Source organism: Amborella trichopoda, chromosome 3 (assembly GCF_054954075.1).
Source record: "Amborella trichopoda isolate Santa Cruz 75 chromosome 3, AtrichopodaSantaCruz75HAP2 v2.0, whole genome shotgun sequence".
Taxonomy (NCBI): Eukaryota; Viridiplantae; Streptophyta; class Magnoliopsida; order Amborellales; family Amborellaceae; genus Amborella; species Amborella trichopoda.
In genome coordinates, this window is record NC_142338.1 from 16667031 (window position 1) to 16739119 (window position 72089).

The 72089-nt window shown below is 36.3% G+C and overlaps 2 protein-coding genes across 9 annotated transcripts in view; one reads left to right on the forward strand and one right to left on the reverse strand.

Annotated features, from left to right (window-relative positions):
* Positions 1 to 4101: 4101 nt before the first annotated feature.
* On the reverse strand, positions 4102 to 50607 carry LOC18430448 (U3 small nucleolar ribonucleoprotein). 4 transcript variants are annotated; one of them, XM_088860250.1, is made up of 13 exons: positions 49621 to 50607; positions 44856 to 44917; positions 34561 to 34687; positions 34105 to 34215; positions 33856 to 33993; positions 19182 to 19250; positions 19015 to 19056; positions 18805 to 18873; positions 16642 to 16713; positions 16504 to 16557; positions 16213 to 16354; positions 4603 to 4665; positions 4102 to 4459 (listed from the first exon to the last, which is right to left on the reverse strand). In XM_088860250.1, the coding sequence occupies exons 1-13, from the start codon at positions 50344 to 50346 to the stop codon at positions 4455 to 4457; spliced, it is 1680 nt and encodes a 559-aa protein (XP_088716376.1). In that variant the 5' UTR covers positions 50347 to 50607; the 3' UTR covers positions 4102 to 4454. The 4 variants fall into 4 exon arrangements, with proteins under 4 accessions (XP_088716376.1, XP_088716375.1, XP_088716377.1 ...); XM_088860249.1 differs by having other exon boundaries at positions 4102 to 4485; XM_088860251.1 differs by having other exon boundaries at positions 4102 to 4504.
* Positions 50608 to 67310: 16703 nt separating this feature from the next.
* Positions 67311 to 72089, forward strand: part of LOC18430459 (Phox (PX) domain-containing protein) — a 20013-nt gene continuing 15234 nt past the window's right edge. For 2 of the 5 annotated variants that reach the window (XM_020665043.2, XM_088860254.1), the window contains exons 1-3: positions 67311 to 67437; positions 67535 to 68700; positions 69774 to 70963. In XM_020665043.2, the coding sequence (XP_020520702.1) occupies positions 68187 to 68700; positions 69774 to 70963 (1704 nt within the window). In that variant the 5' untranslated portion in view covers positions 67311 to 67437; positions 67535 to 68186. Of the gene's footprint in view, positions 68701 to 69773; positions 70964 to 72089 lie in introns of all 5 variants that reach the window. The other 3 variants (XR_016050813.1, XM_088860255.1, XM_088860253.1) reach the window with 2 other exon arrangements.

Here is a 72089-nt window from a genome sequence, read left to right on the forward strand (position 1 = left end):
AATTAGAGGAGGACCTAAGTTAATTTTGGAGGTCAAGTTTTAGTAGAGAGTTTAAAAGGTGGTTACCTAGTTTGGCTGAAATCAGCTATCGTGGTTCGAGATTGAAGCTAGACCACAGACCCCACACCATTGGATGTGGTGACTCGGTGTGGAGTGTAAAAAGCTCGGTTGAGGTAATCTCCGGCATGTTTTCTTTTATTTGTTTGTTCTTTTATTTTATATTTTCAAGCACTATATTAGGTTGTATGAATGGCATCAAGTAGTTGAGATTTATTTTATTGATGTGTTATTTATTTTTGGAATTTCTATTGTTTGTAATAAGATCATTTGTGAGTGATCTTGTTGTCAAAATTATAAGGGGTGATTATTATTAAAAAAAAAAAATTGTATTTCCCCAGCAAAAGATCACATAGGTCTTTCTTTCAATTTTCTCGTGAGGACTTGAGATGCAGCTTTAATATTTTGAAGTTTTGTCCTAAAGAAATAACTCACCTATTGATGAATAGAATAATTACATAATTATGAAGTGTAATGAAAATGATATAATATCAAATGAATTAATTCAAGGGTATGGTTTGCATAAGGTTGCAACTATAAACAAGCAAAGTAAGGTGCACCTCCAAATTTTATCACAAGATATAATTTTAGCGTAAACAATTTTTATGATGGAATGAGAATCTATTTTCATCTTTAACTATAAAATTTTGAACTCCAAATGTTCAAACCAAGTAGACCCATAAACACATGAAAATTTTAAAAATTGACAGTTTAGACAATATATTGCAAGATGCGTTATTTCAGGTCTTTTACTTTCCATACATTTTGATGTCGAGATAACCAATTAGAGAATTTTTCAATATTAGAATAGCATTTTTCAATGGATTTTGCCGTTCGCCTTAATGCTAAGTTTTTTTTTTTTTATTTGGGGTAATTGATGATGTAGTTTAAGGTCACATCCCCGTATAAGCTTTTTCCTAATTGAATGATGTGGTTTGTATAAGCTTTAATATAGTTGCAGGTCCGTACATCATAAATGTAGAATTCCAATACTTGAATCTATAGTTGCAAAACAAATCCAAGCAAAAATGTAAGCTTTTGATCCATATAAAAGTACACCATGGGCTTCTCTCTTAATCTTTTATCCTTTCTCTTTTATAAACTTGAACCATGGCTTTCCTTCTTCTTTTATTTTTTATTTTTTCCCTTCAAAATTGTAAGCTTCAAGTGACCATTATTTCATCCAATAAATTAATCAAAGTTGGTGACAATTTTGCCCTTAATGGATCACAATCTTTGACTTAAACAAAGATTGGAATCGGGCTCCAGCTCCGCATGAGTGTTATCAAGATCGGACAAATTAAGTTGTCCGACCATTCTGACCTCCATTTGGTACCTTGGCCGGCTGGTTTTGTTGAGTCGGATAAGTCAGTTTAAACCGGTTCGATCAACGAAATGAAGTTAGATAAATTTTATATTTTAAATTATTATATTTATTTATTTTTTATTTTATTTTTAAAATCTGATCCAACTAATTTAACTAGTAATTAGACCGACTTTGACTAGATCAAATCCCTTGCTATTTCATTGGTCAGTCCGACCTTGATTATCCAACTCGAGCCTGTCTAAATTGGACCAAGCTATATTTAACAAAAGAAAATAAGGAAAATGATAGAACACCTAGGCGGCTCTTCTGTTTTTCAACCTAGAAACTGTAGCCTCCCAATTTGGTCCGAGTGAGATGATTCTGAGTTCGACCGGGCAAAATTTAGAGGGATCACACTCTTGTTGTACTATTCACACGTGTGATAGGGTTGCTGATGTTTTCTTAGGTTATTTTTTTTGGAGCGTGTCTAACTTAGGCCCAGCTATATTTAACAAGAAAAAAATAAGAAAAATGATAGAACACCTATGCAGCTCTTTGGTTTTTTGGCCTAGTATCTCCAACCTCCCAATTTGGTCGGAGTGAGATGATTCTGAATCCGAATGGCAATGCTCAGAGGGATCAAACTCTTGTGGTCCCTTTACCCGTTTTTTTTGAGTAGTTTAGGAGTTGGTGTTTGGAGGTCTTAGGAGTGCACTCAATGAGAAGAAAACCACAATAATGTGGCAACTACAGTGTGAGGGTGGTACCACAGCGACCCTTATCTTTTCACCTTAGAAAGATTGATAAAGTGATCTTGGGCCTGGGTTGCAATAATTACCAAAGCACCCCCGACATGCTGCAGATTATTTGCCGAAACTTTGGGAGATGGTCAGGAAAAACCTTCCGACATGTCCAAAATTAAATGAAGGTATTTAAAAGGCTCTTCAAGTCTCTAACTCAAAAGATTCTACCCTCCAAACCTGGACTTAAAGTGAGAAGGAAGCAGCCTCTTGATTTTGACAACTCCTTGAGGATTAGACTATCAAAGAGTGGGTCAGATAGAGACTGTCAAAAAAAGTGGGTGGTCAGAAGAAGAGAAGAGTACGGCCTCTTTTTGCATATTAACTTGGGTTACTAATGTTCACTACATTTTGAACTCTAGTTACTACTGGGATAAATGATCATAGGAATTGTTGAATACTTTTTTCACCGATGTTTAAAAATCCGGATCAGCTAGGTGAACCAGCTATCCAACAAACTGGTTAGGTCGGCGAATTGCCAATTGGGATCGACGATCCTGCCGAGCAAAAAAAAATTAAAAATTCAAAACAAAATAAAAGAAAGTATAGAATGAGACCATTTACCTTTGCTACAAAATGGTCACATTAATCTTGACCATTCGATGTGAAATTGAGTGGCCGTAATTATTCCATTGATCAAACTCAAATTTTGAAATAAATTTTTTCAAACTTTATGACACATCCAAACTATTAAATTTCACATCGGATGGTTGTAAGTAATTGTGACCATCTTGTATCAAAAGTAAATGGTCACATTGTATACAATCCCTTATAATAATAATAAAAATATTATGGGGCCGGATCGGCTAGCTCCCTAACAGAACTAACTTGTTATGTCAAAGACCCGACTAGTTCCTAAAAAGAACCATGTGATTTATTCAAAGAACCAAGATGGCTCCACCAAGCCTTAGGTCGGATCAGACGATTCTTATCCAACCTTGAGTTTTTTAAAAACATGATTTTTTACTAATTAAATTTCCAATGATGAATATGATAGTTCTATGTGATTGAGCTGACAATAATGTTCTACATTAATGAATTTATAATATGAAGATATTGATTCATTTAATCTTTAATTTGACAACTAAAAGTAAACAAATAATAATAGAGATTGTATACAAAGTAGTGTTATCTGATTCACTTCATTTCGATCAAACATGTCAAAGCCTGGTGTGTGTGTATATATATATAGTCGATTCTGTCAGCCCACGGGTTGATTGCTACAGTGTCAACAATAGCGCAAATTCAATCTAGGCTGATCTGACGATTACAATCTAATTTTGTATTTGAATTTTTTTTTTTCTACAAATCCAAATCATTTTAAATTTTAGGCGTTCATTCTTCTCATCAAAACGTACCTAATAAAAATATAAAAATAAGAATTCGTAAAATGTAAATTGACCTAAATACCTTTGAAATGTTTTGAAAGTATTTTGATCAATTTATATTTTACGAATTTTTTTTTTATATTTTTATTAGATTCTTATATTTTTGAAGAATAGACACTCTAAATTTCAAGTGATTTGGATTTGTATAAAAAAAAATAAAAATTTAAACATGAAATGTGATTGTGACCATCAAATCTGCCCAGATGCAATCTGGACCATTAGCTGACACTGTAGCTATCAACTCGTGGGCTGATATGATATTTCCTATATATATATATATATATATATATATATATATATATATATATATATATATATATATATATATATATATATATATATATCCTTGCTCAAGTAACCAACTCCAAAATCCGTCAGGGCTCGCCCCCTTTTCCACCACCATTTCATAGAGTCTAATTAACCAAAATTATCATACATTACCAATGTATTCATCGTTTCTTTTATGTTATATCCAGTAATTCAAAAAATAACTTGTACTCCGTGTGATCAAGGTTATGAAAAGCAAGACTAAGTTGTAAGACCCATGCAATGAGGCCCAATTACTTTCTTTTCTATATGAATGTTCAAACTGCTCGTCAAACATCCAGGGATGAATGACAAAATGCACAAGCTGCAAAATTGTGTAACATTAATTTAACAATTATATCAAGAGCCAAAATTGAACCAGTTTTGCAGGCTATCAAAGGAGTTATTCCTTCTCAAGGCTCTGCATGTTCTGTGATTTCTTTTCTCAACAAATTACAGTAAGTACAAATGTCAAAAATTAGAAGAAAAAGGAACCCAACTTTGGGTCACTTGCAACTTGTACCTAGTATCCTGCAGTCAGGCCAGCTCGGGGTTGTACGCCATGTTGCAATATCCCTCAAGGGCAACCTTTGTTTCTCAATCTACAAAATTGTGTTCATTCCACACTCTGTCAAGAGAATTTCAAGCTGTTCAAATAAGTAACATATAAAATGAAAACAAGAGCAACTAAGCAACTCAAATGGCAGTACTTGCTTATCATTAACAGCTATATAATCAACGATACCTTTTTTACGATCACGAGATTGATTCTCCTGTGTGCTCCTCCTCAGGCGTTTGGCCATTGCAGCTATGGTACGCCAAGAGAATGGATAAGCGACAAATCCAAGTATAATTTCTTTTCTTTTTTAGCGATGTATCCATGTAATAGTCAACAAGTTTTGCCTCAATTATGATAAAAAATTTCAACTCGGGCCAGTAAAAAGGTCCAGATGAAGCAAACACAATTAATTATAGGAAAAGAAAGAGTGGTACTTTATTTTCATTATCAAAGAAAATTAAATGCATAGACTCCATTTTAAAGAAAAAGCTACTCTACACAAAAAGCATACCATGTTGAAATTGGTTAAATTCTCAGTTTCTTGGATTAATTGAAAGCCTGAATGAAAGCAAAGATATGAAGAGTCCTTGGTCATCAGTCAATCTGAGCTTCAGGCTAAGACTAGACAAGAAGTGCATCAGACCTGTAATTGAATTGGGAGGGAGATAAGTGAATCATGTGCTTTGTCATTAGGAATTGTAGTTTGGTTTCAGTTCTTGGTTTTCTCCGACTGTTTAACTAAATCTAATTGGTTATGTTGTGTCTGTGATCAGCATGTCTCTGTGTGAAGGGCAATTAAATAGTGATTTTCTCGGCTTTTACCAAAAATTAGCCTGCATACTTAATGGGTTAGTCAGAGAATTAGTATCCAGCAATTTCAGTGGGTAGGCAGGTTCCTGTTTGATGCAAATCAGCTGCATTAGCACAATTATAAGGAAATCCACTGTAGCCATCACCCCTCGTCCTCATGATATCACATAGAAAATATGGAAAGCCAATTTCATGAACATAAAATTCACCATGTCAGAGACTGACCTGCTTCCTGATCGAGTTTTGCGTAGTTTTTGGTTTATCCGGATACATTATGACTTTTGCACTCCATACTAGATACCTTTACTGTTTGTAAAGATATCCATAAGGTGTTTCCTTTAAAAGATTTTAGAGCAGTTCAACTCCATTTATTAGAATTAGGATAAGGCTCAAATTCTGAATCAATTAGCCAGATCATAACAACAAGACAATGCAATTAAGAGTCATCATTGTCTCAGCCATTGGCTTTGAAACAGACATAATGCAAACAAAAGACTGGTCTTCCAGTTTAGAAGCACAGGAGTGACAGCTACCTCCCTACAAGTAGAAAACAACCACGGAAGTAAAACCAGTGATTAGCCTGGGTTGCAGGATGCATGGCACCACCATGGGGAATACAACAAGTGCAGTTTCCTTTAATGGAGAATTAGGTCTGCGAGAAGGTACTGCAGGTTTACAAGGTCATTGTTTGTTTGTAGAAGACATAACGTGATGCGATGCAAGTTAGGGAAAAGACAAAAGACAGCTTTAGGGCAAGAGGTATCAGCTCACTTGGAAATGGAATTAAATAGTTGGATCACAGTCCACAGCACAGAGTAACAAAAGTCCAAGCACAAAAGAGAGATCCAACTACAGAAAACCCCAGTAACTTGAATGGTATGAAGCATAGATCTCAATACACCAAGAAAACATCTATGATCTCAAAGGTGACGTAAAGAACCCCATGACCGTTCATAATCACTGTATCTCAATGACTAGAAATCCTAAAACTGCCCAGAAATTCATAATTCTCAAATTATCCCTGGCGTCTGGGAAATTGACAAAATGTCTAATACCAAAAAGAAACCAACCCAAAACAGTCTCTAAACTTTTAGAAATTCCAGAAGTCTCTCGAAATTTATCAATTTCATGTCCCATCACTCCCCACCAGTTTAGAAGATCTTGAATCCAACAAGTTTACTGCCATATAATGCTTAAAAAATTCATCATCGAACTCTTTTTCAATTCAGCTTCAATGATTCAGGCGCTATCGTTCAAAGTTTGAGCATACAATGAACCAGATATCGTTGGAACTCCTAATGACGAGTACTGATCACACGAACATCCAAATATCTTTAATCTTTTCTCTTGGTTTTAGTGGAAATTGCTTGAGCTAATCTTCACTTTTGATATTGGAGCATTTTCACCATGAAATCCATGGAGGTAAGAAATATTGAAAACCAGTAATATTTGAAAGCTGTATAGCCCAATAAGGTATGCATTATCTCCAGCCTTCTTCAATACCAAGCACCAGCCATGGTCCTACTTTCTTGAATTTTAATTAGTGATAAATTCACACATGAAATCGCCCATGATGAAGAAGACCATAACCAAATCTCCAAGTTTGAATACATGAAACGCCTGTGAAAAATCAGCATCCCGCATATAAACAGTGCTGCTAACCTCAAGTTTAGCATGCACCAGTTTTTGTACTTGATTTTTTTTCTAACGAGAATCATTGACTATATTGAAGAAGTAAGATATTACTTAATTGTGTCCCCAATGCAAAGTTAATGGCAATTTACACAAAACGAATGACAAATTCCTGTAACAGAAAAAGCAAGGTAGTTAAACTGAGTACAAATATTGGGCAGTTGCTCTTTCCTTGGTTATGACATCTGTTGGGCATTCGCCTGCAGTCAAACGTGCCTGAATGTAACCTTCACAGAGCTTGCCATTGCACCAATGTGGTCAAAGACCTGTTCTAACCTCCAGGATAGTCAGCTTCCTTGAAAGCTCATGAGATAAAGTTATGGGAGTCTCCTTCTAGCAGGAGGGGGAGGCCCCAACCAGAGTCAAACAGTTTGATGCCTTCAAGGAGTTCCATAGTCTCAGCCAAAGAGGAATCAGCAATTCAAATAGGGACCGCATAGAGAGAAGAGTTTGGGAGGAATGATGAAGGAACATAGTTACCCAAAGTGGTTCGGAAACCGAATCGATTTAGGAACCGGAAGTGCGCAATCGTCGCTGGCTAGAAGATTCCTGTTTCCAGAAATGACATCAGCACAAGAGGAATCATGGAGGAAGAAATTCCTATTTTTAGGAATCGAGATTGGACCAAATAGAATTGAGATTCCTTGCACTTTGGTATTGAGTTTCCGACCTGGTTGGAATCAACCAATATGAAATCAAGATTCCTTTATTTATGCAATTGAGATCTCGACATCTTTATAATCAAGAGGGAACTGAGAGGGAAACATGCCATACATGCCATTGACCAACATGCCATACATGCACATTTACATTATTTGTATTACATTATTTCAAACTTGGAGTTGCAATCTCTCCATTGGATCAATACAACACATACTTAGAGAATTAAGCAAGAAGACCACCACTTCGGTTTCTCTTGGTCATTTCATGCCAAAAAAGATGATTACATCTTGTCGCTTAAGATTGAATGACTAGCTCCAGTAGTTTGATGCCATGAAAACTTCTAAACACCACTTCTAAAAAAGCAGAAAAAAAAAAGCCGGGGGGGGGTGAGAGGGGGAAGGCGGTAGAATTCCAGTAAAGGAGTAACCTAGAATCGAGAATCAATAAATATTAGAAACGAGATTCTATAAGAGTTGCAATTGAGATTCCTAAAATAAAGAATCCAGATTCTAGACTTCACAGAAATGGGTTCCTTAAAGATTCTCAATCGGAATACCCGAATCGGGTTCAGAATCGAAATCGTGACCTTTGGGCAGAGATTTGGGTAACTATGTCAAGGAAAAGCCCCCCTACCCCATCAGGACCCCGATTACCTAGAGAGGAACCATCGAAATTAAGTTTGATGTAGACCACAAGATGGTCAGCAGCCTCGACTGGAGGCTGACGAACCAGTTTAGAATGAAATCCTCTTAAGAACACCTAAATTCCTTACAATTGGAGGGCCAAAAGATCCTATTTAAGGTGATGCAGTCTACAATACCAGTCACCAGGACTAACAGCTCAAAAAATTATTTTGCTCTAGCGTAACAGCCCATATTGTGACAACTAGTGTAGCCCACCAAAGCAAAATAAAGGAAGAAATGGGGGGAGTGAAGTATAAACCGTAGGTGGAGTAGCTCATAACCACTTGAATCTCCAGTGCAGGGAAGCCTAAATTTGTCCAAAGAAAGGACATAGCAAATGAAATGGTGAAGAAAGTCCCACATGCCCAAGGCTGGTATCGTGCATCACGGTCCTAGCCGGTATTGCGGTCTACAATACCAGAAGGCCCTCTGATCCAGCTTCCAAAAACAAAGCCTATAACCCATCTTGGCGAAGAAACAAAAGTGAGGGATAAGCTGAGATTATGCCTTTCTTACACCCCCAAGGCTGAAATTTGCATGGCTCCTAAGCAGCCAACTAGAGAAGTCCACTTGGTAAGGCGGTTGAACAACAAGTTACCATAGTTGGCCTTCCTGGGCAGCGAAGTGCCACCACAGCTTGCCAAGGAGAGCCATGCTATAGTCACCCAGATTTCTAACACCTGGACCCCTAGTTTATTTTAGCTTACAGACTACATAAAAATCGACCAAATGAATTTCACCTACGGTTCAACACCTGTTCAAGGTATACTTTTGCAAAAAGTGGCTATGCGGAATTCAAGGCAATAAAATCAAAAAATTTCTCTTCTCTTTTACTAAGAAATCTGAATTCCACTTAAAAGTGTCATAATGCACTGCTGTAACTGAAAATTAAAACCCTAAATACAACCTTAGTCCTTTGCTTTTACTACCAAATTGAATAAGCATAATCCAAGAATGAAAACCAAGCTTCCACTAAGAAATTAAGTAGAAATAATGTTCCTGGAAATCAAGAAAAAATGCAAACATGATTGAAAAATAAAAGCCAACCGCCAGGAAGATGAATATATGCAAATATGACTGAAAAATGAAAGCTAACAGCCAGAAAGACCTACTCAAATGTGCCTAGTGTCAACCCCAGATTCAATTTCCTGACCGATGGTGCACTCTAACATATTGATCTTGCTGAATTTTCTAAGCCGGGAAGCTTCCTTTGGCAAAACCTCACAAAACTAAGGTTGTAAAGAACATAAACACAATTAAGGTTTATTGGAATCCCTTTTGAAACAATTTGGGCATGCCACAAAGCACTTCCCTTATCTAGGCTGGGCGTGCCTCTCTCTCTTCAAACCCTTATTAGGGTTAGGCGTGCCACCCCCTTATGCCTTATGGGTGGGTGTCACTTGGAGAGAGAGAGACCACATAACTTTTTAGGGTAAAGGGGTGCCACCCCTTTATGTCTTCAAGCCCTTACTCTCACAGGCCTACATCCGCACACAGGAGACCACATAACTTTCCTGGCCTACAATTAATCCCTAGGCATCTCTAACCTCAAGGGATGACCCTCTGTATACTCTTTTTGGTAGTGTCATATGCCTAGGGGTAAGGGTTTTGGACACGACCAAGGCCATAAACTTCCTAACTCTTGATCACTCATCCAACACCGGTCCCATTGAAGTGTATAATCTACTATAATTGATATTTACATGCTCTCACAGCCTTTAAAGGCCACAAAACCCCAACAACTTCTCAATGATCCTCCTGCATCAAACCATAAGAGACTTCTCATAAGCCTCTTGAGGCGGTTGACTATAGGAGAGGGCATTTGAAACCAAGGCATTTGAGAAACACGGATAGGGAGAGAAATCTGGTCCTCATGGTAGCGAGCAGCCGCTTGAAACATTCAACCACCACATCCCAAGGGGGCTGTCCATGGCTTCGCACTACACATTAGCAGTCCCAACCATTTTCTTCTTCTTACTACTTCCTAGGCAAAGATTCAGTCCCACTCCTGGGTCTCTTGGCCACCTCCAACAGGCTCTACCATAGTTACGGGGATCTCCTACTTTCTAGGCGATCCCTTCTAGGATCTTGATTTTGTCAATCCATAATGGATCTCTCAAGGATCTTGATATTTAAATTTTGGGATCTCGATCCCCATGGATAGGGTTCACGATTCCTGCTGTTAGGGATCTCGATCACAACCTTAAAGACCAAAACAATAACCAAACTGATGATTTTCGTTGTTTATAGCCAGTTAGTAGCACAACTATGCTTTTAGTAAGTTGCATTGCTTGCTTGTTATCAATAATGAGATCCCTACTTTAAAGAGTATACATAATCTTAGATTATCATATACTTTAATGTTGGTAGCAAGATCCCCAAAAAGTTGGGATCAAGATCCCAAAAGGTCGGGATCAAGATCCCCAAAAGGTTAGAATCTCGATTCCTATTATTTGGGGATCTCGATCCCTAACATGTGCATTGTACAGATGGCGTTTCCAACCATAGGGACCTTCAGCATTTCACAATTCCCCGCTCTCAACCCCAATAACTATGGGCTCTACAAAAAGGGTAGCCTTTGCCATATTGATCTTGAAGCCCATCACCACTTCGAAACATGCATTGAACAGCCATAGGCAATTGACTTGTTGCACGTTAGCATTGCAGAACAGAAAAAGTGTCATTTGTGCAATGTAAATGGGAGATAGACCGACCCCAACAGGAGGCTCTAAACTCATGGACGACATTATTGTCCAAAAACTTCAACATGGACTTGCTAAACACCTAAGCCATTGTGGTAAAGAGGAAGGGGGACAAGGGTTCTCCTTGGCAAAGACATCTCAAAGTCGGGGAGAAACCCTTATGTCGAATTGTTTCCTAGAACTGAGAACAAGGAGGAGGTTATACACCATCCAATCCAAGTCCTCTATCTATTGCCAATGCCCATTAGTTGCATCACCCTATAGGATGACCCAATCGACGTAGTTGTAGGCCTTCTCCTAGTCTAGTTTAAGACTCTGCTACCAACCATAAATATCTCAAATTGTATATTGCAGTAGATCGACTCATGGTGGCATTATATGCGAATTCAGCTTGAGGCAGAACCAAGTTCCATTGAGATGACATATTTCCAGGTAAGCTTCCAAGTAGATTTCCAACGCTTTGGTTAGGATGTACTTAATCACTTTTGTTTTCCCATGGGGTGATGGGCACTACAATTCCTCAAATTGGCACCTATCCGTGAAGTACTCCAAAAATGAATAATAAATTTTGCAATCCCTATCTAATGCAATGCCAAACCATGCGACCAGACAATCTCATTAAATAAAAAGGCAGCCACATTATATGCATCAAATGTCTTCTTACATGACAAGAAAGGAGGCATTTAGGAAAAGTGATCCACTACTACAAAACTCAGATACATACGTAGCAGGGTTCTCAATAAGTCAAGAATGAAGTCCTACTAAAGATGTCCATAGCGTACTTGGAATGGGAAGTGGGGCGTAATCAGCCCTTAAAAAGTTAACATATAGAACAAAGCTCCATGTAATGCTTCATGTCCCTTTTTAGTTCCGTCTAGAAAATAGTTTTCCTCCACCAAAGTGATGGTTTTGAAATTTCCAAAATGTCCACCCAAACCCCCGTTACTCTCCCTCAATGATTCCTCGAAATAAATTCACAAATCCCATAAAAGAAAAACCTATCTTGCAACATGAACTTGGATAAAGGATCATTGGTACCATGTATGAACGCTTCCCACAAGGGCTTGAAACAGCACCTCTTGATATTGCTCCTTAATCAATTCAAACCCGATAACCCCATGCACCATACTAGCAAAGTATCCATTAAGTAAGGAATGCCTGCTTGTGCATCAGCTACTCGGTTCTCAGCACAGTGCACACCTGACTTGTGCTTGAGGAGAAAAGTGTACACCTATAAGAAGGCCCACTTAGCATGTCGATGCCTGAGGTTCCACTGTGAATTCAAGTAGCAGAGGTCTTTGTGATCAACAATAGAACAAACTCCCTTCAAATAGCTTTTTGAGAATATAACTCCCTCTGATTTAAAAAGTGTGGCCCAAGTTTAAGGGCTTGAACTATAGCATAAATTCTACATCATATGCAGAAATTGAGCCCTTGCATTATTTGATCTCTCGCCAAAATAAGTAATAGGGTGCCCTTCTCGACTGAGGATAGCATCCATGCCTATGAGAGAGGCGTCACAATCAAGGCAAAAAACATTGTCTAATATGGTAATGTAAGTGCCGGAGCATGTGTCATCTTCTCCTTGATAACTTGGAAACCTAGATATGCTTCCTGCATCAATTGGAAGCTTCCCTTCCACATGCAGTCAATAATGGTGGAAATGATCATGTTGATATTCTTTATAAAAAGCTAAACCATTAAAACTATGCACATCTCCAATATTCTTAGGTGTTGGCCATTGCATTATGGCATCCAGGTTGGCTGGAATCTACCTCGTGGCTTCAGATGATATGACAGAGCCCAACAATATGTGTGTATTTATCATAAATTTACATTTTTTGAAGTTAACACAGCATATTTTCCTCAAAACGTGCATGACACGATGGAAATGAGACAATGTGATCATCAATAGAAGAGCTATAGACAAGTATGTCATCAAAATAAACGATAACAAACTTACTAATAAATGGGTGCAACACTTGACACATTGTTCTCATGATGGCACTAGAGGCATTTAATAAGCCAAAAAGCATCACCATCGACTCCCAAGGCAAATCCTGAACAAAGGGTATCCACATTTGAGGTCAACTTCAGTGAAAATTCTTGCTGCAGACACCATATCATGCATGTCATGAAGCCTAAGTACTGGCAACCTATACGTGACCATAATTTATTTATGGTCCTATGGTCCACACACATTCGCCTTATGTCATTCTTCTTCGGTATCAATAGAGCGGGGACTGCACAGGGCCTCACACACTCCCAAATGAAGCCTGTATTCAACAACTCTTTGACCAGCCAGCAAAGTTCTTTATGCTCTTGTCAGCTCATCCAGGAGTGAGCTAAATTTGGCAAGCTCAAACATGGAATAAGATCTAAATGGCACTCAATTTGTCACATGGGGGGAGTCCATCAAGAAATCACTAGGCATTATCCCACGAAACTCATCTAGAGCAGACTGAACTTCTTTTGGTACTTAAATTGGCAAGACTTCTGCTTCTTCTCTCCCAACTAGTACATACATGATCCCCTTACTCTCTTTACATAATTTGGTGAAGTAAGACCACTATTACATTTGTCCATACATTTCCTATGTGGTTGATCGTCTCTAGTTGGTACCAAAGTAATTTTAAAGTTACCTTTCCAGAATCCATAAATATACTAATTCCCATAATGTATGGTTTTGCAGGCAGATTGAAGCAAGATTGACACACATGCATTGGTACCCATTGCACCATACCTAATCCACAAATAAATTTCCAGCAGGAAAATAATTTAGGCAACATGAAGAGACAACCGTTGCCTTTTCTAAACCAAATGGGTCATGGGTGTGGACGCATCATGGTCTCCAGCTCCAATTCGTTAACCATGAACTGAGAAACTGCATTTCGGTTACTGCCCTGATCTATAATAACTTTACAAATCTTCCCATGAGAAGTGTAACATGTACAGGATATAGTATTCCTGAAACACCTCACTACTTTTCACTTACTGTGCTGTTAGGGCTATCAAAATATCACCCCCATCAGTTGTAATATTTGTTGTTGTAACACCTCATCACTGCTCGTTCCTTAGGAATAAAGTGTTGAGCATCATGTACTTCACCTCCAATATCTCTGCCAAAGAACATCATCTTCCATTTGATTAGCTAAATTGACTAGTTGATTTAACATCCGATTTGAAGAAGAGGGAGATTGATGACCCCTTCTCCACACTTACAGCATCAGAAAGCATCTCCACCCTGCTGTCATTTTGTAATCCCATGCCCCTTAAGACCTCTCCCTTGAATAGGATTCAGCTGGTTTGAGGGTTGCAGAGTGTTGAAGCTTAGCCCACCATACACCAAGGGCTGCCTAGATGAATTTGAAGCTCACCTCTCCCCGAAGGTACACCACGTGGAACCTATCTTCCACCGCTTCATCTTCAATACCAACTGGTATGCATCACCAACCAGCTATGGAAAACTGACTTGATCTTGGATTGCAGGATGTGACACACTTGTGTTGAACAACGGCTTAATGTTGTGGCAGACAACCAGCTACTCAAATTTTTCCGTGTACTCATGTACTTATCTATTCCCATATTGTAATTGGTGTCATCGATGGAATAGGGTTTGTACATAATTAATTGAAAGAAATTTTCTCTTCAAATGTGTCGTCATCTGTTCCAAGCTCTGCTCTTACCATTACCAAGCCCCTCCTCTAGTTTCACTTGTTTCCACCATAAAAGTGCATGACCCTTCACTTTTAGCACAAGCTGCACAACAAACTTCACCTTCCGATCTACCAGCAAGTCTGTCCACTCAATAACTGTTTTATATTCTCAATCCAATTCATGAATTCATTCGGACTAAACTTCCTATGGAAAGCAATAACTTCTGCACAAATCCCATCGTCCTTGTTATGTTCTAATGCATGAATTAATAGAACCATTATTCCCTCCTCTTCTGGCTCTGATAAGCATCATTATCATCTGCTTCTCCATGACGTATGTCGAACTCCATATGAGGCTGAACAGTGCTCATTCTCAGGCTCATCAAAATTTATCTCAGCCTTGATTAGGTCTTTTTCAGCTTCTCGACACATGATCATATGAGTTAGTCGATCAAAGTGTGCTTGAATCTGCTATACAGCTTCTTGCCATACACCTCACCCTCTACCACACTTCCCATGTGCAGCCATCACAATTAAATCACAGATTGGACACACAAAAGAAGGCTAAAACCAACAAAAGAGACAAGATCCCCAAAAACACTAGTGTGCTTGAACCTCATAACCATTTGTAATGCCCCTTATTTCACTTCTAGGAAAAATATAATAGACAGGTCTTTAAGGAAAGAGCATCCAGTGCACTTTTAGGAAATGGAATTGAGAAAGAGGAACAGAATTCACAGCAGAGAATAACAAAAATCCAAGAACAAAAAAGAGAGTTACGACGATTAATTAGGGCTTGGAGCATAGATTGCAATAAACCAAGAAAACTTCTACGTTCTCCAAGGTGACCAAAAGAACCTCATAACCATTTGTAATACCCCTTATTTCCATGACCAGAAACCCTCAAACTGAAAAACAAATTCCCAGAACACCTCTGAATTCCAGGGAATTGACAATGTCTAGTACTCAAAGAAACCAAAACCAAAAAGCTCCCTAAAAGAACTCAATAAATTCCAGAAAAGTACTTGGAATTCAGAAGTGACAGAAATTCCAGAATAGCCCCTATACTCCAATTTATCAATTTCATGTCCCATCATATATACGCAATAGATTTAATGGTCATTTGTCCATTAAGATGGAAAGTTCACGCACACAAAGTCACGATTGCTTGTGCTAAAACTAGACAGTCCTTAACCTCCATTATAAAAAATAGAATATGACACAATTCAATGAAGTATAGAAGTATTGTACGCCAAAGGGCTATTAGTCCATCACCTGGTATGGAAGGGAGATCGCCCTTTAAAGTACTGCATCATACTTTTAGGATTATCAAATACTTTCCTCCGTATAAAGAAAACTATAGAACACAGATAGTACAAAATGGATGTGACTCCACAAAAAATACAAATATAAAAGCTTCAATGGAAAATGGGTCAGTTTGGTCAAAAGGTGCATGGTTACTTGGCATGCTTGCAGGGGGGAATTTGGATGGGCATCACAAGCATTAATGTACATTATAAGACAACATACAGATAAGGTGAACGTCATAAGCTATACACAACATGGACAGAATAAAAGCAGATCAGGTACCTTTAAATATCCTCTTCTTTTTTGCTCTTCTCCGCTTTCTGTCAGCTTTGGTGAGCTCTCCCTCTTCTTTAATATCTCCTTTGCCTGCAAATACCTCCTCAGGAGCCAACATGGCTGCATCTGAAACTGCTATAGGAGCAACCTGCCCATTGGAAGTACAATAAAAAGTAATTAAAAGAAGATCTGGTACACTGATTACAAAATCTCTTTCCAGATCATGTCCTGTAGCAGATAAAGAAAAACAGTTTCCGCAATTCTTATTATACTTATTTTCTCAATATTTTTGCTTACCTCTTCCATTGCAAGAGCAGGGACATTTGTTTGAATGGACATCTCCTCAATGACCTGTACCAGGTGTCGAATTTAAATTTTCAGAATCATTGAGTGTCTAAATAAAGAAAATGGAAGTATGATTCCAGATAAACTCACGGGTTTAGGTGTAAAGTGAAAATGCGACAAGGCATCCAACCGTATAGATAGCTTCTTAAATAACAAACTGGCCTGCATGTATAATAAAATCAGGCAAGAGGGCCCAATTCAAGATTCATTAAGAATTCCATAAAATCCGCAAAGAAAATAGTATCAGAGTCATTTTTGCACCACTACAGAGGATCCATCACACATTGACGATGCTCAGAAAAGATTGGATATTACAAAATTAAGGCAAGAAGGGATAAAACTGAGCCTTTCTCAAAATCCAGGACATGGATACAAACATGACTATGTTACCTGACATGTCCATACATCATCTTGTATTTATAAGCTATAAATAACGATATACTACAAATATATCTTGTGTCTATTATATTCAAACTATATTTAGATATACGAGGCAGTATATGTGATATCACCATAATTTTCAAGTGTATGGTATTATCTTCTTTTTCTTTATCTGAAAAGCTAGGTGCATGGTATTATCATAAGTAATCTTACATTCTATTGATATTATTATATTTACATCATTATATTTACAACTACCTATGAGTATCTCGTAACAATACCAGTACATATCATATGAATTGATGTATATACATACATAGATACATGTGTACTCTCTCTCTCTCTCTCTCTCTCTCTCTCTCTCTCTCTCTCTCTCTCTCTCTCTCTCACACACACACACACACACACACACATACACACAAGCACACTAGAACTTGCAAGAATACTGGTTTTCCAGTCACTCATATCAGGAAATTGTCAGTCCCAGAACCGTGAACCATGGATAGAAGATATAGAAGGATTGCTGCGACAAGTGGCACTCTGATATGAAGAATTATTTTCAATAAAGAGAAAATGATGTACAACATAAAACTACAGATTACTTAATGGAAATGCATTTTTGCTCAGATTACTGAAAAATTGCTCCCACCGTGGAGGGAGAAAGGAACAGAGTGTCTCATGATGGAGGAAGGGTTATAGGAACCAATGGGAATTAGGGAGGAGAAACTTAGTGTAAGCACCACCCTAAGCGGAACAGCTCAACTAAAAATACCAAGGAACAAAAGAAATATGAGATCGAAAAGGTTTCACACTAGAGACAACCAAATGAAGGTTGGAAGAGCTGAGCCCTGGAATCCAGATGGCAGCCCTAGGAGATGTAAAGAAGCCAGCAGCTCTTCATGGGCATGGAGTTTTCATAGGTTGCAAATTACTCGAGAGATAGGTCATTGTAAAGGCCAAGTGCTTTTGAAGGCCTGTTTGCTAGGCTAGGCGACCAGATTTTCAAGCTTTAGCCAACAGATGACATTCGATTATTCTATTGAGGATGCTCCAATTTTACATTTCCAATAGAACTGGAGGTGCTGCGATCCTTTGATCCTTGAATCCAAATATCACTGGTTTGGCTAAAGGATCGGTATCCTATCTTTGACAAAAAGGAAGTATTCCCAGAAAGCAGGGAATGATATAGAATACATGGGACCCCTCACCATGGCTGGAAAATCTCAATATAATCCACTGGATGGAAATAACAAACTTTGTTTTTCGCTGATGAGCCCTCAAAGCATATGGTGAGTTGAAAGGATGAGGAAAGGAATAGCTGGATAAGCATGGAGATGGGAGGTCATTCTCATTAAAAGTGCCCCACTACCAATTCCCTTCTACCACTGCCCACATTAAAAAAAATTGTGTTAAAACCTCTTTACAGTTTCTGTTTCCTCCTATTATTGGGATAAGCTACTCAACCATTGCAGAGCAGTGATCCAAGCATGCCACCATAATTACAGAAATCTGATAGCCTTGAGTTGTCTAGTTCAGCATAACTCACAAAAGAAGTAAATCTAAAACAACACGCCCTAGCAATCAGAAACTCTAGCCCGAGTTACAGGCACACTAGCAATACACGTACTAAAAATCCACGACATGATTCCTCCTTGATTAACCATTTGCAAGGAACCTAAACTACCATGCCATACCACGCAGGGTTTCCAAGCCAAATGATCAAGCACCCAACACACTGCCCTTCCACCTTTTCAAACAACTATGCCATGTGACAGCTTATAATAGATGCTGATGAATATTTTAAAGAAATGGATATAGAGCTATGTGAATTCATTACGTTGATGAAAAACATGATTCAGAAAATCCACATACTTCTCTCTGTAATTCATCCCTAAAGGACGGAGCAGCAGAAGCAAGGCCAGCCTTCTGCATATAGTCTTCCTGCAAGGAGGGAAAAATATGAGCATTGTTTAGTATAATAACAAGGTCAGACAGACTAAACATACATATACATAAAACAGAACTAGCAGAAAAGGAAAGCTGAACAAAACGAAGTGATGGGATCTAAGATCAAACACAAACCTCATATATTTCAGCAAGCCCCTTCTGGCTCTTGTTCTCATCCTACACAGTAAATTGTAGTATCAGCGTCAAATGATGGTAATAATAGTACATGAAAAAAACAAATAAAATGCATTTAAAAGTGAAATTAGAATATCAAATATCCACCTCAAAACCATACTACATACCAATTGTTTATGTTCTATTGGAGCCTTTGAAGGCAAACTGGGTTTATGTTGCACATCATCAAATTGCCCCTGAAGCACAAGAACTGCACTATTTCACAATAAAAATAATAATTGCTTGCCCACCTTAACATATGGAAGGGAGAACATAGAAAGAAACTTATGAAGGGTAATGAAGAAAACTGCAGAGAGTTCCTCAATGTCGAAGGCTTGGAAATGGATCCCCAAAAAATTTATAGAGTCTCATGTTCACAAGTGAAATCAAATGCAACGAAAGTAAATGAAACAACACATTAGGTATAGGTATTCCCACATGAATTTGTGCAGACAAAAGCTGTTTTAGTCAAGATTATATAGGTTGCATGCAAAAGCAGTCAAACTAAGTCATAAAGCAGTAATAAACATATGTAAGGATACCATCATCATCCAAGATACCAGGTGCTTTAATCAATCAAGCAAACAAGAAGCTTGGAAACTAACCTATAGTGCTTCACTTTTTATGATAACTTCTTTTCATGAAAACTACGAAGGAAAAAAAAAAAGAGTACAATGAGGAAAACAATATCCTAGAACAAATCTTAGGGTCAAGTATGGAACTTCCACCATATAGCTCTCTATGAAACACCATTTCGGAGGCTAAGAAATTATCATCCTGGTAGGGCATACCCTAATAAACAGCAATATCCAATACCTTAATTAGTGCACAGCTGTCCTCCACAACATCCATGATCCTCCAAGTCTTGTCTTTCATCACAACCAATGTTCGCAAAATCGAACCGGAACGGTTAACCGGTTTTGGGGCTAGGAGCGGTTTGAACCAAAACCGGACTAACCGGGGCGGTTAACTGTTTTAACCAGTCAAGTAGTTCTTTTTTAAAAAAACAAAAGGGTAAAAAACGTCCAAAAATTTGAAAAAAAAATTGAAACAAAAATAGAAAAACTTAGATTAATTGTATACTATTATATTACATACATTTATCTTACAAAAAAAATCGAAACAACTTTTTATATAAATTAATATTTGAATACTATGAAGATATGCAAGACAATTTAGAATTTGACATTAATTCAATTAACGAAGTTACAAAGTCCAACTAACAATGCTAGTAGTAATGAGAGCGGCGAGGGGGATCATGATATTGTTGTGTTTCACTATCATGATTTACGGTGCGAAAAATCTGAGTAAGGCTTGGTGGAGTCTGTAATGCCGCAGTTGTGCCCCCTCGCCAGTCAGGAATATTTCTTGTGGTACGCCCTTGGCTAAAGTCTCCTAGACTCGCCCAGCCTTCATGCTCTCCCCCACCCTGTTCTGTGTTACCCCACCCTGTTCTGTGTTATGGCCCTCAGCATCTTCAATATTGTCATCATCATGAATAACCAGTTACGGTGACAGCGACGGCTTCATCTCTCCCTTGTTGAGTAACTCTTATGCCTAAATGCCTGGACTTTCTCCCGAGCCAATCTCATTAAATCTTCTTGTTCATTAGGCACCACATCATGTTGCACCCCTTCACATTCCTGGATGACTGGTTCTTGCCAATTGTTTTCCATTGTTCCATCTGTTTTATCATCTTGTGCCTCATCTTCATCCTGTGTATAATCGTCATCCATGTCCATTGTCATGTCTCCTTTATTGGATGCTGCAACATTCACATTATCATCCATATCGACAACTGCCCCACTAAGAAAATCTTGGTCTAGTAGTGGGGTCCTTAGTGACACCCACTCATCGACGAGGTCCCTCCGGAAGATGTAATCAAGGTTGATCGGCATGTAGTCTGTGGGGGTCCTCCTTATATGTTTCTCTCTCAATTTCAAACTATAATGAACATACACCAAGTTGTGCAGCGTCTGTGACTTTAACTTATTCCGCTTCGGGGCGTGTATCCACTGAAATGTACTCCAGTTTCTCTCAGCCCGAGGCAGCACAGGTTTGACTCAAAATTCCAACGGCAATCTTTTGCAACTTTGCTTTGTTCGAATTCCGTGTATCGTCCACCATTGCATTGATAGAGACAAACATAGAAATACCTAACAACAGAAAATAAATTGATTTTAAAAAAACCACAAATAGTAGTGTACTAAACTATTGCAAGTTTTTACTTAAAACTAACCTAGGTGCAATTTTGCAGCTACTTTTTTGGCATTGTTGTATGCAAATTCCCCATTTTTTTCCATGTACATGATAAGCTAGAAATAATAAGATGCATATACAAGAAATTAAAACTACATAAAAATGCAATTCATTATGGTAAATTGAAATTTTATTACATACACGTTTTGATTAAGGTTTACCTGTTGCATACACTCCATCTGAGTTTCAAGATCAGGTTCAAGCCTGTAGATGCAGTTTCTTACCCCCTCCATGATATCTGCATCATCTAAAGTGGCATTGGAGTACAAATTTTGTGGATTAAGAAAGAACCTGCACATGGTTTGTTATATTGTTGATTACGGTAACTTTTCTCGGAGTTGAGAAAGAGTCAGGAATTGCGACAGTGAATCATAAATTACCTGCTACATGGATATCTTGGTATAGTTGGTCTCTCCACCTATGAGCAACAATCTCCAATATCTCTTCATTCCATATGTTATTCTCAAATATAGCTTCTCTTGCACGTCTCATTGCATCAAACAGAAGCCCCATTGCGGGTTTATTATCAGAGTCACTTAACCTCAGCACCCGTACTAAAGGTTCAGTTACAGAAACAACATGGTTATATCGAGCCCATAACCTCCGATCGAGAAGGGTGGTTTCAACCTGCCTTCCAAGTTGACTCGTTGCTACCCTATTAGTCTGTCATTCATTAGAGCGTATCATTGACCTCAATCCTGTCTTGTTTACCAATATCGATTGTATCGTAAGGAATGCTGTAGCGAATCTAGTAGTGGACTCCCTGACAATATCTCGCATGCAATGCTCCCTCATCGAAGCATGAAGATACGTGTGATTGTATATAAACCTTGTAATGAACTTGCTCTTCAAAATACAATATTTAACCATCTTCAGCTTCCCTATTTCCTTGAGCATCAAATTAATACAATGGGCAGCACAAGGAGTCCAATAAAGATTGGGTCTTCTCTCCATTAGCAACAAGCCTGCTTTTCTGTAATTTACAGCATTATCAGTCACTACTTTGACCACATTTTCAGGCCCAACCTCATCTACAATTTTGTCTAGGTGTGCGCATATCAGTCTCTCAGTATGTCTCTTTCTTGATAAATCAATACTAAAGTGGTAAACAATGCCCCTCGGGCAACCTATTAAAAAATTGACAAGATACCTATGGGACTTGTCCTTCCAACCGTCAGTCATGATAGTCACTCCTGTACCTGGCCAGCAGACCTTTAACTGTGCAATGTGCTTATCATCATCATGAACTGCAACTTCTAAACATGGCCCTGCAAGCTCCTTCCCAGTTGGACCTCTAACACCTAGCTCTGCCTCAGCTCAGTGACAAGAGGCTCTACTTCAACACAGGAGCAGCAAGCTTTAACCTTTAGAAGACCACTTATAGGGTGTGGAAACCAAGCCTCTCAGAATTTCCCAACTAGGCCAAACCCTAATATGGGGAGAGGTGGTATTGGGAGAGGGCTAGTAGCACCTAAAACACCTCTTGGTGATACAAAAATCATGTGTTTCAAGTGCCAACAGCCTGGGCATAAGCCATTCAATTGCCCCTCACGCCCCATACATAATGAATTGGCCTTCAAAGATGTCTATAAGATGTCTGATGCCTATACTTTAGCCCTCAAAGCAGAGGAAATAGTTAATCTCGGCCTTGGGAGAAACAGCTCAGTGACAAGAGGCTCTACTTCAACACAGGGGCAGCAAGCTTTAACCTTTAGAAGACCACTTATAGGGTGTGGAAACCAAGCCTCTCAGAATTTCCCAACTAGGCCAAACCCTAATATGGGGAGAGGTGGTATTGGGAGAGGGCTGGTAGCACCTAAAACACCTCTTGGTGATACAAATATCATGTGTTTCAAGTGCCAACAGCCTGGGCATAAGCCATTCAATTGCCCCTCACGTCAACCCCCTGTCAAAGTTAATTTGGCCGAAGAAAATTATGAAGAAGAAGTCGATGAAGGATACACCTATGAAGGCCAAGGTGATATTGGGACAAGCCAGTCTTATGAAGGGACTGAGCTTTTCAAAGGTGAGATTGAGGAGTTGTACGGAGATGAAAGCGGTAAAGCCTTAGTTGCCCAGTGAACCATGCTAACAACCCCAAGACCTAGTGAGGAAGAGAAGTGGTTGCGACACAATATTTTTCGAACAACTTGCACATCAAGAGGCAAGTTATGCACAATATTAATTGATGGTGGGAGCAATGAAAACATTGTGTCTAAAGAGATGGTGGATAAACTTCAATTGACAGAGCATAAGCACCCACACCCATATCACATCCAGTGGTTCAAGAAAGGAAGTGAGGTACCAGTTCTTACTCGATGTTTAATCTCTTTTTCCATTGGTGCTAATTATAAAGATGAAGTGTGATGCGATGTAGCACCTATGGATGCATGTCACATATTACTTGGTAGACCATGACTTTATGATCATGATATGGTGCATAAAACTAGACCAAACACTTATTCTTTTGTCAAGGATGGTATTAATATCACACTCCACCCTATGAAACAACTTCCTACACCCAAATCCACTAAAGAGGAGGGTTCAAAGTTGCTTAATGCGCAAAAATTAAAAAGAGGCAGCAAGGATATGGATGTGATTTATGTATGTCTTGCAAAAGAAAATTCTGTACCGACTGCAATTCCTAGGTCTCTTGAACCTCTACTTGAGAAGTATAAAGATTTGATGCTTGAAGAATTACCTAATGGTCTGCCTCCAATGAGAAATATTCAGCATCACATTGACTTGGTGCCTAGTTCTAGCCTACCAAATTTGGCCCATTATTGAATGAGCCCCATGGAACATGAAGAGTTGCACAGACAAGTTGTTTTTCTTAAGGGATTGATTCGAGAAAGCATGTCACCATGTGCTGTCCCTGCATTATCGACTCCAAAAAACGATGGGTCATGGAGGATCTGCGTGGACAGTCGAGCAATCTAAAAAATTACAATCAAGTACCGATTTCCCAGACCCAGACTCGATGATATGTTAGATATGCTTAATGGAGCTAAGGTTTTCTCAAAGATTGATTTAAGGAGTGGGTACCATCAAATTCGGATTCGTCCTGGGGATGAATGGAAGACTACATTCAAAACTCGAGATGGACTATATGAGTGGCTTGTGATGCCATTCGGGCTTTTTAATGCACCAAACACATTCATGCACCTAATGACTGAGGTACTTCGTTCTTTTATTGGTAAATTTGTTGTGGATTATTTTGATGATATCTTGGTTTTTACTGCTAACCCACAAGATCATCTTAACCACTTGGAACAAGTTTTTGATGTTGCTAAGGAAGGAATCACTTATTGTGAATTTGAAAAAATGCTCATTTATGACGGACAACATCGTCTTTCTGGGGTATGTTGTTTCATATGAGGGAATTAATGTGGATCAAGAAAAGGTGAAGGCCATAGCTGATTGGCCGGTTCCAAAGTCACTCTCTGAGATGCATTCTTTTCATGGCCTAACGACTTTTTATCGACGATTTATCAAAAATTTCAGCACTCTAATAGCCTCAGTGACTGATTGTATGAGGGCTGAAAAGTTTTCATGGAGTCCTGCTGCTGAAAAGAGCTTCACCCTAATTAAACACAAGATGATGCAAGCTCCAGTACTTGCCTTACCAAATTTTTCTAATGTGTTTGAGGTTGAAACCGATGCATCAAATGTTGGCATAAGGGCAGTTCTAAGTCAAGAGGGGCGACCAGTGGCCTTCTTTAGTGAGAAATTGAATGAGGCACGTAAGAAGTATTTGGTCTATAACCTCGAGTTTTATGCAGTGGTGCAAGTCTTTTGCTACTGGAGGCACTATCTGATCCATAAGGAGTTTGTTCTATACTCAGATCATGAAGCACTCCAGTATTTGAGTTCCCAGAAGAAGTTGAATGCGCGACAAGCTAAATGGATGACCTGCCTTCAAGAATACACCTTCCTATTAAAGCACAAAGCTGGAACCCAGAATAAGGCAGTTGATGCTTTAAGTAGAAGGGTAGTGTTGCTTAGAACTTTGTCTATGGAAGTGTTGGGGTTTGAAGTGATAAAAGACCAATATGAAGTTGACCCAATTTTCAACAAAGTCCTTGAATGGTGTGTTGATGGGTGAGACCCTATAGGTGAATATCTCATGCATGATGGTTGTTTATTTAAAGGCGTGCAATTATGTATACCTGATTGCTCCCTAAGGGAGAAGATAATCATGGAGCTTCATGGTGGGGGCTTAGGTGGGCATTTTGAGAAGGACAAAACTATGGCTATGGTTGAAGAAAAGTATTTTTAGCCACGCATGCGAAGGGATGTTGAACGATTTGTGACCCGATGTCGAACTTGCCAAGTCTCTAAAGGTCATACACAAAATACAGGTCTTTATACTCCTCTTCTTGTTCCAGAAGCCCCATGGGTTGATATCTCTATGGACTTTGTACTTGGACTTCCACGTACCATACGAGGCATGGACTCTATTTTTGTTGTTGTTGATCGATTTTCCAAAATGGCACATTTTATTCCTTGTAGGAGAACTATGGATGCTACACTTATTGCAAATCTTTTTTTCAAATATATTGTAAAGCTACATGGTGTTCCTAAGTCTATTACATCTGATCGGGATACAAAATTCTTAAGTCATTTTTGGCGCTCGTTGTGGAAACGCATGGGAACTAAACTTCAATTTTCTAGTGCCTATCATTCTCAAACAGATAGGCAGACCGAAATATCGAATAGGAGCCTTGGTAACCTCTTGAGGAGTATTATTGGTGATAACATATCTCAGTGGGACCTCGCTTTGCCTAAGGCTGAGTTTGCTTACAACAATTCAATGAATCGGTCTACAAGAAAATCACCATTTGAGATTGTTAATGGGCGGACTCCTAATCATGTGTTGAACCTAGTGCTATTACCCATGCTAGGCAAGATCAGTGATGATGCCAATGCTTTTGCTGAGCATATTCGAGATTTGCAAGCTCAAATCGTGAAAAAAATTGAGGAAAGCAATGTCAAGTATCGAAAAGCCCCAAATGAGCATAGAAGAGAGAAAATTTTCAAGGAGGATGACTTAGTAACGGTGAATTTGCGAAAGGAGAGGTTTCTAATGGGAACCTATAATAAACTCAAGTATAAGAAGGTGGGCCCTTGCCGCATTTTGAAGCAATATGGGAACAATGCATATAAGGTGGAATTACAACAGGCATTGGATATCTCGCCGATATTTAATGTTGCTGACTTATTTGAGTTTTATGGAGACCATCTAGAAATCGAAGAAGAAGTAGTTGATATGATGAAGCAATTACCGAGAAAGAAAGCCAAGGAAATTGAGCAAGTTTTGAAGACTGAAAGCTTTCAAACTCAAAAAGGTTCCTATCGCCAATATCTAGTTAAATGGAAAGGCAAGCCATACTATGATAGCACGTGGATTTCTCAGCAAGAATTCAAAAGGGTGGATCCAGACTTATATCGCATCTATATTGAAGCCAACTCGCCGGAGTCGAGTTCCTTTCAACTGGGGGGGGAGGGGGGGGGAATGATGCAACCATGCCCCAGCCGATGGTTCATGGCTAGGCCAAGAAGGGTCGTAGGACCCAAGAGGGAAAGAAAGGGGCAATGATGTAATAAGGGGGGATTATTAGGGTTATTTTAATTTTTTATTCTTTTAATAAGAATAGGGAGTGCGCAGGGATAATTAGGAGGGCATAAGTTTATCTTGTATCGGTTGGGTTAGTTAGTTTGGAATGTAAATAGGATAAGGTTAAATCTAAGGGAGTTTTATCTTTTAAAACAATAACCACTTTGAGTAAAACGTGGGAGGCTTTGCTTTGATAAAAACAAGGCTATCTATTTAGCACCTGAAGTTAAGAGAGAAAAAATAGGAATGAGAGAAAATAGAGAGGAGAGAAAAAAAAGGGGAGTGTGTGTAGGGAGGTTTTTTTTCTTTTGCCCATCTTTTTTGGTCTATTTAAAAGGAGGTTTTCCTTCATTATAAATCAGTGAATGAATTGAATAGAATTTGGTAGATTGTTTTGGGGGGGATACCCTTGCAGACCTTTGAGAGAGGGTATTTTCTCTCAACCTTCATTTTCTTAGCATTAATATTCTGGTTTTATTTTCTCCCAGCATCAGAACTTTAGAGGGATGCTCTAGAATCTAAAGGTTTTAAAATTAGCCAGGCTAAGACCAAATATATAGAATGCAAGTTTAGTAATAATAGGAGAAGGCACAAGAAATAACTAAAAGAGATTATTTTCGATATCTTGGGTCAATAATCTAAGAGAATGGGGAGATTGAGGAAAATGTCAAGCATAGAATTAGAGCTGGATGGACACAGAGGAGATGTGCATAGAATTGATAGCCCTCTTAAGGTTTACATCTTCAAATCGGCATGAGAGTTAGGAGCAAGCTGCTACTCCCATAGAAGATACTTGTTGCCCTGACAACCTGATGTACTTTGCACATCATCAAACTACCATCCAGGTTACGGTTGAGAATTAATGGCTCGCATCACCAAGTTGTGAGCTTAGATGGAAGATATCGTTAAGTGCACTTAGACTCTGTCATCTAAATCTCACGCTATGAAATTGTTCCGAGTTAGTGCCCCATAAAATAATGAATACTTTAGTCCTCAATTTGAGGCTCTAAGCACATCATACTTGAACACCTGCCTAGTTTTTTTATATTTTATTTTTTTTGCATTCCACAAAAAAATAAGTATAGGAAAATTCACAACATTCTCCATCTTTCAAGAAATGGGTAGATCTCCATCCAGCAACCAATAAAACTCATGTTGACATAGGCATTACTTGTGACACACTGAATAAAGGTAGAAAGCATATAAGTAACTTCCTTGCATACAATATAACCATTGAGGTTTGCGGCCTTGAAAGGCCTAGAGAGCATGTAAATAGAATCTTTTACAGTGATGTTGTGCACCTCAATGGGAGTGTACTGTGGCTAACTGATCTAGGGATGAGCGGTCTATGCCCCGAATCATGTCCAAAACCCTTATCCTAGACATGTGGTACTTTTGTTAAGGGTTTATTGTAGATCATCCCTTGTTGAGGTTGGAAAGATGCCCAAGGATATTATTTGTTACACTAGGAAAGCAGTGCGGTCTCCTGTGTATAGAGGAAAATTCTCAATAAAACTTTCCAAGACATGTACAAATGACAGCTACATTTTTGGGAGGTAACCCTATATAGAAAGACGTGTACATGTGCATTGAAAGAGCGCCCTTTTGCATTGCGTATGCATTTGACTTGTTCTTAGGGGGGGGGGAGAGGGCGGGGGGCAGACATGCAATCAATATAATGGGACTGTGAATTCACTGTTTATTGGCTAACTTTGATGGGCCAATCATGCGCCCCTACACTTGACTGTGGGTCATGGGCACCGTTGGATTAGTTTGAGAAGAAAATAGTGGATCATGGATCCTAGCACAAGTGGATTGTCATGAAATTCATTTGTTTTTTACCCATTAGGTACTATCCACTTTAAGTTCTATTTCTGTGTGTTTTAGATTTTTATGAAACTCCAAAATATTGTTTGCAACTTAAAATGTGCTTCTATGATATTTTTGGGGATTTTCAGAATTTTAAAAACGAATTTTGAATATGGAAAACCTAAAGGGGCATTTCTGAAATTTTAAAAATATGAGGGAATTTCTGTAAATTATGAAATTGTGTGTGGAACTCACATGGGGCTAAGGGCCCAGCCCCACACGTTTGAGACCCACATTAGGACATCAATTGGAGCCCATTAGGGCCCAATTGTCCCACTAAGTGGGGTACCCACTTAGCATGCCACTTGTTTTAAAAATAAAAATAATACTTTAAGCTTTAAAATATTTTCTTAGTGGAAATATTTTAGATAAGGGGATTACTAGCAAACTTAGAGGAAAAAGGATTAGATCCCCTTTGTGTGACTTTAGTCTCAAATAAACCGCATGTCTATAAATAGCAGGAGGAACCCCTTCAAGTCACAAAAAAAAAGACCTTTAACCCCTTCTCTACCTTATTCCCAATGTTCAAAAAGACGGATTTGGCTGCCTAGGCGGTTTGGGTGCCTGGCCCCCTAGGTGGGCGCCAAAGACAGGGTGCCCTCACCAAAATCAAACCCCCCCCCCCCCACCCCAAACATAAAAAACAAGGGAGTTCTTAGAGCATGGTTTAAAGCCTCAGGGAGGCTTTAGGGCAATTTTAGAGCCCCAAACTCCTCGTGATCATGAAATAGACGAAAACATAATAGTACAACAATACAATGAGTACAATCACATAACATATTTATGGATGAGACAATCATACAAGTCTCAAAGGGTTGTTCAAAAAAAAAATTACAAGTCTGAAGGAGATTGTAACTTGTAAGTATCAATCAATGTGATTTATAATAATTGATCGAGTATCAATCAATGTGATTTAGAATCAATCACCTAATCAACAAACCTGTAAAATACAGAAGATTATATAATTAAGTCACTAACTATTACTTTACAATAAGACTTAAATGAATAACTGAATATATAAGACATTTTAAGACCTTAATTTCACTTTCACATAAGACTTAACCCATTAAGACATCACATAATCAATTATTTATCAAATAAACTAAAACAAAAAAATAAAATATCAAAATAAGACACATTGTACAAAAAAGGAATCAACTATTCATAAAAGATGACGATATATGCTCAACTTCATCATCCAAATGAGAAAAAATTCCATTAATCATAAAAAAATCAATCTTTTAACTACAAACATGTAAATATATCGTAAAAGAAAAAAAAGAGTAAAAAAAAAAACACATGATTCATAACATAATATGTTGTAGCAAAATAAAATCAAAACCTTCTTTCAAATATGATAATACTTCTAAAAATATCAAAATCAAATCGATGTCGGTGCAAACCTCATCTATTGGGTCACCAAAAGTTCTCAAAATCAACTACTAGAAGCTCCAAATCCACCCATGAACTATTGCCTTCGTTTGGGAAGAAATCGAAAAAATAAAAAAACTATGGATCTTTCGATAAATCACAAAATAGTAGTTTTTGGGGGGGTTCTCACCCTAAAGGTCATGGTTTTTCCATTGGGGGCTTAGAATACCCCCTAAAACACTTTTTCCCCCTAAAAAAGGGGAAATTTTATATTTTTTACCCTTGCCGAGGGTTTTTTCCACTCGCTCGCAAGCTGTCACAAGGCAACGCCTAGGCAGGCGCCCAGACAGTAGCGCCTAGGAGAGCGCCCAGAGACAGGGCGCCTAGGCTTTTTTAAAAAAATTTCGCCCAGGCGTTTTTAAAATTTTTTCGCCTAGGTGGGCGAGTGGCTGAATTTTCGAAAATGGCTTATTCCCATATCTAAATTACAAAATTTACTTTTTTCTTTTTATTAATGTCCACATCATCCCAAATCTAAAAAACTTTCTTGCTCCATGAACCCCTCTCTCCCTCTTACAACCTCTCATAGATCCACACTCTCTTCCTTGACCTGAAATGGATCCTCTCTCTCTCTCTCTCTCTCTCTCTCTCTCCCCCCCCCCTTCCCAAGTCCCCCCTCTTTATTTGGGTGAATAAAAACCCCCCTCTCTTGTTCACCACAGAAAATGGATTTCCCAACAACCCCACTGGACACCATGAAAACTAACAAATTGGTGTTTGTATAGCTGGAATGCTTTGGTTTTCAGTAGAAACTTCTCTCTCCCCCCTTTTGGTCAACGTTGCCTCTAGAGCCAGGAACCTCAGGTCTTTTGCACCTTTGCTTAATGGCTTTAGGAGTTTTATCAACAAATTCGAGGAAATTGAGTTGTTTGGATGAAATTTTAGGAGTTTTGATGCAGTGAGATTTTGAATGGGTTTGGTTTTTGTGTCAAAGATAAAGACAGAGGCAGTGGGGACCTTGAATGTGTCCATATGAGGGTCTATCTTGTCACCTTGAAGAACAAACATCGCGGGCATCAGACTGTAAACTGTTGTGAAGGCAATGCCACTTGCCCAAATATGGATGATTCTTACTGTGGATTTCCATTCCTCAACTTGAGTTACCGTGCAGAGCTTCCATGGGTTTGGGGTGCTCTTGATTTTATCGGCCTTCGTGTACACAACTACTTTGCCAGAATTTCTGCAAGTAAAGGAACAAAGTTGTTGAGATTTAGGGCACAAGAGAGAGAGAGGACATGATTCTGCCAAAACGGTTAACATTCTTACAGCGCTTCATTTCCTGTTGTCAAAGGTCTAAAACTCAAAGTAACGCATGGCCATAGAGCATGGTCTCAAGAAGAAAAGCATTTATCTTGCGCATTCGTGGATGTTTAGGAATGGATCCAGAAACCTCTGGTTTTTGTCAGAATCTCCCCTTAGCTTTTATGGTTAGCCAGGGAAAAGAGAGTGCTTTTTCAGGGTTGGGACGATTGGGCAGTAGTAAAGAAGAAATGCTAAATTTTGTAATTTCCATTGGGAATAGAGTCGGAGGAGGTTAAATGTCCTTTTTTTCATAACTTGAGGGATATTTGGGCTTTTGGTGAACATAGAAGTTTATCTGAGACAACAATTATGATGAGGGGGTATTGGACTTTTTTCCCTAGAATTAACTGAATATTGCAATGGGGGCAAGAAATCCAAAGCTCAACAAGTCTATTCAATAAATCAGAACTCCAAGGAGTCAACCTCCACATTCACCTGTCTACAACTGTGGTAGAAGGAGATCTCATGGAGATTATGAGCTGTCTCATTCCTCCAGCACAGCCAAAAATCACCAAAAGGATTGGTCCTTGTTCTTCAAATCCCCTTCCGATGTACAAGGCCAGAGAAGGAATCCCAGAAACATCCTAACTCCAAAAAGAACAGCTCTGGTTACACCTTGGCACTGTCCATAAATCCAAATGAACCTCCCAAAGCCTTATCACCACACCTAAAGAGTTCCCATTGTCATATGTTTCATTTCTCAAACAAACAATCATTACATCAAGCTTCAACATCCCATTAGGGGGACATCTCCAGAGTTCCCTAACCCTAAAAAGCAGCTTAAATACCCTGTAAAGTACTCTACTTCCAAATGAGATCGTCTATCACACCCCTTAAACTCCTCCCTACAAAGCATCCATAAGAAGAGATGTAAGTTGATCCACCCACTCGCCTAGCACTTATACCTAACTTCTTTTGGTCCACTCTTTCCACAATTCCAAAATAATTCTCTCTGAAATTGCTAACTCTAATCTCTATACATGCAAGGCACAAGCTGCATTAGCTGTACCTCATTCAGCCCCAGAACATGATATATGAAGTTTATTAATGCAAAATAGGAAAATGAAGTTTGCCATTGTATAACTCCAACCTCCAGAAAAAATAACAGAGATCAACGTGGAAGTAGCAATTCAGAATATTGTCAAATGCCACACAATTGAATTGATCAAACCCTTTGAAGAAACCACCTATCCAAACTGTATAGTAAAATCACTTAATAGGAATTACCATAGGAATATGTGAATATACTTGACTTTTCTTCATTAACTATAATTGAGGAACAAAAATTAGTGGCAATATAACAGAGACTAAGGTACAGCAAAATTTCTATATTCCAGAAATCCAGATGCAAAAAAGACCACCTATTGTGACTTGGAAATCCAAAACAAAACTGAATGTATGGCAGAAGCTCATACAGACAGTGAAAGCGGCCCTTTGTTCTCACTACAATATAGAATTTAAATTAAATTACAGCATCACAGGTTCTTTGATAATGGAGAGATTATCTATTAAGTTACGCTTTTTGTGAATGTCCAATCAGATAAAGGAAATCATAAGTGGATGTTTCTATGTCAGACTGGATTAGCTGAAAATGCTGATACATTTAAAGTTTTAAACCACTCAAACAAATTCAAGCCAAGAAAACAGCTGGACAATTCCACAAATCCTTATAGCAATTAATAGGAAAACAACCCACCCATCTGCATTATTGTCCAGAAAAGATGTCCACAAAACCAGTCATGGTTTTTGTTCATTGAATTGATAAACATAAAAAAATAAAACCTGAGCACCAGATGTGAAATCATCTTCATGATCCCATGCTCAACCAAGTTGAATATTGCAATCCGCACTGGTTAAATTACAGAACTAATGTCATGAGCGTAGTATTTTATTTCCCCTTGTTGGCTGCAACCTGTGGTTTGGAAATCATGTCGTTCGCCTTTCATGTAAATGCAGCAGTTTGTGGTTTGAATTAAACAGGTATTTTCTGGTTTATTGCACTCACATGACAGTGTCTCACAAGTGCATGCACACATAAAAGCGGGGAAAGGTGGGATCCAAAGAAGTCACCAACCCAAACATTGGTCATCACCCAGAATGCCGCCCCAACAGCACTCAAATGATGGTTTGGGGGGTCGCATCCAGACAAGGACTCAATATTCAATGTTCCCATACCATGCATATACAGCCACACATGCATAAATACACATCCATGCATCTAGAAACACAAAGACAAAAACTGAACCTGATTGAGAATGGAACAAGTTCCATTTAGAGGGTGATAGTAAATCATAAACTATCAAAACTTATCAAATAAAAGTTACCTCAATGATCCTTTTTCTTATGATATCTTCGAGGGATGCAGTAACCTCTTCTGTGATCACTGGTGCAGGTTGCATATTGTGTTCAAAGTCTAGATCAACCTCAAGTGCACTATTCTTCGGCCGCCTCGCAGCTGTCACCTGGAGTTTCCCAACCATCAGAAACATTAATATTAAAAGCAGGGTGATGTAAGATAGCCAGGCACTTTCATACAATGCCACTAGTTATCATCATCAAAGCCAAATACAGACCTCTCCCTGCATGGTCCATGACTTGGCTTCCAAGTTTGCTCTTTCCAACTGCTCAATTCTAGAATGGATCTTCTCAAGTTGTTTTTCATGGGTAGACATGGTTGCTCTCTCCTGCAACAAAAACCAGAAAGACACAAAAGGCCCAAATTCAGCAAAGCTTAACTTCACCATAAACGAAGTATAAACAGAACCAAGAGCTGAGATTAAGATTGCATAAAAGCTACTGCAAATTCATTGATCAAAAAACAGGAAGAAATTTAAAAGTAATGACAAGGCATTTGTAAGTCCTAGATTACAGAAACTTGCCTAAAAATACTGAGTTCTAGAGAAAAAATATTATAGAAAAAGACACGAACAAAACCAATTCCCATGGCAAAAAGACAGGATCTTCACTAAATTGGATTTTTTACTTTTTCTTTTTGGATATCCAATTAGTAGAGCCATAAAGACAAAAACCTGGTCATTGATGTGCCCATTAGCATCTCTTTGTAACCTTTCAGTCTGAATGTTTCTGTTTCCATCAAAAGACCCAGCCCTTTTTGCTGACCCTTTACTCTTCTTCGGACCAAAAAAATCTTCATATCTAGGCGAATCAAAATTACAATGCTAAATTTAAAACCATAGCTGAAGTCAAGAAAATAAATCAGTATCCATAAATGGCATTCCAATAAACAGAAAACGGAAAATGAAAACATAAAGAATAATTGAGAAGCAATGGCTAAATGAAGTCAAAGAAACATTTGCATTAGTTTCCATGGAACACTAGTGTTCATAACATGGAGAAAATGAAGTTCAAGGTGAGGCAAAAAGCTAATGGCAGTTCATCCATATCACCACCATGCATCCCCTGAGAAGAACAGATATAAAATAAATGTCTTTCTTCTACTTGTTAAAAAGAAAACTATTGTAGAACACTCACATGGACATCGGCAACTTAAAATATACGCACAGAATAAAGTTTGTCAGAGATCTTAAAAATATTCACCATGATAGGTACACAGATCAGGCTTGATCTTAATAAGTTAAAATGCTAACTTTTGCCACAATGCATCCCAAGTTCAAATCCTCAACTACCCTGGATTAGCTACTCAGGTTGACTTCTTCTGAATAAGCATAAATCTTTGGGTTTTTTTTATATTTGTATGCTCTTATATATAGCAAGCAAGAAATTGTTAGCAAAGCCAAATCCTCCAATAAATTGGTCCATTGATATGTGGAAAGTAATCATGGCTCAACTGCTCTCTTTTTTACCAGAAAGGATAAAACTCGTTCAAGAGCCAAATGGAATACATCTTCAAAGAAAGCAACTCCTCCAGATGCCAAGAAATCTCCAAGAGTCAACATAAGAGTACAAAGACCAAAGGGAAAAACAGTACTCATGATCCAAGGAAGCTACAAGAGAGAGCAATCGAATTTTTATTTTTATTTTGATAAAGTTAACCTTGAGAGCATTGGAATGTTAAAAACAAATATGGTTTTCCTCAACAAAAATCATATCTAAAGAAAATCCTAACACAATATTATTGAAAGCAATGTCATGCAGTTCACCTTTTACTCATTAATACCAAACCTTATATATTAACAGAACAAACTAACACTGACCAGAATAGAATTTCCAGAGATCCGAGATTCCCATAAACTTCCTTTTCCACCACTAAGAACAACAAACTTAAAAGATACACTTAGAAGTTTAAGTCTCGTACTCCACACTGCATCAATCCCCTAGGTTGGAAAGAACTCTATGCTCACGACTTTGTCAGAATTTCGAACATATATTACAAATAGTGATGCAACTTATTACTTTTCCATCAAAAAAGCAAAAGAAATAGTGACTTTGACAATTCTAAAACCTATCAGCACTTGTGCTAATTTTACTTTTCCGTATATGCTTTGAGGTCATTTGAACTTGGTCAATTGGATAGCAGCACTATCGTATTCCATAGTAAACACACAAACTTTTGCTTCTTGTCGAATCACTCCCTCAAATCAAGGAACTTCTTCAAATCCTCAACCAATCTTGAAACTTCTTTAGATTTAAATGCCCAAAGAAATTTGGGACGTTTGCATGAATCCCATGACCTCCACTTCCTTCGAGCATCTATCAAGACCTCAGATAATGCAATCCAGGACATAATAGTTGGAAATGCCTGAGATTCTGAATCATTTTAGGAATAAGAATCGCAGAATCATGGCTAGCTAGAAGATTCTCATTTTAAGAATCAATGTCCATACAAGGGGAATCGCGGGAAACAGGATTCCTACTCGATAGGAATCGAGTTTTAACCCAACTGGAATCAAGATCCCTACATTCATGGAATCGAGATTCCAACCGCTTTCGAATCTAGTTTCTAGCCTGCTTCGAATCGACTCGTATGGAAACGAGTTTCCTTCTTATATGGAATAGCGATTCCGACATCTTTGGAATCGAATTTTTTATTTATTTGGAATCAAGATTCATACCACTTGGGATCGAGATTCACGTCATTGGAATCGAGTTTCGACCCACATGGCAATCGAGACCTGAAGAAGGGTTCCATAGATATGAAATCAATGTATTGAGTTATTGACTATTGAGCCTTCGACACGGAAGTAAGGTCAATTAATAGACACACGTAGTCCACTAGGGAAATTGTCTATAAAAGATACAAATATTATCGTTTCTATTTTTTAAATTGGATTTTGATTTCATTATTATAGTTCAACATAGGACTTTGTTTGTGCTATGTTGTTGTTTGTGTCGTAGTTTGTTGTCGTTTGTCATTTGTTGTAAAAAAGATGATTGCATCTTGTAAACATGAGTTCTCCAAAAAAAAAAAAGAGTAGAAACCGCATACAAATCGAGGGCTATGTGCCTTGTGATAATAAAGGTGAAGATTTGCAGTATTTAATTTATTTATTTTTTGTTAATTTTTAATACAAGAACGACCAAGTTCTCTTGATTTGAATGCTCCAACACCCTAGTTACACCTGCCTTTGTTACTTGCAAAAGACAATAGAATAATACATGATGAATACTTCTTAAATTCCCAACATTTGCATTTGGAATTAATTTGTGTCACAAATACTTCAGCATTGTGTTCGTCGGATTATTATTTGGAGGTGGGATGCCACAATCAATGAATTACAATTTTGTCCACCTATGAACTGAGTACTTGATTTTGCGGAATCAGAATTCTAAAAAAAATTCGAATGGAGATTCTATGAAGGCGGAAGCACGATTCCATGTTAATTGATTCGTAGTTCCTACACCTATAAACCCTGGTATGCGATGCTGTGACTTCCGAATTATTAAAAAAATAAAAATAAAAATAAAAAAAAATTAAGATTCATTATATGTGGAATCGGGAATTAACAAATTTGGAATCAAGATTCAATAAATGTTGCAATCGAGATTTGAAAAAGTTGGAATCGAGATCCCATACATGCTGGGATTGAGATTAAAAAAGAGTTGGAATTGAGATTCCTAAAATAAGGAATCAAGAATCCTGTTCAAGGAAATGGGTTCCATGAAGATTCCTAGGCTGAATCGCCGAATCCAGATTCCGAAGCACAATAGTGACCTGGCTTAGAAGATCTGATAACTATGATCCTGAAATCTCAAATTCCCTTTTTCTTTTCATGAGTATAAAAAGGCACCCTTGGGTTCCCCCAAAACATTCTTTCTAATGGATTCAGAATAAGAAGCTCACCATAAGACCCTCAGAATCAGTAGTCAGGATTGATGTCATAGGTTTTTTATTTTTTCATTTTACTATTTTCTAGATTTTTAGGTTTGGGATTATATTGGGTATTTTAATCTTCTTTAAGAGTGTTTGTGTCTCTCCTTTTTTTGGTCGAGATTTGAGGGGCAAAATTGAAAGATTTAATATTAATAAGGATTTCTTAAGGAGCAAGTTAGGCCTTGGATTTCTTTATTTCTTAAATTTGGAACTGTCAGATCAAAAAAAATGAACGATTAGAAAAGAGTTCGCTTTTGGATCCTGTTAAGAGATCTTTTTGGGGTAGACTCCCTTGCAGATCCTGAAAGAAGGTATAATCTCCCTGTGTCCATTGATATCAGAACAAATATGATCCAACCACCAAAATGCCACTAAAACCTAAGTTGGCGATCAATGATCGCATGCCACAAACTATAGAAGGTATAACCAAAGCCATGGAAGATATTCGAAGCAAAATTCGCAAAGTGAATCAGCAGTTGCAGCTGTTGGAAGAACACCATTCATCGATAAGTGGGTGCTTGAAACCACACACGCAGATCTGGCACCAATAGTCCCACAACCAACTCGGGGTGCCGATCCTATATGTAATGAGCAAATTGTGATTCGACGATCTGAGGAACATCCATGAAATCTTGATATCAAAATCGATCTGCCAGAGTTACATGAGGAGCTTAAAAAAGAAATCAAGATTATGACTGGTAACTTAGAGTTCCCTTGTAAGCTGCAAATCAAGTATATGATTTATGGGTTCATTGAAAAAGAAAAAGTACCAAGAGAAGTAGTAGGAATGCATCACTAACTACTGGAAAGAATATTAGAGAATATGATGAACTTGACAAGCACGAGGTCGAGTTTTTCCCAACCTTCGCAAAATGATGAAATAGAATTGGGGTTATATTAGGTTTTCTTAATCTTATTTGAGGGTGTTTGTCTTTTTTTAAGTAGATATTTAATGGGTAAAATTGGAAGATTTAATATTAATTAAGATTTCTTAGGTATTAGGTTTCATTCTTCCATAAATATGTAATTATTAAATCAAAGAAGAAAAGTTTATTTTTGGATCTTGTGAAGAGATCTTTTTGGGGTGGACTTCACTACAGAACCTGATAGAGGGTAATATATCAACCTCAACCTTTTATTATTAGTTATTTTACTTCTTTTTCCCCATCTTCCCAGTGGCAAGGATTTTGTCTTATGGCACACATTTAATGGCAAAGGATCCTTTCTTGACTCTCTTTGACATTGTAGACTCTACCATACAATTATAATGTGCTCTAACGTACATAGTACACAAGAAATCCTTAAACCTCCTTAGGTAACACCAAAATGATCAACATTCTGAGAAGATTTTACATGCTCCTAAAAGATTCTTCAAAAGCATGTACTCCACACAATTCCATTATTTGCTCCTCCTTCGAGGGATTCCTATCTCTAAATTCTTCAATAGAAATATGTAGTATCTATAAAAAACAAAAGTTAAACCTTGAATTGTGCCCTCATAACTATGGGGTTTAACTTTGGGATGATGAATTGTTGAAGGACAAATGCCTCTTATTTTTAAATTTTTCTTATCAAATTTTAGGGATGTATTGTAGGAAGTTGTAAAATTTATTTTTAGGATTTTTAAGCTTTTTAGGGATTCTAGGATTTTTTTTTAAAAGGATGTTATGAGTTGCTTAGAAAAGTAGTTAAAGTGATTAAAAAACATATTGTTTATCAAGGGTAGAAATCTCATTACGATGTTTTTTTTAATTAGGACTTCTATTTCACTTAGAACCTAAGATTTCTTAGGTTTTAAGTGAGGTCTTCTATTATAAATAGGAATTCTATTAGGGTTTTCATAATAGAGACTTGAGTTCTTAGATCTTTTTTCTGGTTGAACCAATGCAAATACATTGATGCCTAGCTTGTAGACTTCCTCTTTGATTTCTAATCAATAGATTATTTGATTTTCTTCTCTACAGTTGAAGAAGAAGATTGGTTGCACACAAACATCTTCCACACAGGATGCATGGCATACATGAAGATTTGTAATCTCCTTATTGATGAGGGAAGCTGCGATAATATTGGTTGTATCCAAAATCACCAAGTTGGACATCGGATTCACCACCAATCTTTTACACATGCTCAGATGAAGAATAGGATCTTCTAGGAGATCCAATCTATGATATTGAACACGATTTTGTGGTTGAATTGATATTTGATGAAGAAAAAGACGAAGAACTCTAAGGAGAATCAATAGGTGAAGTTATTGGTTCGACTATCGAATCTAGTACTCATCTCAAAGATGCTTCTTTGGTCTGTTCTAGGGCTGAACCAAAGGTAATTTCAGTAGAGTTACATGGTTGAACTGATGCAATTTCAGCTTGTTTATGTAATTAAACGGAGCGTATATATTGCAATTATTCTATCAACATATAATGACCATTTCCTCGAGGGTTACTCAAAATTGTTCATGAATATATCAACAGATTGCAAAGACCCAATCCCAATGCACAATCATTGTGTTTTGGTTCGTCAGAGTCTAACCCACCAGTCCCAAGTTCATGTTTACAATGTTCGGGTTGAAGAAGATCAAGGGCTAAGCAAAGAATTCACCTTAACCTATTTCAAAATTAGAGGATGAGTTTTCTCCAACCACGGGATTATCATGTAGGATAAGATCTTATGTTTGAATTTTTCTTCTTAAATTTTAAGAATGTATTGTAGGAAGTTTTAGTGTTTTAAGTTCTTTTTTAGGATTTCTAGGTTACTTTCTTTCTTTTTATATTTCAGGATTTTAGGAGTTGCTTAAAAAAATAGTTAAGAGTGACTATGGGATATTTTGTTTTATCAAGGGTAGAAATGTCATTATAAATTTTGCATTTAAGTTGGGACTATTTGTCAATTTTATTTTGGCTAAGGTTATTTTGGACTTTTGTATCCCAGTTAAAATATAAATAAAGGTGCGTGAAGGCCTAGGGTCATCCACACGAGTTTTTAGAGAAAAAACAAAGCTTTATGCTTGGTGAGTCCTAGTTAGGGATGTTGTGGTGGAGAAACCTCAAGTTCCTTCAATATGAGTGCTTGTGTTTGCCTGAAAATAGCTTATTTTATGTTTTCTTCATCGAATCCCTTCATCATTAATTAAGGTCACTGCCTCTTCATTTCATCCACCAGAAATCTTTAGAACACTCAATCTCAACCAATGACATTTCATTTGTAGTGTTTAAGAACCTCATACGTGTCTTTATCAGTTCTCCCTAATGTGATTTCCTTTCCACCCACTTGCTTGAATACAAATCCATCATCTACACACTTCCATTTTAATTTAGTGCTTGAATATCAACTGCTACATAAATGCATGTAAAGTCATACATAGCACTGTCTGTGAACAAGTCGACAAATACTTTCAAATTTTCTGAGAGAATTTCTAGTATACCAACAAGTGAGCCACAGACCATAATCTTTAAAACATTTTCCATAAGAAGCCCATAGTTTTTAAGATAATTAATCATTATAATTTCACCTTAAAAGTGAGGAAAAAAATAAGAGCGTCACCTTAGGCAGGACTTTCTTACTCTAAACCCTCCTCAATTAGAAAAGTTACCATACACAATCTGACTTTAAAAACCCCAAACGTTTCAAATCTTAAGCCATGAGCCCCTTATCACTATCACCTATCTTTCACATATACATCCTTCAATGGATTTCAAAGCTCCACTAGCTGCCCAGCTACATTTTTGCTTGAATTTCTTTTGTTGGGAGGCATCCAAACCAACTGCTCCACTTCCAAACAATGGTTCGAGAATTTGCAACCATAGTTACAAGGAGCAAGGTCAGATCCCAGATCAAGATCGGGACTGCAGGACTCAAAGATACACAAAGATCAGTGGGATAAGGATCGACATTCGTACACCGAAAGTGGAAGGGATCATGATCCTAATATGATGAGAGCGATCCAAATTTGTCTACTTTCACATATACATCCTTCAATGGATTTCAAAGCTCCAATAGTTTCCCAGCTACATTTTTTCTTGAAGTTCTTTTGTTGGGAGGCAGACAAACCAAACTCCTCCACTTCCAAACAACGGTTCGGGAACTTGCAACCATAGTTATGAGGAGCAAGGCCAGATCCCAGATCAGGATCGGGACTGTAGGACTAAAAGATACACAAAGATCAGTGGGATAAGGACCAAGATTCGTTCACCGAAAGTTGAAGGGATCATGATCCTAATATGAAGAGAGCGATCCAAAATTGTCCAGGAATAATTAAGTATCCAATATGGATGTCCGTCCAGCTTAGAATCAAGGCTCCCCAAGTGCACTTAACTAGGATACTCTAGCTCGGGAACAAAGTCCGTTGAACAATATGATTGATGCTTTTTCTGAATTCAAAAACGGAAGTATCATTGAATACAAAGAATCCCATTATTAAAATATTTTAAAAATTTTTGTTATCATCAGAGTGTGTTTTATAAATGAGAAGTGAAAATGAAAACCCAAAATGAGGATTCAGATTTCAGTCCTCACACATGAAAGCGGCTCTAGTATTTGATGAAAATATGGTGCCCTTGTTTTCCCTCGTTTGGGTCGTTTCACTTGCATGTGATTTCGAATGTAAATGGTCAAATGCTCTCTAGATTCAGAGAGGAAAAAATGGTCCAGAGGCAAAGAAAGGTGAACATGCAAAGGTCTCTGAAATGGTGGACATAGTCAACAAGAGGGCATCAGAGACGAAGATTAATTGTATAAAAACCTATAGGGCCTCCAATAAGCAAAATGAAAGGGACTCAAGGTAAGGACATGGGGAAGGGCAAGGCAGCTTGTTCCGTCAATTAGCAGTTCGTGAAGAGAGTATGAGACACGAGAAAGGCTTGGTTGCCTTCGCCACCCACTTGAGCTGTATGCGGGTGGTTTTAGCTTTAAAACTGCTATCCTTCATCTATGGGTTCCATAGCATAATATGGCAGCAGCATGTATATTATGATGTTTACTTTCGTGACTTACAAGTTCAAAGTGCAAACTTGAAGCTTCAAACCCTAGTTGTTGTTGTGGGCATTGGAACTATTTCTCAACTGGTGGATCCCTATGCTGAAAGCCAATTCAGATTTTTGAATTTTTAGAGAAATATGCTCTTGCACAGAAGAGAGAGAGAGCGAAATTGTGGGGATAGAAAGTTAGATAGAGGATGGGTTGGGTAGAGAGAGGATGGGTTGGGAAACGGAGGGGTATCTAGTGCATGAGACTCAAAATGTGCTGGTAATCTTCAGTACCAATGTAAAAGAAACTCGATTCCATGTTGGTGAAGGCTCAATTCTACTAATGGACCCATGATTTGGATGAGAGGGACCTAATTCCATTACCTAGGGATCAAGATCCCCAATTTTACAGATCAAGATTCTAAATTCAAAAAAAGCCTGGAATTGAGATCCCTTGTCCCAGACTGTAGGAACGAGCTTGTGGAGCTGGAGCAACCACCTTCTTGGGCGATCCTGGAAACCATGCTTACAACCCCCTTTTGAGTCATATCCAAGAGAAAAGAATCCATCAGTACTAAAATCCCTTCTAGTTCTCACTCCTAAGCTCTTAACATGCCTCTAAGGGCTTTCAAAACCTCCTAAACATATTGTTATAGCAAAGGACCTAATCCACAGTCAAGAATTTCCTCCAGAGGACATTACATTATAGCAAACTTCATAACCAGCAGGCGTGAAACCTAATGAATAACGTGGAAGTATGAGTATACATACACCCATGGCTGAAAGCACACTTTTGTTTGCTCTTTATGCAACTTCATGGAAAGAGCAGTATTTTTCTTTTTTGACTAAGCCGAAAGCAAAAAAAGGAAAGAAACTAGTTCCTAGCCAAAACTTAAATAAAGGTTAAACTTCCAAAGCCTAGGTCACTAAACCTGCATGCAAACCATCTCATATGCCTCAACACTATGCAGCAACCACTGTCAAGCATTGGCATGATTGAAGGATACAAATGTAACATAAGCTATAAATCTAAAGAAATAATAAACCTGGATTAGAAAATATCAAAATATTGTAAAAAAAAATCAAATATATTTACATAAAATTTTAGAAACCATTGAGAATGCATACCCAATGCACAAACAGTCCAGTACCATATACTAGCTGACTAGATTATGGTGCAGATATGCTCCATCACCACTGCAAATGACATATTGACGTGTAATGCACAAATCTTCATGTTAATTTTAGGCAAGAATAAATTAATTAGATGTAAAATGGTATTAACTAAATTTCTCTGACATGATCAAATGTGTCCTGTCTCTAATACATTAAAATATAGGCTCGCAACAAAGCCCTCCAACCTATGCCCATTTGAGGAGGTGTTGTTAATTAGATAAATCGGCATTAACCTGATTTAATAATTAGCTACTGATTAGAGGCCCTCCTATTTAGGATCATTCACCATTTCCAGGACCCTACTGGTTCCCTAAATCTCTCACAGTTTGTAACCCCCCACCCACCACCTCACCCCAGTGAAAAAAAGGACAGAAAAATGAAAAGGAAGGGAGGGTAGTGAAAAAAAAGAGCCCCATTGCCTGCTCGATAGCTCTAGAATTTACCAATGATAATAATGTGTGCGATAAAACAAACAGGAAAGACAAAAGGAGTTTTACATGTGCATGTACATGTACATAATACTAGAGAGCAAACTAAAGTAATTTCTTTCTTTCCAAGCCCAACAAACACAATACCAGTATCAGGCAGGCCTGACCTATGCGTTTAAGCACTCTTTGATTAGATTTTGCACTCCATTTCAACCAATAATCAATGAAATTCTGCACACTATGCTCTTTTAAAGAACTGCTGAAGCCCTATATCTAAATAGCAGTGACCATTACCACATTCATCAGGCAGTAATTGAGGTCCATCTTGCATAGAATAATGAGGGACATACTTTATCGAATGATCAAAATAATTAATAGAGTAGTCCTTTATTTGCCAAATGTGAACAGATAAACCAATAGAAAAAGTTTCAGCCAAATTCAAATTCACAGGAGGAAAAGAGAACCACCTGGGATTCTTCTTGTGATCATCCACTTCATCATCACCATCAATCTCATCGTCGTCGTCAATCTACAAAATCAGACATGACATTAGCAGCAACGCGAAATAACACCAGAATCAAAACTCTCAAAAAAATTGTAAAAAAAAGGTAGTTCAGAAAACTCTCAAAAATAGTGACATACTTATTACGGTAATAGCCTAATAAAGTTGAATATGAGGAAGCCCAGAATAATCTCGGAGTTTCAAGCACCAAGGATGCATGAATGAGAGTTTCCTTCATTGGCAGGAAAAGAAAGTTTTAATCTGCTACGTGAATTAACAACACAAATAGAGGTATAGAATGCATCCTGATATAGGGCTATCAATTATTATTATCCTAACATACATACTAAATGACAATTGTTACAAGTAAATTAAATTTTATTCAGATATTATTGCAATATGTTGAACTCTTGATCATTTATTTGAATTATTAAATACAATAAATTTGATTATTATATTCTACATATGTTATAAACACAACTAGCAATATTACAAAAGAATAGATTTCTACCAAGTGCTAGGCACAATGATGACATAAATGAGAAGATAGAAACTTCCATATAAAGACATGGCATTGGCCAATTGGGTATGGGTATAAGTATCAAGTTTGCCAGTGAACTTCCTTTCTCTATGCCATGCAAGATGGATAGATAGTGTGATGATTTTTTTTTTTTTAATGGATAAATAGGATGAGGATTAAACTATTGTCCCGTTAATTAATTAATGAAAGATCCCTTTTTTCTTTTTGCTTATTTATTTTGAGGGGGGAAGGGGCGAATGGATGGTGGGATCTTTTTTGCCCTCGCATGAGAAAATTAAACCTTTAACCTTCCTGGGATTGCAAAATAATTGAGACAACTACACAAAGAGAACAGATTTAGTAATCCCACAATACAGAATTGTACATTTGATCCAGTTGCCAAAACACAAAAGTTAAATCCTTTTGGTTGTAAAAATCCTGTGATAAAATGGTAACTATTACATTTTATGAAACATACTTTCTAAATATCATATTGCAAATATTTCTTTCCATTTAGCCCTCAAAGAATATTCAGCTCATTTGCATCTTTTATTTTAAAAAAGGAAAAAGTTTATAGGGAAATTTATCAAAATACACTTAACATCTGAACTAGTAACATTCTACCTTAGGTGTATTTTGATAAATTTCAAAATGCATTTGTATTGTCATTTTATGGGTTGTTTCAAATTTGATCAAGAAAGAAGGGAAATTTGAAATTAGATTAAAAATTAAGGATACAATGTTAACTAGTTAAACTCACAAGTGTAGTTTGATAACTTTCCCAAGTTTATATAAAGTGTCAACCTTAAACTATAGAAGTAAGGTGCACCTCAACCCCACCAAAAGAGGTTAGGTCTGATGCTGGAAGCTCAACCTCAAGACGTATGGATAGTTGGATATGAATAAAAAAAAAGATTTCAAGTCCTAAAAAGAGTGCATTGTGCAACCCATTATATGGGCTGTCCACTCTAAGATTTTTAAGCGTTTATAGATCTACTTGACCTGCACGATTCTTGGAACTTTCAAATTTATAATGAGGGGTTGAAAAAGATTTTCAAGTCATTGTAAGGTTTCTGGCACCAAAAATGCATCTTCTAGTGGATTTTGAAGGTGGGCATCACTTTGATTATTTAAGGGGGAGTCCTTATATAATCTTTTTTGGGTAAGTGAGTCCTTATATAAACTCACCATTAAAAAATGGTGTATACTCTAAACTCTTCTATTAACTCTTAAAAATGCATTTTATCAATAAGGTATTTACCCAAGTCACAAAATCTTCACATTATTTACATCTTTCATTTTTTGATAATTAGGCCATGTACATCTATATTACAAAAGAAAAAGGAATAATTGTAAAGTTCAAACTCCTTTATTACCTCCTATAAATCAAAAAATGCATACAGCTGAATTCCAAATAAAAGTTAATAAGAAGAACCAACCCCAATCTGTCCAACTAAATGCATTGTGGATAATAATATTTCAGAGAGAACACTAATAAACTCAAATTGCACGCCTTGGGTCCCAAAACAGAAACAAATATGGCAATAAAGATAAAGTGTATATATTGGAGAGTGATCATACTAATCACAAATCAAATAATGAGCATTCAGACACTATAGTTCAACACCGGCACACTGAACACCAAAGGTAAAGACTAGCATATTGTTTCAATGAAGGTCTATATTAGCGGTTGTGCATTTAGGTGTCATGAAACAAGCTTTTGTAGATGGAGATGGAGGTAGAGAGCAGTGACTAAACTGTGAAGGAGGAATGAAAAGAAATATGTTGTGATCCCCATGAGAAACCGTAATTTAGTTTAGGAGCCAGGCTTTGGGGAATCAAGGAAAGGAAAATCAACGGTAATAGCTAGAGAACAAGCAGTGAAACATAGAGTAGAGGAACTAAGTCCTAGCCTCATAAAACTTCCAAAACGAAAGTTTTACCCTTGTGGATAAGTTCTATCCTTCGATACCTAAATTAGTGATACAAGTGAAGAACTTAACAGAATAGAATACCCTTTCCCAGTGGTAATGAGATCTTTACACTAAAGGATGACACTATTCAAGTTACTATAAAATCAAAAGAAACAAGGATTCCGAGATCCTCAATCCATAGGTTGGGAATTGTTATTCACCGAAATAGTTGGAACCAATGATAAGATGTACTAAAGGTTTTTTCAGCACTAGCAATCATAACATTTAGAATTATTCATTCCATCAGCTGGAAGGTAAAAGAGAGATGGCTTATCTACTAGCTTATTCCTGGACGGCCAAATCCTGGTCAAGCTTTTAGAGGGAAGCCACATTCTAGTGAGGAGTTGAGTGCAATGCTAGCATAGCAGAATTTAATTTGACTCCTTCATAAAAATTCTTTATACGAGTTTAAGGGACAAGAAGGTAGAATTAGACAATGGGGGTCACTCCTGGTATACCTATCAAGTGTGGAAAGGATGAGATCCTCTTAGCCCATGGGGAGGAGAAAACGTGGAGCTTCATGGACCAGATGCGCAGAGGAAGTGGGGAATAGTGGGCAGGCACTGTCTAACAGATGTATTGGTTCGGGGGGAGAATGGGGCAGCCACATGGATAACGATATAAAATGAGAAGGGCATGCCAACAAACAAGTGACTTAACAATAGAGAAATGCATAAAACCATAATGATTCATTCAAGTGAAAATTGTTGAAAACCCCCTAAAATATACTTTCTAGACACTCTACCCCCACACTAAACTTTCCTCACTTCTTTTTCTCAAAAACCATCTTTTCCAACTAATAACCCCCAACTCAAAAAGTGATATCTTTTTTGACAAAAATACCCCTTCCCGTACCTTCATCGTACGAACAAATCATTTGGACATACCCCAATAATACTTGCGCCGGAACGCGGTTGTTATTTGGCAGACTTACGACATATGTCCGACTGCATTTCTACAATATCGAACTGCTTATTTAGACAGTGATACGCCGGATCGTAGACTACTAACACTGGACCACCCCACTCATGTATCTAAAATGCCGGACCGAGACCATGAAATGCCGGACTTACATCTCCAGTAGTAAAATCACCAAAGCGAAGTTCTATAACGCCGGACCGCCAGTAAGATATTGCCAAACTGCATCCTTCCAATGCCGAATAGATCGACCCTAACGTCGGAGCAAAGCTATGAAACGACGGACTTAACATCCTTCCAGAAACACATGTTGAACCGCACATTGCAAACGCTGGACTAACCCCATTCCAGTAAGTAAATTGCCCGAGCTCTACTTCAAATCGCCGGACTACCCACATTATAGTAAACATATCGCCGGACCGTGTACATACACTGTCAAACAACTGCATCAAAACGCCAGAGTGATTTTATTACAGTACGCAAAACGCCGGACCGCACCCACAAAATGCTGGACTGCCTATGCAAATGCCAGATCGACGGTCACAAAATGCTGGACTGCCTACGCAAACGCACTTTTTAACGTAGAAGTTAAAAAGGGGGGTAATTTTATCTTTATTTCTTTCTTTTTTAAGTTGGGGGTATTAGTTAGAAAAGATGGTTTTTGAGAAAAAGAAGTGAGGAAAGTTTAGGGTGGGGGTAGAGTGTCTAGAAAGTATATTTTAGGGGATTTTCTGCAATTTTCCCTTCATTCAAAGGGTATATATATGCAATTATTCCTTTTTGCATCCTGCATGTTTATTTCCTTCTGTTTGTAAGTCATGAAAGATATATCAATAAAATGGCATGCCAAGTTAATTTGATGCAATATCTCTACGTGTAAAACAATTATATGCATGTGTCTATGGTCTATACACAAACGCACAAATAGTAGTAGCATGTAACTTTTAAAATCCATGTCTTGACTGTGCTGTTTTTGTTATATTTTTTATATTTCGCACGTAAAGGTTAACAAACCAATGCATCAAAAGCAGTAAGATGTCTAGAAGCTGATTCACAACAATGCATATGCAAATCATATCCTCATAATCCTCTCTTATATTCCCCATCCAAAATTTCTACATAATGGAAGGGTCGTTTATATGTGCCAAATCCCCAATTTCATTCATAATTTGATTGTAGCCACAATACAACATTCAAAGGAACTCTCATGCCAAATTACATGAGTAATTCCCTTTTTCCAATCAAAATACAGGAAAACAGGGAATAGGAGCATTCATAAGACAGAGGAGAAAATGAAATTTTAATGCCAAGTTTCATACCTCATCTTCGTCCAAGTCATCCTCCTCACTGTCCTCCTCATGTTTCTCCTCTACTCCTCCAGCCTCTCTTCTCTCTTCTTCCTCCAAGAACATTTCTAAATCATCTATCCTCAAAAACCCATCTTCAACCCCTCCTTCCAATTCAGCACGGGATGTTTTGCCAAATTTTTCTTCATCTTCACCAGGTTCTTCTTCCTCCCTGTAATTCTCCTGATCTTCATCAAATCCTTCTTCTTCTTCTTCCCCTTCTTCTCCTTCTTCCCCTTCTTCTTCTTCCCCTTCTTCTTCTTCTTCCCCTTCTTCTTCTTCCCCTTCTTCTTCTTCTTCCCCTTCTTCTTCTTCTTCATCAATTCCACCCTCTGAATCCTCATCAGACTCCAACCCAGCATCTCCATCTTTTGGTGCAAATTCCTCATCATTCGACTGAATTGTTTCAGGGTTCTTCTCAATACTCTTCAACTCTCTTTTGATATAATTCAGAATAGGTTTTGTCTGAATGTCAATTTGCATCCATATCTGCTCCGCGTCAAAGCCATCGACTATGAGCTCTGAGAAGGGGCAGTTTCTAGAGTGAGGGAGAAGCTGAGAGAATAGATACTGAGAAGCTGCCCTGGTAGAGGCAGAGAGCTCAGGCTTAGGGTCCAACCATTGAGGAGCTTCCACTGTTTTAACACTGTTTACCGCTAAGAGGCCATGGCTGATTTCTTGTTCCTTGAGATTGGCCATTTCAGCAACTGTAGCTGAGGTTCTTTATTCCAGTGATTTTCGTTTATCAACTTTTGTTGGAATTCGCCATGCTGCAACTTAAAAAGCCGAGCTTTTAGTTGGACTTAGGGTTTTGTTTCAGATTTTGTAATAGGGCGCCATTCTCTCATGCTTATTGGTTGCTTCGTTCCTCCGTTGTTTCTATAATGATGCGCCCGCGGGAGCAGAACCTAATTTCTTTTGCCCTTTTGCCGTTAAGGTGAAAACCACAAGTTCGTGCATATTTTGGAGGAGAGATGAAACCCGCAAAATTCAATCGCTCCAGTTTTTGCACTCGCGATTTTAGTAAGCTCACCCATCACAAATAAATATAAATATAAACCTTGGTAGAAGGGGTTGTGCCATTTGTCTTTTTCAAAAGGGAAAGTATTGAATGAGACCATTAGTACAAAGTGGACACAATAATCTTGATCATTGGGTGTGAAGTTGAGTGGTTGTAATTATTATACAAATCAAGCTCAAACTTCAAAAGAAATTTTTTCGAACTTCATGACACATCCACGTTATCAAATTTCACATAAATAGTTGTAAGGAATTGCGACCATCTTGTATCAATGGTAAATTATCTCATTATATACAATCCCTTTTCAAAATTCAAGAATTATTGATTTTGAACATTTTAGTTTTTTAATAACGAAAAAAAAGTAGATCCATCTTTTTTTTAATAAAAGTATTATAAAACTAAAAAAATGGATATAGATATAATAACTAAAATTGGAAGTAACCCGTAATAGCAGTAAATATAACATATACATATATATATATGTTTTTTTTAATTAAATTTTAGATATTTAAAATCTAAAATTTTAGGTTTTTCCTTTTTTGGGATATTAAAAAATCAACATTTAAAATTTGAATATTCAAATTATTGAATGTTTATCTATTAATTAATGGTATTACTCAATCATAGTTTTGTATTTGTAATTATAAATTTAGTCTCACTTTGTTTTAATAATTATTTTTCTTAAATTTGATCTTTTAAATTTAAGGTGCATCTTGTCTAGAGCTGAAGTTCTAAATAATCAAAGTAAATCACACCTTCAAATAGTATCGAGAAATGTCATTTCAATTTTACAAAATCTTCGTGATAGCCTTAAAATATAGTTTCATCTTTAATTATAAAATTTTAAGCTTCAAAAATAGTTTAGATCGAGCAGATTTATAAAAACGTGAAAATCAAGAAAATTGACGGTCAAAAAAAACGACACAAGATGCACTATTTACAAACTTAAAATTTATTTATTTCTCATGTCCATGCATCTTGATGTCAAGATGTTCAATTTGAAGATATTTAGGCATCGAAACAACTTCTTCCAACAAAATTTTTGAGTTCTAATTTGAATGTTTAGAGCCTGGGCTCTATATAAACTTTTTCCTTAAATTCGTGCAAATAGAATGGACCCATCGAAATTTAGGTGGAGAAGTAATGTTTTACATTCAAAACTGTTATATTACATATAACATGTCAATTCTATTGTATATTATTAGATTATATATAGTATATATTATATAGAATATAGTATTTTATTTCATATTAATATGCATTATGTTGTGTAATTTATGAAAGAGACCATAAACGTAAATATAAACAGACCAGTTTGTACTGTGTTCCTGCGGGAGCAAAGTACTTATTTGCTCCCTTAAACAAAAACCAAGCTAGGATAACTTTTGTGATGCCAAACAATATAAACATAAGTATCCAAATAAAGTAATGAGATGTCAAATATTTCTTAAAATATATTTAATATTTATTTTATTTGTGATTACGAAAACCAACAAGACTACAATGAAAACGCCAGGATGAAATAAGTCCTTAAAAGAAACTTTCCCAAAATTTGTGGCAGTGCCAATTGCTTTTTGTTGCTTTAGAGTGGCGGCAGGCTTTACAAATCCAAGTGGACCCTTGGGTACGGACCACCCGGAGTAGCTTCCAGTATGAATTCATCTTTCTCTTGTGGGAAATAGCAGGAGTTAAAAGTAACCTTTCCATCAATCAACAAAATCATTAAATATGCCCAACATGTTTTGGTATGTGCATTCAATCAACCAGACAGTATTTCGCCCTTGCTCACTAACAACTTTCCTGACAGTGGCGAATTGGTTAACCATTTTCAATAAACTTTAGAGAATTCCAACCTTAAAAGTATTTCATTTAACTATTTATGGTGCCACAAAGGAGTGTGGAGAAAGACGGATGTCATGATACCGGAACAATTTGCTTCTCAATTAATGCAATAATATCACACTAGCCTAAAAGACATAGGAAAACTTACCACCAAAGAGATAGGAAAAGAACAATCAAGATGATGTGGAAGAAAAAACTTCATTCAAAGATGAAAAATAGGATAAACAAAAGCAATACAAATTTGAAATGTGTGATCCAATTTTCTCATCACACACATCTCTTTAAATAGAAGTTCTAACAACTATATTTACTACAATAACTACCACGTGCAACAATAATTACTAACCACCTAGTAGTTTCTTAATTTCTTACTCACAAACTTATGAGTACAACCTCACTTCATCACTCATAATAAAATAAAATAATGACTAATATAATTTCTAGAAAATACACTTTAACAATTTTAACAAAGAGTACATTTATCCACACTAATCAACTTACTGAAATATATTTAGAAGAAAGGTATGCAACAGGCAATTCCAGTCCATGAACATGTTGTCATCCTTTCATCCAATAATGGGCCTTACTTAGCTTCTGCAGCTTGTGTTCTATAGCTTATGATCCTCACAAGACCGCCACCGTTTAGTACAAAATGCCACCTTTATATAACCAAGTTTTCGACCTCGGACCCCGCATCCTTTTTGGTAAACAAACTTTATCCCAAGCAACAAGGTAAAACTTTATTTTTCATCGTTGGAACCCTGCAAGAGATTCATCGTAAGCTATTCTAGCCTCTTTTGAATTTGGTTTGACATGATGAAAAATGATGTATAGTATACAAATGGTTTGATAATGTTGATTTGACCATAAGTGATTCTTCCTCCCAAAGAATATACTTGCTTTTCCACGGATCCAACTTAGCTTTGGAACTTCTCAATAACAGGGTCTCGTGTAGATATAGGAAGGTGACCATATGATAAGGGAAGAGCTACGTATTTACAAAGGAGACAACCAATATTGCAACCCATAATTCTAGCAGCCTATGAACCATTATTTCCTCATACCATAGGCCTATTAAGTTGGTTTTGTCCATACTAAACTCTAAGCTCATATATAAATTCATTGTTGGGTTTATGTGGCCTTTAAAGGCCTTGTGAGTATGTAATACAAATATTTGATATATTGGAGCAAGAACTCAATGGGAGTATGGTCCCTCGTGGAGCATACTAAGCAAACGATGGCTTATTGATATCAAACTGTGATTGACGATCTAAACCAGTGGGTAACGAAAAACCAATATTACTTGGGCATAGAGAATAAACTGAGAAAGGTTTTTATGGGTTATCTCTTAATGAGATTGGCGCTTAGCCTGGATGAGTGCGTCGAGGGACTGTGTGACCCTTGTGTGTGATGGTAGCCTACATAGACGGGGGCCAAAGCCTCATCCACGATCTATCATATGGCATGCATATCGATAAACCATTCGGGAAAGCAAGAAAACCACATTTTAGGGTGAAGCGTATGCATGTGCGAGAGATATCCCTATGCACCATAGAGTTATGGTCACATCAGGTCTTGGTGACCTTGACTTGTCCTAGGGGAGGACCTGTAATCCATAGACTGGGATTGCGGCCCCTTGGCTCATCGGCCAGACTTTGGTGACTCGCTAATAAGCCATTGCTTAGACTGTGGGTCATGAAAAATATTGGGTCGTTTTGATAAAGCAAGTGTGATTTGTAGTCCACAGTTGAAAGTGGAGTGCCACATGATTGTTGATTAAATTCTTAAGTTATATGGATTCATTTCGTATCAAATTAATTCAATCTGTGTTTGTTTTATGATAAAAATTATTTTAGAATTTTTATTTGAATTTTTGTGAATCATTTGATATTTTATTTATAATTTTTGGATTTATAAAATTAAATATATTGATTTTATAAAAGTATAATATTCAAATAACATTTTAGAAATTGTTTTATTGATTTTAAATGTATAAAAAATATCATGGGGGGCCATTGTGGACATGGGCCCACTATCATCTAGAAGGTGGGGCCCGCATGTGCCTCCCATGGGTGGCACACCCCACCCTTTAAATTCCTTTCTTTATATCAAGTTTTGGTAATTTCGTATTATGGCATATAGTCAAATATGATATGGGAATATATTGACTAAATATTGAAAGTATATATTGACTTGATATTTCTTTGAAAGATTTTGTGAAAATATAAGAAAGATTATGTTATTTTATAGAATGCATAATATTTTAATTAGATTTTATTTATTAAAAAATTTATTAATAGGAAAATGATTAAAGAAAATGGGATAATGATCCATACTCCTTCCATAATATTGATAACCCATCTATGGAATGGATGGCTTAGATTTCTCACCCCACAAGTCGCCTTGATCAACGGTTCATATTCAATCTCAACAAAAGAGGCAAACTATGAGAAACCTTAAAAAACTCTAAACCTAATTTTGTACTATAAATAAGGGTGTATCCCTCTATTTTCTACACATTTTCTCTCTCTCCCACAACTCTCACTTCCCTCTCATAGGGGTACCCCCCACTCTCTCTCTCCAATAACTCTCTCTTCCCTCTCATAGGGGTACCCCCCACTCTCTCTCTCCTCTCCCCTCTCTCTCTAGCTCTCTCTCTCCTTATCCAATAGAGGAGCACGCCCCAACCCTAGGGCTATAATCTTTCTCTCTCATCCTAAAAATTCTAAGGGTTGGGTAATGTGGGGATATGACCAAGTACTTTGAGGTTAGGTTCTGAGTTTGTAGAGATTTAAGGGTGCATAAACAATTTGGCCGAAATTTGCTTTTCCTATTCGAGATTAAAGCTAGACCATTGATCCCGTATCATCAGATAGTGGTGACTCAAAGTGAGGTGTAATAAGCCCGGTTGAGGTAATCTCCGGCATCCTCTACTTTTGTTATTTGCAAGTTTATCTTTATATTATCAAGTATAGTGCATAGTTGTTTCAATGACATCAAGTTATTAAGATCTTGTTTTATATTGCTATGATTTTATTTTTGATATATTTGATATTGTAATAAGACCACGTATAAGTGATCTTTTGCTTAACAAAAAGGGTAAAATATATAAAAAATTGCATAAATAAATAAAAATATATATTCCCCAGTAAAAGGTCACATAAGTCTTTCTTTCATTCATAACATGTTAAGAAAAGCCACAAGTTTCATATCTCATGGTCAGTTGCATCACACATCACAAAAGAATAATCCAATGTTGCCAGGTTCCCTTCGGAGTCTGCTTGGGTTTGGTCTAAACAGTGAAGCAAATCGGTGCTTCGGCTAATTCGAGGGAAGACTTCGAGATTTTTTAAAACTTTTAAAACAGATATTTTTATAATTATATAAAATTTTAAAATTCAAAATTTAATAATAACTAAATTTGTTAGAAATGGAAAATTTCAAAATATAATATATTAGCATTGAAATATTTAAAGTTTCAATGAAATATTTAACATTTCAAACCTTCATTCAATATTTCATAATCCCAACGGATACCCTTCCAAACTTATTTATAGTTCGTACAACAAATAGTCAAAAAGCAATATATGCATCTTTAAAATTATCATGTACATAGTCCAATTACTAAAGCTTTCACGGTTTTATCTTTTTAATTGACACGTGTCAATATTATACATCTTTTCTACCGTAACACGCAAATTTTTGGGCGTAACATGCAAAATTTTAGGGTCATGGAAACATTCTTTGCTTCATTTCGGTTGAGTGGGTTAAACCGAAGGCTTCGCCCTCTTCGAGCAAAGCAAACCATATTTAACAACAATGGTATAATCTACATACTGAATATGTATCATGGTTGGCGCTGAACTAGCAACCTTAAAGCCCAAATGAAGACCCCTATCACACACTGAGCTTAACATTTTAAAGGCCTCAGCAATAATTATGAGGAAAAATATCTCTATAAACCCTATTTTAAGTTTCATTTCTCCATAGACCCGAAGTTTCAAAATCTCTCCTGAGGCATATAAATTTTATCTATTATATCTTCTAACCCCTGGAACAATTTTACTCCAGTTTAATTCATCTTTTTAACCCAAAGAAATTTCAAAATAACATCCTTTTCTAGAGTCTAAACCCCTACTCTCTCTCCTTGTGTGTTTCTCTCTCGTTAAATCTCCAAACCGCTCTCTCTGTCAGTACTTCCCCACTTTTTTTTCTCTATCTATCCCCATGTCTCTCCCTTTCTCTCTCCCCCATGCTTATCCAAATCATTCTCTCTATTTGAAGATAAAAGAATCGCTCTCTTTGTTCGTACTTCCCCACCTTTTTTTCTCTCTCTATCCCCATGTCTCTCCCTCTCTCTCTCCCCCGTGCTTACCCAAATCATTCTCTCTCTTTTTGAAGATAAAGGTATATCCCTGCATCTCTCTCTCTCTCTCTCCCTCGTGCTTATCCAAATCTTTCTCTCGTTGAAGATAAAAATCCTCTCTCTCCCCCCGTGCTTCCCCATGACAGAAGGTTTTTACAGCGAGAGATGAAGATCATTATCACAACTTCTCTTTATAGACAGCCAACCTGTGTCCGTCAGATGAACGAGGAGGAGCAGAGAGGAGTGCTAGAGAGAGAGTAAGAGAACCAGGAGTGTAATAGTAATAAAATAGATAAAAAGAAGCCTTGCTCCCCAATAGTTAGAGGAAGTACGAGACATAGATGTTTGAAGATTCACAGGGAGAGCGAAAGATGTGAGAAGTACGGGAGTGAAAGAGGGGTTCGAAGGTTCATGGGGGTTGAGAGAGAGAAATGCATGGAGAGAGAGAGGGGTTTAGAAAGAAAAACACGTGGAGAAAAAGGATTTAGAAATGAAGTGTTTTTTTAATTTGTTTGGACAAAAAAGATGGGTAAAAATAAAAAAATTGGTCTAGAGGATTAGAAGATATGTTTTAAAACTTTGGGTCTAGAAAAAAAATGAAACCTAAAAATAAGGTACATAGAGATATTTTATTTAATTATAAATAAGAAGGCAACAAAGTGCCCCTTGCCTAATTCCTCTTCAGGGTTTAAAACAATGTTTTGATTTATCATTGATTACCACCAAAAATTTGGCTGAGGATAAACATCCTTTAATCCACCCCCTCCACGTCTTATCAAAACCTGTAGTCTCTAATATGCTCAGCATTCAATTGTCCATGTCATAAGCTTTCTCTAAATTGAATTTCTATATGAACTCAGCCTATTTTCACACCTCCTACTTGTATGCATTATTAGCCAATTAAAATCATACAGGTATTTGCCTAATCCTCAAGAATGCGGACTGTGGAATGGAAATGATAACTTACTTAATTCTAGTAGCCAATACTTTAGGGATCATTTGGATACTAGGGTATCCAAAATCATGTTATGTATACCCAGGGTATTTTGCACAAAAACATGTTTGGTAACTTTTTTGGATCCATAGTCACATTTTTTTTGTAAGCAAGAAAGATGGCCTAAACATGGGGACATAAAGTCAAAGAAAAAGTTGGATTATCCAAAACAAAACTTTGTGTAACAATGTGAGAGAATACAACATAATACCATTGATGATAATACAATAATATTATTAATATTAATCACAAATATTAATATTAATGTATAATGAAACGACTTCAAAATTTTTATAGAGAGAAACTATTTCAAATTTTAATGAGAAAGTATCTCAAATTTAAACTTTTAGAGAGAGAAGTTATATCAAATTTTACAGAGAGAAATTATTGGAAAACTTTTAGAGATAGAATTGTCTCAAAATTTTTAGAGAGAGAAACTATCTCTAATTTCAAGTTTTAGATAGAGAAAGCATCTTAAAATTTTAAAAAGAACATCTAGATCAAATTTTAGAGAGAGAAACTACCAAAAAAGTTTTAGACAGTAAAACTATCTCAAAATTTTTAAAGAGAGAAACAATCTCAAATTTTAAGTTTTGGAGACAGAAAGTACCTTAAATTTTAGAGAGACTATACCAACTTTTAGAGAGGGAAACTACCTTAAATATTTTATAGAAAGAAATTATATCAAATTTTAAGTTTTGGAGAGAGAAAATATTTTATAATTTTACATGGAGAAATTATATTATATTTTAGAGAGAGAAACTTCCAAAAAAATTTTAAGAAAATTATCGCAAATATGCCTTAATTTAAGCTTAATTGGAAAAAAACCCCAAACTTTTGTTTATCTCGTCTGCATTCTTTTTCCTCATTTTCAATTTTTTTTTTTAACAAAATGACCTTCATGGTAGTCGTATTACCGTAATAGTTAGTGCATGTTATACGGTACTTTAAGTACCGTAATACTTAGGGAATTTTATACGGTGCTTTAAGTACCGTAATACTTAGAGAATTTTATACGGTACTCTTAGTACCGTAATACTGAGGGCATTTAAACTTACACTAACCCTTATACGATATACCGTAAATATTAAGCTATGTTATACGGCACTTAAAAATGTCGTAAACACTTTTCTCATTATGTTTATCTATTTCATCTCTAATTCTTTTTAGGTTTATCTATTCTTTCTATCTCTAATTCTTTTTTATCTCTTATTTCTCTCTCTACAATCTCATCATCGTTTCTTTAGAGAAAGTAATCAAATATTGACTTCGACTATGCAAAACAGAGGACGTGATATATCTAAAGAAACGATGATGAGATTGTAGAGAGAGAAATAAGAGATAAAAAATAATTAGAGAGAGAAAGAAGAGATAAATATTAAAAAAAATTAAAGAAGGAAAGAAGAGATAATTAGAGATTAAAGAGAAAAATATAAATAGGATGAGAAAAGGATTTACTACATTTAAGTGCCGGATAAGATGGGTTAATTTTTACTGTACTTAAAATGTTGTATAATATGTTTTAGTTTTTACAGTATTTTAAGTACCATAATTGGCTTCACGATATGCCCGAGTTTTGCGGTACTTAAAGTACTATAATATTATTTGAAATTGCTACGGTATTTAAAATACCATATAAAGTGATATGTATTACAGTATCAAGACTACGTGAAGGTCATTTTAGTAAAAAAAAACCAAAAATGAGGAAGAAAAAAAATGTAAACGAGATAAACGAAAGTTTGAGGTTTTTTTTCCAATTAACCTTAAATTAAAGTATATTTGCATAATTTCTCAAATTTTTAGAGATAGAAATTATTTCAAAAATTTTAGGGAGAGAAACTATCCCAAATTTAAAATTTTAGAAGAGAAAATATATTTAAATTTTAAAGAGATAAAATATCTCAAATTTTATAGAGACAAAACACTTGAAAGTTTTTGGAGAGAGAAACTATCTCAAATTTTTTATAGAGACAAACTGTCTCAAATTTTAAGTTTGAGAGCGAGTAAGTGTTTTAAAATTTTAGAGAGCGAAACGATATCAAAATCTAGAGAGAGAAACTACCTGAAACTTTTTAGAGATAAAAATTATCTCAAAACTTTTAGAGCAAAATTATATCAAAATGTAAGTTTTAGGGTTAGAAAGTATTTTAAAATTTTAGAGAGAAAAATTATATCACATTTTAGAGAGACCTACAAATTTTAGAGAGAGAAACTATTTTCAAAAAAATTAGAGAGAGAAACTAGCTAAAATTTTAAGCTTTAGAGAGGGAAAGTCCCTTAAAATTTTAAAGAGAAAAACTATATAAAATTTTAAAGTGATAAATTACTTGAGAATTTTTAGAGAGAAAATTATCTCAAAGTTTTCTAAAGAAAAAATTCGTGTTTAGAGAGAGAAATATTTTCAAATTTTAGAAAGAAACGATTTCAAATTTTAGAGAGAGAAAGTACTAAAAAATTTTAGAAAAAGAAACTATATTAAAATTTTTGTTTTAGAGAGAAATTATCTTAAATTTTAGAGAAAGATTATATCAAAGTTTAGACGGGGAAGCTTCCTAAAAAATTGTAGAGAGAAACTATCATAAAATTTTAAGAGAAACTATCTCAATATTTAAGTTTTAGAGAGTTCAAGTATCTTAAAAAATTAGAGAGAAACTTTTTAGAGAGAGAAGCTATCTAAAAAATTATAGACATAGAAATTTTCTCAAATTTTAAAATTTAGCGAGAGAATATCTTAAAATTTTAGTGGGAGAAACTATATCAAGTTTTAAATTAAAAACTTCTTGAAATTTTTTTGAGAAAGAAACCATCTCAAAAGTTTTAGAGAGATAAACCATTTCAAAGTTTTTAGAGAGAGAAGCTATCTCAAAATTTAAATTTTTAGAGAGAGTAACTATCTTAAATTTTTAGAGAGAGAAACTATATCAAATTTTAAATTTTAGATATATAAACTATTTAAAAATATTTGGAGAAAGAAACTATATTAAGATTTTAAGTTTGATGTACTTTCTCTTTCTCTGCCTTTTTTCCAACTATGTTTACCAAACATGGGAAAGGGCACGCTTGAATAATTTTTCTTGTAAATTGTTTGCATATAAGAATATTTTTTCTATAAATATTTTCATGTTGACCTTTCCCGCACACCAAATGACCCCTAATAGTTAAACCATATTATACAAAAAGATTATCCAAATATTAGATTTGCATACCTTAGGTATCATTCAAAGGCATCCCAACAATCATGTTTCAATAAATTTTGAAAAATCATTTTGTCAACAAAAAAGATTTTTGCGGACTGCAAGTCAAGATACCACGAATACCACCAAGTAAAAATTGAAGAAGAAGACATTATAAAAATAAATGTTCTACCCCTGAAAGGTTATACAAATGATTAGTGATGCCCTTCAGACTAAATAATGCCCCCTCACAATTTCAAAAGAGGATGGTTCCAATATTCATACCATTCTCTAATTTTATTGCTAATTATATAGATGATTTGTTTTTTTTTTCTGAATGCATGCATGATTATTTGGAGCATCTCAAAAAAATTGTAGAAATAGTGCATAAACATGGAATAAACATCTTATTCAAAAGATAAGTTTCAAATTGCAAAAGAGTCGATTGCTTTTATTGTTGTCCATATCTCTAAAGGCCATATACAGATGCAACCCATGTTATCTAGAAAGTTGAGAAATTTCCAGATAAGCTGCAAGATAAATTATAATGCCAACTATGTTTTTGAGATTTTATTCCCAAACTGTAACAATCTTAAAATTTCAAAAAAAAAAAAAAAGAAAAAAAAAAAAAGAGGAGAAAATATGCTTATAAATAGGTGATGTTCTGTTTGAGTATGATGGTCCTTGGGGACCATCACTATTTTCAAAAACTTTTGCTGTGAATTAACTTTTGCTTTGCCTTTACTTTTTTCCTTTGCCCGCTTTTGCCTCCTGCTGCTTGCAGCTAGCAGCGTCCTTTAGCGGACGTGGTTTTCGTACGATAAAAGTCTGCTTTTAACGCGACACCTCAGGTATGAGGTAGAGCGTAAGAAAATAATATAATAATATGTTATAAGAATTTAAATAGGGGATGTGAGCACTCCCACCCTAAAACAAAATTTTGAGATCTCTCTCTCTGGTCGAAACACAGTGAATTTCTCTCTCGAACCGAAATTTTTTATCGGAAGCTCCCTCTCAAATAATTGTGGGTAAGTGACGTCGTCTTCCTGAAAAATAGTCTATTTTTAATAAATAGTGATATTTCCGTCTAGGATCTTTATTTTATCAGTTTTATGTGTAAGTGACCTTATTGTCTCGAAAAATAATCCATTCTTTTTAAAAATAAAATGAAATAATTATTTCTGCTTATTATCATGAATTTTAGGCCCGATAAATTTTATGCGCACGTGACCTCATTATCTTGAAAAATAATCTTTTTAATAAAAATTGTGATATTTTATCTATGTTAGAAATTTTGAATGCTGTAAATTAGAAAAATAAATTTATTTATTTTTCTTGTCTATTGTTAGAAATAAATTTGATATTTCTGCTTTTAGTAAAATTGTGATATTTCTTTCTACTGTTTTGAATATTTAGACATTGTAAAATTCATGTGCAAATGACTGCCTTATTATTTAAAAATTTACATTTTTGCAATTGATTATAGTATTGTTGTGAAATGTTTATTTGTGAATTGATATTCCATAAATTGTGAGAATTCCGTATTCTTGAATTTTTATAAGAGTTTTTCTATACATATTAAATTGGCAATTATGCTAGAATGCCTTTACAAACTGCTACCTTTCTAAATTTGAGCCCAAAATATTTGATTGGTTATTTTTGAAATGTTATAGAGAGTGACTGTTATTAATGGTTTAAGTGAAATTCATATTAATGATTTCAGTGATATGTTGAGTACATGATATTGCTGCTTTCGAATGTTTAAAGAGATTTAGAAATAATTTAAGTATGCAAGTGGACTCATCCGGTTCGTCGGTGAGGTATAAGTGGACCTATCTGGAACGCCGGTAGGGTTTAAGTGGACTCATCCGGTACGCCGGTGAGGTATAAGTGGACCTGCAGGGATTAAGTGGACCTATCTGGGACGCCGATAGGGAAAAAGTGGACCCATCAGGACGCTGATGGGGTATATAGGTGACCTACTTGGGACGCCAGTAGGGTATTTTGTGAAATCCTTTGAATTATGTACTGCCGTTAAAAGTGTTATAAGCATTTCAATTACTCGGATTATACTTAAATTATGCATTTATTGAAAGTGAAACTGTTGATGCATTTCTGTTAATAGATCTCATTTTGGAAAATATTGATATCTTTCAATCATGATTATTTTTAGGATTATGATGATCACTTACTGAGTAGCCAAACTCATCAAACTATAGTAAACATTTTTCAAGATAACTACGGATTCATTTTGAGTGCTAGTCAAGATCAACCTTGGAAGATACTGTTGTTGTGCTAGCTTTCTTTATTTACTATGTAAGACCTCGCCATTGTAAATTTGTCCTATCAATAGATGTATATATGTTTTGTCTGTCACATCTCAGGAATAACAGTACTGTAAATTCTTGGGGTGTGACACAAACTATCTGAGAAAACCAAAAAACTTAGAAAAGCTATAAAGGAAGATCCATTCCGATGGACAAAAATAATGCTCAAGAAATAAGACATCTCAAAGCAGAAGTACAAACTTTGCCCCGCTTTGGTACATATATATGGCGGGCCTTCTATTCTTTCTACTGACACCTCATTTGATACTTGGGCAGTTGTTTTGCTAAAAAAAGAAAATAAAGAAAAAAAAAAATATGCATACACTAGTGGCCAATTCAAGAGCATTAATTAAACTATTGGCTCGCAGAAAAAGAAATATTGGCTGTGGTAAGAGAATCAAAAAATTTCACTCCAGTTTAATAAAATAAACATTTATCCTTAGAATTGACTCTTCAAATTTGGTTAGTGTAATGAAAAAAAAACCCACCAGTAGTCCAAATTTATAGAGGTATACATGGTGACAATTCATCCTTTCTCAATATAATTTTTCAATTGAAAAAGTTACAGGAACAATAAATTTTCTAGATGCCCTCACAACATAACTGAAGATGATACAAACATTACACAGGGATGAGTGATTAACATGGCCACTAAAAACCTCAAAAAAAAGACATATAAATTTTGTGAATGGATAAGGAGTATTTTATCTCTTGAACTCGAGAATACTGATTCAACAGCAGGGTCGTATCCTGATATAGATTGTTTCCTTACTTCCTCCGAAAGAATTAGTATAGTCATAAATAATTTCAGATGGACATCCTTGGAGCCTGAATTAATTCCCTGGCTGATTCAAAAGGAAGTTTTGGATGATTTAATAATTTTTAGAAGAGAGTTATATCCTAACAATATTGTCAAAGATTTCATGACAAAGTTATTAGGATATAGAAATTGGGAAACAGATTTGTGCAAATATTTCCAAATGAATAATTCCATTAAGCAGAGATTTATTCATAGATATAAATATGATATGTTCTATAACCATGAAGCAAAAAATATAAAGCCACCCACAATAATAAAACTAATAGACCATTTCTATAAAAAAAGTTAAAAAAAATGCTATAGTTGGCAAATCAGAGAATATTTCTGCATGTTACACCAAGAAGAATATTGTAGCATCCTAAGTTTTGAAGATGAAGCATAAGAATCACCATAGTCATTTCATAATTTGTTTGTATCCCCAGATAAAAAGTAGCCTATGTTTTTCTTTTTATTGGTTTTGTTTTAAGAGAGTGGTTTTACTTTTCATAAATAGTTTTGCTTTTTGAAATGATAGATGTAATGTGTGTTTTTGCTTTTTTAGTAGATGTAATAATGAGTGATGAATGGATGTATTGTATGCCTTTATTTTTAAATGGCGGTATTCTTTTCCGCCCATGGCTCTAGCCCATTGTTTTGTAAATCACAATGTTGTATTTTGTGTTATTTTTTGCTTTTCTTTGGTTATAAATATGTATTTGCTTTCATCAAAAGAGATATAAGTGAGCCCAACAAAGTCATGATGCTGTAATAGTTCATTGGTGAACTCGTCCAAACCAATTCCTGAACGAACCTGAGGATATCAAAGCTCTATTTTACTGTAAAAGTAATACCAGTTAGAAACATCATCATGTGTTGTTAACTATTCCAGTAGCTAATATGATCGAGAAGGCCAACGAGTCGCAACCCTTAAAAAGATATATCGGGATATCGAAGCTCTATTTTACTGTAAGAGTAATACCAGTTAGAGACACAATCAGGTGCTGTTGACTGTTCCGGTAGCTGATTTGACTAAGAGGGCCAACAAATCGTAGCTCTTAAAAGGATATCTCGATAGACGATTGGCGATTGAGCAAAATATTCATTCCACCTCCTTTGTCTATCTTTCCATTTAGTTTTTTTCTACCTCCCCTATTGTATACAAAAACATATAACCCCCCAGACAAAAAAAAGAAAAAAGAAAAAAAAAGAGAATATGATGATGAGTTTTTATCCTCTCTTATTAGTTCATCTCTCTCTTTCTCAATTAATTCGTCGGAGAAGCTGCAAAACTATTTTGACTCTCTTTCTCAAGTTTTAATATTTTTATGTTATTTTTTATCTTTTGGGTAAGTTAAGGATTATCCAATCCTTCGCTCTTTCTCTTTTCTATCTAAATTACTTTTTGTCTTTTTGCTCTCTCGCTCTCTAAATTTAGTTCTAGAGCTCCTCCCTCGTTATGTGAACCACTCTCCCACTTTGGTGTCCACAAAATGAGCTAGTGCCAAAGAGACCAACATGTAAAATCTTGCCACTTTGGTACGTACTTTAATTTTTTTTATAAAAAAAGTTTATATAAAGCCGAGGCTTTAACAATCAAATTAGAACCCACCTCAATAATTTCACTAGAAGAAGTTGTTTTAATGCCCAAATATCCTCAAATTGATCATCTCAACAACAAGATGCATAAACATGAGAAAAAAATAGATTTCAAGTTTTGGAAATAGTGCATCTTATAACGCATTTTTGGACCGTTAATTTTCAAGATTTTCATAGACCTACTAGATCTACACTATTTTTGAAGCTTTAAATTTTATAATTAAAAATGGAAATATATTTTAAAGCTATCACAAATATTTCCACTATTGAAACCACATTTCTCGACACTATGTGAAGGCGCGCTATACTTTGATTATTTAGAGCCTCGGCACTATACAAACCGCACCCCTTTTATTCCTATCTCACAAAAGATACAAATCCATCACTTTACCATATCTTACGCGTATTTTCCACTTTAGAACCCTAGAACCTACCATTCTGCCTACCAAAAGGACACAAATGTCATTCAAGAAAAAGCGTTCATGTCTGCCCAAACTCCTCGCAAATCATAATAAAATAATACCAGGCAAAATGGGCAAGAAGTACGGTATAATTTTTTATAAAATTTAGAGAAAGTTATATATAAATATATATTATATTTTGTATTATTACGGATATATCAAATAGTTTATGTTATTACATATATATATCCGTCTTTTATCTTTTATAACACAATTTTTTAAAAAGACAAGTTTACCATTTTTCGGAGGTTGAATAACTGAATTGGAAGGTTTTTTGGATTTTCAACATTCGAAAGTAGGCCGAAAGTTTAACGTTACATCCCTATTTTCGGGTGTTCAACATCCAAATTGAAAGATTTTTTAGATGTTCAATACCTAAAAATGGTTTCGGATGTTGGATATCCGAAAATGTCATATTATCAGTGTTCATCATCTGAAAATGATTGCGAAATTCCAAAGACTTTCTGGAAATTCAAAGTCATATTTTCGGATGTTGAACATCCGAAAATATGACATTTTCGGATGTCCAACATCCGAAACCATTTTCGGATGTTCAATATCAGAAAAAATCCAAAAATATGACATTTTCACACGTTCAACATCCGAAACCATTTTCACAAGGACTACAATGTACTAACATAATCCTTTAATTCGGATGTTGAATACTCGAAAATGGGAATATGAATATTAACCTTTCGGCCTATTTTCGGATGTTGAACATCCGAAAATTGTTCGAATTCAGTTGTTCAAATTTCGAAACAAAATAAAATCATCTTTTTTTAAAAATTGTCTTATAAAACATAAAAAACAAAAATACATATAATAATAAAAACTATTTGATAAATCCATAATAATGCAAAATATAACAAACAAATACGTAATAATGAAAACTATTTGGTAAATTAGTAATAATGAAAACTATTTGATAAATTAGTAATAAAGCAAATATAACGGATATTTATGTTACCAGGAAATCTTTCATTTTTATTATTATTTCGAGGTGTATCATAGTGCGTCCTCTTCATTTTTGTCAATTACATTGTAAACGAGGGTTTAACCGAACGAGAGGGAAAGAGAGAGAATTGCAGGTTCCAAGAGCGAAGAAAATTTAAATTTCGTCCCCAAAATCTACAGGTCTTATCTACCAGTCTCTCTCTCTCACCCCTGCATCTTTCAATCTGCGTTTATTTTCGGTAAATTACAAAAACCAGGTAAATTCACTGGACAAAACCTCCATTTCATTCGTGAAACCCTAGTGTTCTTTTACCAACTTGTAAGCTCAATGAGAATCTAGAATTGTTTTTCCAGATCGGTTCATGGCAACAACTCTGAAGAAATTGCAGAGAAATCAATGGAAGTAGTTGTTGGGATATTAGAATAGCAGTTTGTATTCCACATGGAGCCCTGATTTTCATCGTCTTGGTGGAAACGCCCTTTCAAGTTGGGTTTGTTTATGCTGCTCTAACATTGAAATTGCGAAGAAATTTCACTTCTAAAGTTCCCGTTTTTTTTTTTTGGGTATACGATTAAGGAATCAAATCTATGTGGATTGAATCGACTGCTTGCCTCTCTTTGTACTTGGTATACTTTCAGATTTCATGTGGTGAGAAACAGAGAAGTGGTTAATTGATTTCTTTTCAACTGCTTATCAAAATTTTGTCCCAGAAAAAAAAAAGAAGAAATTCATTTGGGCAGCTTAGCAATGCACTTATCTTTCTCAGCCCAATGAGAATAGTCTTCGGATTCATTGAGTTTTTCAGGGATAAAGGAAGAAGTGAGTTTTTTCATTTTCTTACTCCTATTTACAAGTTTTATGGCTGAAAACCATGAAAGCATAATCAAGGATTGAAAGAAAGGAAAGAAATCCCTGGACGGGTCTGTTCAAGTGAACATGCATTTGATTCAGCAATAACCATGATCAATGGTGAGGATATCAGCTCAGACTCATTAGGCATCACCTATGTTGATTTATGATCCCTCACTATGGTTGGATAAAAAGATGGATACTTTGTCACCCAGAACAGTTCACATTGAATCACCAGATTCATCAAATTATTCTTCTTGTGGAGAGTCAGAATTAGATAGATATTGTAGTGCAAATTCTTTGGCAGGATCTTTTGGGACCTGCAATGACTTCTTGGGTTCGGAAACTGGGTCCGTCAAGAGCTTTCAAGGAAGTTTTAGATTGGACCGATCTTTGAATCATGGATATGAAAGCGAGGGTTCATATCACCCAAGAAATACGGGAGAATTTGATAATTCAGAGTTGGGTGTTACGAGGTCGACTGGTTTTGAGGTTCAGTCTAGTTTGGGGCCAGAATTGTCAGAGGAAATGAGCAGGGGCTATTTGGACAATGATAACACCATGGGAGCTAGATCGGGATCAGAAGAGGTGTCGCTAGGTACTGGAAATGATTTGAATAATTCGTCGAATTCCCATGATGATGTTGCTTTCGAGGCTGTGCACACAGATGGTAAGGAGTAGAGAATTTAGAATATAGTTTTGCTCTCCAACATAGAATGCTAGTATCATGGAGTTATAATATCGCCGGTGAATAGAGAGTGTGATATTTATGTAGTTCTTCTTGGTTTTTGAAGTAGGGCATGTCTCAATTTCCTTTAAAAAATTCATGCTTTTCATTTCTCCTTTTATGATGATTTCAAGAGTGGAATAAGTGCTAGTAGAAGTAAAGGATTCTGCAATTTGCTTATTTTTCCCATGTATTTACACTGATTATAGAGATGAATGTTCTTCTACTGTATAACATAACTAAGATTAGCAGAGTTGCTTACTCATCATAGGAGTGATAGCTACAGAGAATAATATTTTTATTTTGTGAAATTTTAATAACAGGTATTGTCCAATTTTCAGTAAACAACCATTTTTATTTTATTCTTCTTGTTTTTGTATGATTATTCGAGGCTTGAAGAATTGCCTAGTGTATAAGGATTACAGTTTGTAGTTAATTGTGCGTGCATGCGTTTTTCTTTTTGTCAATAATGATTTATATAGCAGAAGATCGGACAACTCCTCACCTCAATAAAAGTCATAGATTATACAGGAGTTCCAATATTTTTGGCAAAAGTGGAGTTCTGTTTATTTATTTCTTTCTAAGTGTTTTAGAGGAATTTATCAAATATATTATTCTGGAGTGGGCTCATCCCCATTTTTGGCAAACAATCAAATGTTATTCTTTAGCATGTTTGGAGAACTATTCACCATAAAGAAGGTTATGGTACAGTTATAGAATTTTTGTTTATTGATTTTTTTAATGAGTTTAAAGGTGAGCTATCTAAATTGGTATTATATAAAACCAACTTTTCCTTTTCTCCTGTTTTTTTGAAGTGATTTCAGAAGTAGGAGAGTCCCTCACTCAAACAAATTGCAAGGATCATCAATTGTGTGTACTTATCTAGTGTTTATGTATTTTTAGATTCAGCAGGCTTATAACAACATTTCACACATTTGAGTTTTTTTTTTCCTGAAATAATGATTTATATAGTAGGAGAAATTGTTCACTCTGTTTTACTCGGAAATCATGGTCAGCTTCTTTGGGAAGAAATGCTGAGATGGGTTCTTTCATGGATGTATCATCACAACATGGCAATGGAATTGATGGGTCATCGACCTCCAGAAAGAAGATGGGTATATGTGTTGGATCCAGCACAGGAACACCTTCCATGTCTGGTAACTCTTCTCAATGTGGTAGTGTCGAGGACTTGGGTTCAGAACTCGATTATGGGACTGATGAAGAAAATAGGGTTTATGCACATGCTACTTGTAGCAGCTTTCGACAAATAAAGGAAAAAGAGAACCCATTGCTTATGAATTCTGCTGTGGCCTTTGGTTGCGATGATTGGGATGAATTTGAACTAGAGACTGGGGAAAATGGCTTAAAAGTGCTGACTTTGCTTACACCTGAAACTTTTCAGATGCAGAAAGAGCAAGCAGTTGCTGAACAAAACCCACCTGAGATATCAAATATCTTATGCCCTGGTGAAGATCCTATGCTGCAGAGATTTGGTTGTGCTAGCACAAGTGACTTTAAAACACTTGACCCAGAGGAATACAATGTACGAGATATATCTGTGGCTAGCTATGAGGCACAATTGAATGAAGAATCTCGCCCTCTCAAATGCTCATGTGTCTCTAATGTTCATGAGGAAAACAAGGAATTTATGACTTTTGGACATGCAAAAAATCTAACCAGTTCTCATGCAAGCTATGAGGCACAATTGAATGGAGAGTCTTGCCTTCTCAAATACTCAAGTGTCTCTAATAATCATGAGGAAAACAAGGAATTTATGATTGTTGGGCGTGCAAAAATTCTAACCAGCTCTCCTGCAAGCAACCCTTCAAATTCTCATTCTCTGAATCCTCATGCTGAATTATATGCTACAGAGAATGCTGAGGAAGGTTTGGATTCATCCTCTCCACCAAAAGTTATCATGAAAATCAAGGATTGTGTTGCAGAAAGGGAGCTTCGATGTATAACTGAGGAAGCAATTAGTAGTGTTGAAATTCCAGAAATAGAGCCCTTGGGTACATTGCTAGTTGCTGTGGACCCCCTTTCTGATATTATTGTTGCTTCAGGTGACAAGTTGAAAGGAGTGGATGCTGGGTTTCAAGTGAGCAATCCCCCATTGCTGTGGAGAGATAGACCTTTAGATGCTTGGCTCAAAGGAATGGCAGAGGAATCTGTTGGCATCGGTAAGGAAGACCTTGTTCCTGATGAGGTTAGTGACATTGCCATTAGCATCTGTGACAATTGTGTTTGTGAATGCTATTTGTGCCAAAACTTACATTAAGTTCAACTCTGGATTTGTACTGCTCCTATTGGAGTTAATTACCATAATGATATTTTGGAAAAAAATATTACAATTTCAAATAACATTTTGGAAAAAATATGTGGTTTATTGTTAATTTTGAGGTAATGTAACTAGTCCTTTGTCTTAAAATTGATAAAATTGGTAGACTTATCTGTATCCATGTCGCTTGATGGTTAGCTGCATGCTCTTTCTATATACGCGCATATACACTTGTCTACTTGCACATGCACTTGCATCTAGATGCTAGATATTTATGGATATCTTATGTAAAAAAGAAATATTGATGACATACAACACGAGAGGTGAGGATGGCATCCTACGAGGCGGGTTCTCTACATAGCAAAAAATCGGCGAAGAAGTACAGAAAGACCCAAAGAAAATAAAAAACTGTCACAAAAGACAGGAGCTCAACACATGATGAACGTCATGGTACAGTCAGCTAGAGTCAAGAAGAACAGAAAAAAAAAAAAAAAAAAAAAACCCACAAATACACCTTTGTCATGGGGAGCAAAGCTCGAGACGGTGGAGGTGGCTGCTTAGGCGGGCGCCATATACCTGGGTGGCCTGCTTCATGGGGGGGCCTCCAGACCCTTGCGGACTACTAGACCCCCACGTTATTTGAGTAGAGTATCATTTTTTTGTTTAATAATTAATACATATGGTTTAATAGTTTTCTGTGTATAATTTTGTTTTCCAGAACTACAGATCAAACTTAAACACACATGACTTTGAACCATGAATAAAATAGCTAAAAGCAACATTAAAAGAATGAAAATTACTAGCCATGACCAGCAAGTGTTACTTTTCATTACACTTATCCCAAAATGTGTAATATCCATTACATCTTGCAACAGACAACTGACAAGGGGAGAAAAATAACTCAGGGCATAAATTGACAAAAGTTGTCTAGCAGATAACAAATATGATGAATTCAAATATGAGGTTGAGTTTCATCATCACTGGCAACATCACGTCTACTTCCACTGCCACAGCCATCATGAAATGGACCTGAATCTAATAATGCTGCCAAGCC

Excerpts from the sequence above, each read along its gene's own strand:
- LOC18430448 (XM_088860249.1), bottom strand. The coding sequence starts at position 50,346 with ATGGCCAATCTCAAGGAACAAGAAATCAGCCATGGCCTCTTAGCGGTA. Across the intron at positions 16,714-18,804 it reads GGGATGAATTACAGAGAGAA|GCCAGTTTGTTATTTAAGAA; the intron begins GTATGTGGATTT and ends TTATACATGCAG. Across the intron at positions 16,355-16,503 it reads CTGCTCTTGCAATGGAAGAG|GTTGCTCCTATAGCAGTTTC; the intron begins GTAAGCAAAAAT and ends TCCAATGGGCAG.